Source organism: Ochlerotatus camptorhynchus, unplaced genomic scaffold (assembly GCF_037179485.1).
Source record: "Ochlerotatus camptorhynchus isolate MF236.1 unplaced genomic scaffold, CSIRO-AGI_Acam_v1.1 ptg000250l, whole genome shotgun sequence".
Classification (NCBI taxonomy): domain Eukaryota; kingdom Metazoa; phylum Arthropoda; class Insecta; order Diptera; family Culicidae; genus Ochlerotatus; species Ochlerotatus camptorhynchus.
This window is the reverse complement of record NW_027040740.1, coordinates 503,901-575,989: the sequence shown is the minus strand read 5'-3', so window position 1 is coordinate 575,989 and position 72,089 is coordinate 503,901. Positions and strand designations below refer to the sequence as shown.

Below are 72,089 nucleotides of genomic sequence, written 5' to 3'. Positions count from 1 at the left end.
GGTGTATGCTCTGCAAAAAAGAGGACGGTAACGATCATACGACGGGAGGCTTCAAATGCCTAGCATACAAAAAGGCGATGGCAGGCCAACAGTAATGGAGGTAACCCAAATAAACCTCAATCATTGCGACATTGCTCAGCAACTGTTGTGGCAGTCGACAACAGAAACAAAGTGCGACGTTGCAATCATTGCGGAACCGTATCGAGTCCCTCCCGATAACGGTAACTGGGTTGCGGATAGAGCTGGGATGGCAGCTATACAAGTTATGGGCAGATACCCCATTCAAAAAGTGGTTGCGAGCTCATACGAAGGCTTCGTCATCGCCAAAATCAACGGAATCTTCATGTGTAGTTGTTACGCACCCCCCAGATGGACGATTGAGAAGTTCTACGAGATGCTTGATGGACTTACCGAAGAGCTGGTCGGACGACGACCGGTAGTCATCGGAGGAGACTTCAATGCTTGGGCAGTGGAGTGGGGAAGCAGGTGTTCCAATGCAAGAGGGCACAGTCTGCTGGAAGCTCTGGCAAAACTGGAAGTTATGCTGGCCAATAAAGGCACCAGCAGCACTTTTCGCAGAGATGGCCGAGAATCCATTATCGACGTTACTTTCTGCAGTCCGTCGCTGATGGCAAACATGGATTGGAGAGTGTGCGAAGGATATACCCATAGCGACCATCAGGCGATACGATATGGCATCGGTCAACGGAATACTGTGGCAGTACGGAGGACGAGAACTTGTGACCGAAAGTGGAAGACGAAAGCTTTCGACAAGGATTTGTTCGTTGAGGCACTTCGTGTGGACGGGAGTCCCGTAGATCTAAATGCGGACGAGCTGACAGAAACGTTAGTGAGAGCATGTGACACGACCATGCCGAGGAAACTGGAGCCAAATAACAGACGGCGTCCAGTCTACTGGTGGAACGAGGCACTTAGTACTCTCCGCGCTAGTTGTCTCAGAGCCAGAAGACGTGTTCAGAGAGCAAGAACGGAAGCAGACAGAGAGGAACGAAGAGAAGTGTTTCGAGCGGCCAGGGCCGCTTTTAAACGAGTGATTAAGCAGAGCAAGTCGAACTGTTTTAAGGAGCTGTGTCAAGACGCTGATGCCAACCCCTGGGGCGACGCATACCGAGTCGTGATGGTGAAGATCAGAGGTCCAACGATGCCCGCTGAAATGTGCCCAGAGAAGCTGAAAGTCATCGCGGAAGGACTTTTCCCGAAGCACGACCCAACAACCTGGCCACCTACACCGTACGGAGAAAGAGAGGGAGATAACGTCGAAATCACCAACGAGGAGCTCGTAATAGTGGCGAAAGGATTGAAGGTGAAGAAAGCTCCCGGTCCGGATGGAATCCCCAACGTAGCGTTGAAAGCGGCGATCCAGTCATCCCCGGACATGTTCAGGATGGTGCTGCAGAAATGCCTGAACGAGGGTCACTTCCCTGACAGGTGGAAGATACAGAAGCTAGTGTTACTGCCGAAACCAGGAAAACCGCCGGGGGATCCAGCATCATACAGGCCTATATGCCTGCTGGATACACTCGGAAAACTCTTGGAGAGGATCATCCTAAACAGGCTGACGAAATACACGGAGAGTGAGCACGGATTGTCGGAGAGGCAGTTCGGATTCCGGAAAGGGAGATCGACGGTGGATGCAATTCGGACAGTGGTCGAGAGAGCTGAAAAGGCGTCCAAACAGAAGCGGAGAGGAGATCGATATTGCGCCGTCATAACGATCGACGTCAAGAATGCGTTCAACAGCGCCAGCTGGGAGGCCATCGCCGAAGCACTGCATAGAATGAGGGTCCCTGACTACCTGTGCAGGATCCTGAGGAGTTATTTCCAGAACCGGGTTCTGGTCTACGAGACAGACATGGGACAGAGATCGATTAGGATCACAGCGGGAGTTCCACAAGGCTCCATCCTTGGTCCAACGCTCTGGAACGGGATGTACAACGGCGTGCTAACGCTGAAACTGCCCAAAGGAGTTGAGATCGTTGGCTTTGCGGACGACGTCGTCTTGACGGTAACAGGCGAGACGCTGGAAGAGGTGGAAGTGTTGTCAACCGAGGCAATCGACATGATTGGTAACTGGATGAAAGGAGCGAAGCTGCAAATAGCCCACCACAAAACGGAAGTGTTATTGGTCAGTAACTGTAAAGCGGTACAGCGGGCGGAAATCACCGTCGGGGAGCACACCATAGCCTCGAAGCGTGTGTTAAAATACCTGGGAGTGATGATCGATGACCGGCTAAACTTCAACAGCCACGTCGAATATGCCTGTGAGAAGGCTTCGAAGGCCATCAACGCGATAGCTAGAATCATGCCGAACAACGCTGGTCCCAGCAGTAGCAAGAGGCGTCTTCTGGCCAGCGTGTCATCATCGATACTGAGATATGGAGGTCCAGCCTGGGTTCCAGCGCTGGAAACGAAGCAGAACCAAAGGAAACTGAGCAGTACGTTCCGGCTCATGGCCATGCGAGTCGTGAGTGCGTACAGAACCATCTCGTCGGAAGCAGTATGCGTTATCGCCGGTATGATCCCTATCGGCATCACCCTGGCGGAGGACAGTGAGTGCTACAGGCAGAGAGAAGCCGGAAGAGTACGGAGAGTTGTGAGAGTGGAGTCATTGGCTAAGTGGCAACAGGAGTGGAACACGACGGAGAACGGTAGATGGACACATAGACTAATACCGATTCTTTCGACCTGGGTGAACAGAAAACACGGAGAAGTCAATTTCCACCTAACGCAGTTCCTGTCTGGCCACGGCTGCTTCAGGAAATACCTGCATCGGTTCGGACACGCAGCGTCACCCCTCTGTCCGGAGTGTGGCAACGTCGATGAAACGCCGGAGCATGTGGTCTTTGACTGTCCAAGGTTCGAGGCAGTGCGAACGGAGATGCCCGTCCTTAACGTGGAGAATGTCGTTGATGAAATGTGTCGAGAGGAGGACTCTTGGAATGCCGTCAGCAGGGCAGTCACACAGATTATGTCAGAGCTGCAGCGTAAATGGAGAGAAGAGCAGCGATCTAGCAACGCCAGCTAGCGCTGAGAGTACGACAAGTGCATGAGCACAGCCACCCCCCGAAGTAGTCGCTTCACAGTGGTCCCGGGGGGATCCAGGCAGAGGAGAGAGTAAGGAATGGGTTTTAGTGGAGCTGCACTAGGCAACTAGTGGATACCACACCGTGCCACCTTCACTACAGGCCAGGCTTCTTGAAGCTTTCCTAAACCTTACTATAAAAAAAAAAAAAAAAAAAAAAAACACACTCACACACAGAAACACACTCACACATGCACACATTGACACACACACACACACACACACACACACACACACACACACACACACACACACACACACACACACACACACACACACACACACACACACACACACACACACACACACACTCACACACACACACACACACACACACACACACACACACACACACACACACACACACACACACAGAGACAGACACATGCACACATGCACACACACACACACACACACACACACACACACACACACATATACACACACACACACACACACACACACACACACACACAAACACACACGCACGCACATACACACACACACACACACACAAACACAGACACACACACACACACACACACACACACACACACACACACACACACATATATATACACACACACACACACACACACACACACACAGAGATAAAATTGGAGAAAAAAACAAAAATGAAGAAAAAGAAAATACCAAAAAAAATATGAAGAACGACGGCAAGACGCCAGACAGTGAAAACGGAGGAGCAAACGTGTTCGCAAGGAGTGGGATATTGCAGAGATCACCAGTGTCGAACCTGGGGGTCACTGCAAATTCCAACAGCAGCAATAAGTTTCAAGAAGAGCAGCCAGGCGTTGGGCTAAGCCAGATATTCACACCAATATCCAGTAGTAGCAAATCCCAAGAACTGCAGCTCGGGAGAACCAAAATGGCGGAGGTCAGGAGGAAGATCGATGATCTCTATGTGTTCGTGAAGGATAAAAACAACGTACACAAAGAGATCAAGCAACTTGTGACCGGTATCAAATCCGGCATAACAGTGGCAGATCGGGAATGTCAAGAGTGGAGAAAAAGAGCCGAAAATGCCGAAAAGGCTCTGCTGGAGGCTAAGGAGAGCATAAGACTGGCTCAAGCACATGAGACGCCGAAGGGACCCACAAATCCACGTCCTGAAAAGAGAGATAGGGACACGCCAGGAGATGAGGAGGAGCCCAAAAAACGCAGGGACGACGAGGAAGGCATCAAGGAGATGGGAGAAAATGGTGCGTGGCGTAAAGTCGAGAACCAGAAGGAGAGGAAGAAAAAACAGAAGGAAGATGAAGTGAGGAAGAAGGAAGAGGAAGCGAGGAAGAAGGAAGAGAAGAAGAAGGAAGACAGGAAGAATAAGGAGAAGCCTAGGCCTCGTAGGGAGAGAAGCAAGGGTGACGCTCTGGTTGTTGAGGCGAAGGACAAAACGTCCTACGCAGCACTCCTCCGGAAAGTGAGAGAGGATCCGGAGTTGAAACAACTAGGCGAGAACGTGGTGAAAACCAGGCGAACCCAGAAAGGCGAGATGCTATTCGAGCTGAAAAGGGACCCTACGGTTAAGAGCGCAGCTTTTAAGGAGCTCGTCGAAAAATCTCTTGGCGAGACGGCGAACGTAAGAGCCTTATCCCAGGAGACAGTGGTAGAGTGCAGGGATCTGGACGAGGTCACAACAGAAGACGAGTTGAAAAGTGCGCTGAAGGTGCAATGCAACCTGGGAGACGTACCGATGGCAATTCGGTTGAGAAAGGCGTATGGTGGCACGCAGACGGCGTCGATACGACTTTCTTCGGACGCAGCTAACGAGCTGCTGAAGACTGGCCGAATCAAGGTTGGGTGGTCAGTGTGCCCGTTGAAAGCTATTCCTCGGGTATCTAAGAAAATGGAGAGATGCTACAAATGCATGGGCTTCGGTCACCAGGCGAGACACTGCAAAGGCCCTGACAGATCTGATCTGTGCAGGAAATGCGGAGAGAAGGGGCACGTTGCAAAAGACTGTACAAAGCAACCGAGGTGCATGCTCTGCAAAAAGGAGGACGGAAATGGCCATGTGACGGGAAGTTTCAGGTGCCCTGAGTTCAAGAAGGCGATGGTGGGCCAGCAATAATGAAGGTAACCCAAATAAATCTCAATCATTGTAACACAGCACAGCAACTGTTGTGGCAGTCAACAACGGAAACAAAGTGCGACGTTGCAATCATTGCAGAGCCATACCGAGTCCCTCTCGATAATGGTAACTGGGTGGCGGATAGAGCAGGAATGGCGGCCATACAAGTCATGGGCAGGTATCCCATACAACAAGTGGTGGCAAGCTCATATGAAGGTTTCGTGATCGCCAAAATCAATGGAATCTATGTATGTAGTTGCTACGCACCCCCGAGATGGACAATTGAGCAGTTCCACCAGATGCTAGATGGGCTCACCGAAGAGCTCATTGGACGGAGACCAGTCGTCATCGCAGGAGACTTCAATGCTTGGGCAGTGGATTGGGGGAGCAGATGTACCAACGCAAGAGGGTATAGCCTGCTGGAAGCTCTGGCAAAGTTGAACGTCAGTCTGGCCAACGAAGGAACCATCAGCACCTTCCGCAAAGATGGTAGGGAATCCATTATCGACGTCACTTTCTGCAGTACGTCGCTAATGGCAAATATGAACTGGACAGTGTGTGAGGAGTACACCCATAGTGACCATCAGGCGGTCCGGTACAGTATCGGCGAACGGAAACCGGTGGAAATGCGGAGGACGAAAGTAAGCGAGCGGAAGTGGAAGACGAAGGCATTCAATAAGGATCTCTTCATCGAAGCTCTAAGGGTAGACAACAGCGTCCCGGGCCTAAGCGCGAACGAGTTGACCGAATCATTAGCAAGGGCATGTGACACAACTATGCCGAGAAAACTGGAGCCAACGAACAGGCGGCGTCCAGCCTACTGGTGGAACGAGGAAATTAGCACCCTCCGTGCTACTTGTCTTCTAGCCAGAAGGCGTGCTCAGAGAGCAAGAACAGAAGTAGACAGAGAGGAGCGCAGGGTGGTGTTCCGAGAGGCCAGGGCTGCACTGAAACGAAATATAAAGCTGAGCAAGTCAAATAGTTTCAAGGAGTTGTGCCGCGATGCCGATGCCAACCCCTGGGGCAACGCATACCGAGTTGCGATGGCGAAGATCAGAGGCCCAACGATGCCGGTTGAAATGTGTCACAACAAGCTGAAAGTCATCGTGGAGGGACTTTTCCCACAGCATGACCCAACGAACTGGCCACCTACACCATATGGCGAGGTAGATGAAGACAACGTTGAACAAGTCTCCAACGAGGAACTCATAGCAGCAGCGAAAGGGTTGAAAGCGAATAAAGCTCCCGGCCCGGATGGAATTCCCAACGTGGCGTTGAAGGCGGCGATCCAGACGTTCCCGGACATGTTCAGGATGGTGCTGCAGAAATGTCTGGACGAGGGTCAGTTCCCTGATAGGTGGAAGGTACAAAAGCTTGTGCTGTTGCCGAAGCCCGGAAAACCGCCAGGGGATCCTGCATCGTATAGGCCAATATGCTTGCTGGATACTGTAGGAAAGCTATTGGAGAGGATCATCCTCAACAGGCTGACGAAATGCACGGAGAGTGAACACGGATTGTCGGAGAGACAGTTTGGATTCCGGAAAGGAAGATCGACGGTGGATGCAATTCGGACAGTGATTGACAGAGCCGAGAAAGCTTCCAAACAGAAGCGGAGAGGAAATCGATACTGCGCCGTGATTACGATTGATGTGAAGAATGCATTCAATAGCGCCAGCTGGGAGGCCATCGCCAAGGCGCTCCATAGAATGAGGGTTCCAGACTACCTCTGCAGGATTCTAAGTAGTTACTTCCAGAACCGGGTCCTGGTCTACGTGACAGACACGGGGCAGAAATCGCTTAGAATCACGGCGGGGGTTCCCCAAGGCTCCATTCTAGGTCCCACGCTGTGGAACGGAATGTACAATGGCGTGCTGACGCTCAAGCTGCCCAAAGGAGTTGAGATCGTTGGCTTTGCGGACGATGTCGTCTTGACGGTAACCGGTGAGACGCTGGAAGAAGTGGAAATGTTGGCGGCCGAGGCGATAGATACGATTGGTAACTGGATGCAAGGAGCGAAGCTGCAGATAGCCCACCATAAAACGGAAGTGATGTTGGTCAGTAATTGCAAAGCAATGCAGCGGGCAGAAATTACCGTTGGAGAGCACACCATTGCTTCGAAGCGCATGCTAAAGTATCTGGGAGTGATGATCGACGACCGGCTAAACTTTAATAGCCACATCGAATATGCTTGCGAGAAGGCGGCGAAGGTTATCAACGCAATAGCCAGAATCATGCCGAACAATTCTGGTCCAAGCAGCAGCAAGAGACGTCTTCTGGCTAGTGTTTCCTCCTCAATACTAAGGTACGGAGGTCCAGCCTGGATTGAAGCGCTGAAAACGAAGCAGAACCAAAGGAAATTGAGCAGTACGTTCCGGCTCATGGCCATGCGAGTCGTCAGTGCGTACAGAACCATTTCGATGGACGCAGTATGCGTTATCGCCGGTATGATCCCAATCGGCATCACCTTGGCGGAGGACTACGAGTGCTATATGACGAGAGAAACCAGAGGAGTACGAAAAATGGTGAGAACGGAGTCGATGGCTAAGTGGCAGCAGGAGTGGGATGCAGCAGAGAACGGTAGATGGACACACAGGCTAATACCGACTCTTTCGACCTGGGTGAACAGGAAGCATGGAGAAGTCAACTTCCACTTGACGCAGTTCCTGTCTGGTCATGGCTGCTTCAGGAAGTACCTGCATCGGTTCGGACACACAACGTCACCCTTCTGTCCGGAGTGTGGGAATGTGGAAGAATCACCAGAGCACGTGGTCTTCGAATGTCCTAGATTTGATGATGTGCGAGAGGATATGCTCGCCCTTAGCACGGAGAATATCGTCGAAGAAATGTGTCGAGAGGAGGGCACCTTTAACGCCGTCAGCAGAGCAGTAACGCAGATCATGTCAGCGCTGCAGCGAAAATGGCGGGAAGACCAACTAGAAAGTAGTAATGTGCTCACACAAGTGCGAACTGAAAGCCGAAGCCGGGAGAACTCTCCGTCAGAGTAGGCTGTATCCACAACCAGGGATAACCGAGTAGAACGTGACGCTGGGAGCTAAATGGCTCACAAATTGGAGAGACGATCAGCGAACTGGAAGCGCCAATTAGCTGAGGTAAAGTGAGGTGCGTAATGCACGGCCCCCTCCGAAGTAATACGACAAGTGGTTCCGGGGGAAAAGGGCAAGGCGTCTAAGGAGGTTTTAGTGCGGTAAGAATCCCACACACCGTGTCACCGCGACTGTGCGCCCAGTCGTCAGCGGTGGCACGATGGCCTTTTAGAAGGTTTCCTCCTTGCCAAAAAAAAAAAAAAAAAAAAAAAAAAAAAAAACACAGAGACACACACACACACACACACAACACACACACACACACACACACACACACACACACACACACACACACACACACACACACACACACACACACACACACAAAAGTACACTGTTCTCTTTTTTAATCAATAAATTCGCCAACAATAAAATAACAATAATATATAATGTTATTTAAAAAAAAATTATATGGGGAAATCTCAAAAATTTCATTGTTAAGATACTTAACAACCTACGTCTTTGTCGACTATACTGGGGTGCAAATTAAAAAATACGTGTGGTGAAGGAGTGTCAGGTTTTGAACGCTTGTAACTTTTTCATTTATAGATGAAATTAAAATCCAAATACGCCAATCGATACGATACTACATTTCAAACCCGCTGAAATAAAAAAATCCATTTTTTTGTAATTAAACTTTTGAAAATGTACAAATGATAATTTTATTATTGTTTTCATGAAATAAGCCTTTTTCCCAAACACAGTCATCATAAACACATCATTCTGCTTGAACCTAAAAAAATATAAAAGAGCGCTGCTGTCGTGCTTTTGCTCATTGTCGCCTTGGATGGCGTGGCTAAAGGTGGATCACGGCGTGACCACAATGAGGAATGCGACACAATTAGGAATGAGGAAATGCAATGTATATAAACCCCCTCCCTCCTTCACAACAAGCTCCCCCCTTCAACAATATCCCGCAAAAGACAAGGACTTTGACGATCTCTTTTTTTCCGGGAAATAAATTTTAAACAAACCACAATTATTAGTAAAAACAGATATGTTTCTCATAATTTCTTCCCGCACTAAAACCATAGAGGTAACTCTAAGACCAGAAGGTCCCGAAGAAACGAGCTCAACTTTTTGGCTCAGCTCTGGTACTATCTTCGGTCCCAAGCTAATCGATGCACCCCTCGAAACATAGGAAAATCCACGAACCCCTCATTTTATCTGTCAAACTAACGAGCGAATCAAAACAAATATAGTGTAGTACTGGAATTTATACAAGAATGGGATACGTTAATCGATTTGCTTGGGACCAATAGGCTAGTCAAGTAGTGAGCCAATTTAAAATCATTAGTTTCGTATTGATTGTTGCTAAAACTTTCAAATTTGAGAAAAAAAAATTGCTTGAAAGACATATTCTATGATATTATGTTGGTGAATAACACACAACTGACTGTAAAACATATCTGGTACCTCTATATATGAAATTATATTAACATCCAAAGTCTATCCTTTTTTTCCATATTCTGCTCAAAAGAAACGTTCTGCTCTGCCCCGCCCCCATTAATAATAAAATGGCGGGAAATCCTGTCATTTGCTGGGTTAGAAAGTATGTTTTGTGCAGAATATGTAAACAAGGAGGGACTTCGGATGTATTTTTTCTGCAAAATATGTAAAGTAGGAGGGACGTCGAGATGTTAACCTAAATGCATATATCATGCATCATAGATAGGGATAGATAGATAGGTTCTACGTCATACTGCGGTCGTGTCTAGGACACAACCCTTAAATTTTTTTATTGTAAATTTTCCATTTAACATGAAATTTACCAGAAGGCCAGATGCTCTTCGAGCTGAAGAAGGACCCGTCGGTGAGGAGTTCAGCCTTCAAGAATCTCGTCAAAAAATCTCTTGGCGTCATTTCAAATATATGGACCGTACATAAATAATGATACAATTTGAAAGGGACCGGGGCTCATCACAAATTACGTTCACACGGTAACTGAAATAAACACGAGTGTTCACCGGTTGGTAAGAGCCTTATCGCAGGAGTCAGTGGTCGAGTGCAAGGATCTGGATGAGATCATAACGGAAGACGAGGTACGATGTACATTGAAGGTGCAATGCAATCTGGAAGATGTGCCTATGACAATTCGGTTAAGGAAGGCGTACGGTGGTACACAAACGGCGTCGATACGACTTGCGACGGACGCAGCTAATGAGTTGCTAAAGACAGGACGAGTCAAGCTTGGCTGGTCAGTATGCCCCCTGAAAGCTATCCCTCGGGCTACCATGCAAATGGAGCGATGCTTTAAGTGCATGAACTTTGGTCACCAGGCGAGAAACTGCAAAGGCCCTGATAGATCGGAGCTGTGCAGGAAATGCGGAGAGAAGGGGCACGTTGCTAAGGACTGTATGAAGCAACCGAGGTATGCACCTGCTATGCAGAAAGGAGGACGGGAACGGCCATATGACGGGAAGTTTCAGGTGCCTAGCTTACAAAAAGGCGATAGCGTGCCAATAGTAATGGAGATAACCCAAATAAATCTCAATCATTGTGACACAGCACCGAGGGGGACGACTCTATCTACGATGCAGAAAAGATTGTGTTTTGCTGTGGCTAGCTGCACACACGCTGAGTAGATAAAACAAAGATTTGTGTCGATTTTGAAGATTTCCTGCAAAAAACACGATGCAAGTAGATGCGAGAAATAAAAGATGATTTTTCGAAGATTGATTCGCTAGTGTGAGATTTTTTGAGCATCTAGAATTGAGATTTAGATGTGTCGCCCCCCTCGCACAGCACAGCAACTGTTGTGGCAGTCAAAAACGGAAACGAATTGCGACGTTGCAATAATTGTGGAGCCGTATCGAGTCCCTCCCGATAACGATAACTGGGTGGCCGATAGAGCAGGGATGATGGCAATACAAGTTATGGGCAGGTATCCCATAGAAGAAGTGGTGACGAGGCCTTACGAAGGTTTTGTGATCGCCAAAATTAATGGAACCTTGGTATGTAGCTGCTATGCACCCCCGAGATGGACAATGGAGCAGTTTCACCAGATACTAGATGGACTCACCGGAGAGCTCACCCGGACGGAGACCAATCGTCATTGGAAGAGATTTCAATGCTTGGACAGTGGGTTGGGGAAGCAGATGTACCAACGCAAGAGGGTATAGCCTGCTGGAAGCTCTGGCAAAGTTGGACGTCAGTCTGGCCAACGAAGGAACCATCAATGCAAAGATGGTAGGGAATCCATTATCGACGTCACTTTATGCAGTCTGTTGTTAGTGGCACGTATGAACTGGAGAGTGTGTGAGGAGTACACTCAAAGTGACCATCAGGCGATTAGGTACAGCTTTGGCCAACGGATACCTACAGCAATGTGGAAAACGAAAGTAAGCGAGCGAAGGTGGAAGACGAAGGTATTCGACAAGCATCTCTTTGTAGCAGCTCTCCGGGTAGACAGCAGCGTCCCAGACCAAAGCGTGGACGAATCGTTAGCGAGGGTATGCGACACAACCATGCCGAGGCAATTGGAGCCAAGGAACAGACGGCGCACAGCTTACTGGTGGAACGAGGCACTTAGCACCCTCCGTGCTAGTTGTCTTCGAACCAGAAGGCGCCTTCAGAGAGCAAGAACTGATGCAGACAGAGCAGAGCGAAGGGTGGTGTTTTGAGCAGCCAGGTCCGCTTTAAAACGAGAGATTAAGCAGAGCAAGTCAAACTGCTTCAAGGAGCTGTGCCGAGACGCTGATGCCAACCCCTGGGGTGACGCATACCGAGTCGCGATGGCGAAGATTAGAGGTCCAACGACGTCCGTTGAAATGTGCCCAGACAAGCTGAAAGTCATCGTAGAGAGACATTTCCCGAAGCACGACCAAATGACCTGGCCACCTACACCGTACGGAGAGGCAGAGGCAGACAACACTGAAGGTAGACAAGTCTCCAACGAGGAACTCGTAGCAGTGGCGAAAGTGCTGAAGACGAAGAAAGCACGGTCCTGATGGAATCCCCAACGTGGCGTTGAAGGCGTTCCAGGCGTTCCCGGTGAGGGGCACGCACTAGTCTTTCAATACTACACAGCCTGCTGACCAAATAATTAAAATTTTGCCACTACTGCATTAAATACTTTGAATAAAATCTGAATTTAAATACCCTGCGCTTTGGTCAGAGAGCGTATAGGGCGTCGTTGTGCCAATTTGGTCGTGGCACATTACGAGTATGAGAGAGTGATTGCAGTTTGCTCAAAAGTGCCTGAGTAAAATGCAAGTATTTTCGATGATTACCCGTAGTTGTTACAGTGAAGATATACACCCATATTCTCGTTTATGTCTGGACGTGTTTGCCATACAGAAACATTTTTATTTGATTTTGTGTGGTGGATGGGTTTCGGGCGTGGACAGGCATATGGGTGATAATATTAAGTTTACGTTAGGATAACGTTGAAATATTGAGAAATGTATCGCTTCAGTTTAAGAAGCACTTCACTTCGCAACCGATGAACCATTCTGACGGCCCACATTGCCGTGCAGGCGCCGTGTGTTGGCAGGGTCCAATATTGAACAGTTTGACGTTTATAAAGTACCATCAGTTAAAACTGTATTTTTGAACTTTATCTCTATACATTCTTAGATGTTTCTTAGTAGATTATCATGTTGGTGTAAGCTGATTCAAAGAGTAAATGGTATTAACATTGAGCTGTCCATAGTTGGGCGTTGTTGAACCTCTGGTACTTGCACAACATTTCATGTGAATACCAAAGTAACCATATAATCACAAAATAGCTTTAGGTGTGGGTTCAGAGTGGTACAATGTCACTGAGATATGGTTAGTCGGGTATTCAGATGAAACTATTACTTTAAAAAACTTTTTCGTTTTTTCGTTTGCATGTTTGATATTACTAACCGCACCGTGCCTTCATTCCGGATTGTGAGCGAACCTGAAGAAGAAGAAGAAGACCATAAACCCCTTGTTTTGTTAGTGGACCTGGTCTGCGATTCAAGGTTGGACTCTGTGATGATAAGTGTCACATAACAGGTAAAGTAGGCAGCATCATCTTTATCGAAATGTAAGTATTATTGACAATAATCATAACTAGATTATAGGCAAATTTATATGATAGGTACCTGGATCAACGTTGTTTAAACATGCGCACGTCAAACGCAAGGGAATTGACTATGCGCGCCACAGGTGCCGGTACTACCAACTACGATACTTTTGAATTGACTGTTAAATGCTTGTTCGATGAACAACTTGCGAGTGTTATGTCTGTTTGTCTGTGCTAAAACATATAGTAAAAAAAAGGAATATTGTTATTTTTACAATAGTTGCAGTTGAAGAGTGGCTTATTAAAACAAAAAGAATCTTATTTTGAATTAATTTGAATAAATATTATCGAAACAATAAAATGCAATATAATTTCAACCGGAATTTTTTGTTTAAATACAAATAAAGTTTTTTTTTGGTTCAATGCAAACAATTTTCTGTCCGTGTACGATGTACGATGTATTTTAAATATCACGCACTTATAGCTGGAAGGGCGTGCCCCTCGGTTCCTGAAAAGGTTCAGGATAGTGCTGCAGAAGTGTCTGGATGAAGGTCACTTTCCGGACCGATGGAAGATACAGAAGCTAGTGCTGCTGCCGAAGCCCGGAAAACCGCCGGGGGATCTAGCATCGTATAGGCCTATATGCTTGCTGGATACAGTCGGAAAGCTATTGGAGAAGATCATCCTCAACAGGCTAACGAAATGCACGGAGAGTGAGCACGGATTGTCGGTGAAGCAGTTTGGATTCTGGATCAATGGTGGATGCAATTCGGGTAGTGGTCGAGAGAGCCGAGAAGGCGTCCAAACAGAGGCGGAGAGGAGATCGATGTTGCGCCGTGAATACGATCGACGTCAAGAATGCGTACAACAGCGCCAGCTGGGAGGCCATCGCCGGAGCACTGCATGGAATGAGGGTTCCTGATTACCTGGGTAGCATTATAAGGAGTTACTTTCAGAACCGGGTTCTGGACTACGAGACGGACATGGGAGAGAAATCAATTCGGATCACGGCCTTGTAGCACGCTCCATCCTTGGCTCAACGGTCTGGAACGCGATGTACAACGGTGTGCTAACGCTGAAGCTGTCCAAAGGAGTCGAGATCGTAGGATTTTTGGACGACGTCGTCTTGGCGGTAGTAGGCGAGACATTGGAAGAGGTGGAAATGCTGGCAACCAAGTCCTCACAAGTTCCTACTTCACACCTCCCCGTGGTGTAGCCTGGGCAATGTTGTCCTTCCGACAATAGCAAAGTGAGGGGGTGCGACGCGAACTCTGGCGCGGTAACCATAGCACGGCGATAGAGAAAATGCTTCGCCAACCCGCAGGAGTGCCAACCGGAACATTAGGATCGACGCCAGTAAGATCCTTATTACGGTATACTGGTCACGGCATGGAACTATGAACACGACCCGGCACAATGGATTGGATACCACGCTACAGGGCTGACAGTCGTGCTATTCTGCTCCTTAAGTAAAGAAGGGTAAGAGATGAACTAGCCTATGGCTAAAAATCTCTATAATAAAGAAAAAAAAAAAAAAAAGTAAAGAAGGGTGACACCTTCTTGAAATGGTGAGTGGGCTAATAGCAAGAGGTAACTCTAAGACTAGTAGGTTCCGAAGAAACGTGCTCAATTTTTTGGCTCAGCTCTGGTACTATTTTCGGTCCCAAGTTAATCGATTCATCCCTCGAAACATAGGAAAATCCAATAACCCCTCATTTTATCTGTCAAACTTTCATAGCGAATCAAAACAAACATTGTGTAGTAGTAGAATTTCGACTAGAATGGGGTACATTAATAGTTTGCTTGGGACCAATAGGCTAGTCAAGTAGTGAGCCAATTTAAAATCCTTAGTTTCGTATTAATTGTTGCTAATAGTGCCTCTGCCCCCGTCCCGGTAAAACCTTGGCAGGCCTCCGGATACGTTCAACACTCGTCACCAATTGGTGGTTGGTGAGTAATAGGCTCAGATGTAACATTCCTGACTTACGCTGATCTGGCTCTGAACACGGCCCCCATGAAGGACCGTGTCAACCCTAGCATGGCCTCCCTGCTTGCATAGATAACCATGGAATCACGATAGGAAACTACATACAAGTGGAGATAGCGGCCCGGAGATGACCCATCAGAATGGAGAAAATCGAAGAAAAATACAAAAATGACGAAAATGAAAAAAAAAACCAAAAGAAATATGAAGCCAGGAGGAGGAGGAGCCCAAAAAATGCAAGGAAGAGGAAGGCATCAAGGAAATGGGAGAAAATGGTGGGTGGCGTAAAGTCGAGAACCAGAAGGAGAGGAAGAAAAAATAGAAGGAAGATGAAATGAGGAAGAAGGAAGAAGAAGCGAGGAAGAAGGAAAAGAAGAAGATGGAAGACAGGAAGAATAAGGAGAAGCCTAGGCCTCGTAGGGAGAGAAGCAAGGGTGACGCTCTGGTTGTTGAGGTGAGGGACAAAACGTCCTACGCAGCACTCCTCCGAAAAGTGAGAGAGGATCCGGAGTTGAAACAACTAGGCGAGAACGTGGTGAAAACCAGACGAACCCAGAAAGGCGAGATGCTATTTGAGTTCAAAAGGGATCCTACGGTTAAGAGCGCAGCTTTTAAGGAGCTCGTCGAAAAATCTCTTCGCGGGACGGCGAACGTAAGAGCCTTATCCCAGGAGTCAGTGGTCGAGTGCAGGGATCTGGACGAGATCACAACAGAAGACGCATTGAAAAGTGCGCTGAAGGTGCAATGCAACCTCGGAGACGTACCGATGGCAATTCGGTTGAGGAAGGCGTATTGTGGCACGCAGACGGCGTCGATACGACTTCCTTCGCACGCAGTTAACGAGCTGCTGAAGACAGGCCGAATCAACGTTGGGTGGTCAGTGTGCCCGTTGAAAGCTATTCCTCGCGTATCTAAGAAAATGGAGAGATGCTACAAATGCATGGGCTTCGGTCACCAGGCGAGAAACTGCAAAGGCCCAGACAGATCTGTTCTGTGCAGGAAATGCGGAGAGGAGGGGCAAATTGCAAAAGACTGTACAAAGCAACCGAGGTGCATGCTCTGCAAAAAGGAGGACGGAAACAGCCATGTGTTCACACACAACTGACTGTAAAACATATCTGGTACCTCTATATATGAAATTATATTAACATCCAAAGTCTATCCTTTTTTTCCATATTCTGCTCAAAAGAAACGTTCTGCTCTGCCCCGCCCCCATTAATAATAAAATGGCGGGAAATCCTGTCATTTGCTGGGTTAGAAAGTATGTTTTGTGCAGAATATGTAAACAAGGAGGGACTTCGGATGTATTTTTTCTGCAAAATATGTAAAGTAGGAGGGACGTCGAGATGTTAACCTAAATGCATATATCATGCATCATAGATAGGGATAGATAGATAGGTTCTACGTCATACTGCGGTCGTGTCTAGGACACAACCCTTAAATTTTTTTATTGTAAATTTTCCATTTAACATGAAATTTACCAGAAGGCCAGATGCTCTTCGAGCTGAAGAAGGACCCGTCGGTGAGGAGTTCAGCCTTCAAGAATCTCGTCAAAAAATCTCTTGGCGTCATTTCAAATATATGGACCGTACATAAATAATGATACAATTTGAAAGGGACCGGGGCTCATCACAAATTACGTTCACACGGTAACTGAAATAAACACGAGTGTTCACCGGTTGGTAAGAGCCTTATCGCAGGAGTCAGTGGTCGAGTGCAAGGATCTGGATGAGATCATAACGGAAGACGAGGTACGATGTACATTGAAGGTGCAATGCAATCTGGAAGATGTGCCTATGACAATTCGGTTAAGGAAGGCGTACGGTGGTACACAAACGGCGTCGATACGACTTGCGACGGACGCAGCTAATGAGTTGCTAAAGACAGGACGAGTCAAGCTTGGCTGGTCAGTATGCCCCCTGAAAGCTATCCCTCGGGCTACCATGCAAATGGAGCGATGCTTTAAGTGCATGAACTTTGGTCACCAGGCGAGAAACTGCAAAGGCCCTGATAGATCGGAGCTGTGCAGGAAATGCGGAGAGAAGGGGCACGTTGCTAAGGACTGTATGAAGCAACCGAGGTATGCACCTGCTATGCAGAAAGGAGGACGGGAACGGCCATATGACGGGAAGTTTCAGGTGCCTAGCTTACAAAAAGGCGATAGCGTGCCAATAGTAATGGAGATAACCCAAATAAATCTCAATCATTGTGACACAGCACCGAGGGGGACGACTCTATCTACGATGCAGAAAAGATTGTGTTTTGCTGTGGCTAGCTGCACACACGCTGAGTAGATAAAACAAAGATTTGTGTCGATTTTGAAGATTTCCTGCAAAAAACACGATGCAAGTAGATGCGAGAAATAAAAGATGATTTTTCGAAGATTGATTCGCTAGTGTGAGATTTTTTGAGCATCTAGAATTGAGATTTAGATGTGTCGCCCCCCTCGCACAGCACAGCAACTGTTGTGGCAGTCAAAAACGGAAACGAATTGCGACGTTGCAATAATTGTGGAGCCGTATCGAGTCCCTCCCGATAACGATAACTGGGTGGCCGATAGAGCAGGGATGATGGCAATACAAGTTATGGGCAGGTATCCCATAGAAGAAGTGGTGACGAGGCCTTACGAAGGTTTTGTGATCGCCAAAATTAATGGAACCTTGGTATGTAGCTGCTATGCACCCCCGAGATGGACAATGGAGCAGTTTCACCAGATACTAGATGGACTCACCGGAGAGCTCACCCGGACGGAGACCAATCGTCATTGGAAGAGATTTCAATGCTTGGACAGTGGGTTGGGGAAGCAGATGTACCAACGCAAGAGGGTATAGCCTGCTGGAAGCTCTGGCAAAGTTGGACGTCAGTCTGGCCAACGAAGGAACCATCAATGCAAAGATGGTAGGGAATCCATTATCGACGTCACTTTATGCAGTCTGTTGTTAGTGGCACGTATGAACTGGAGAGTGTGTGAGGAGTACACTCAAAGTGACCATCAGGCGATTAGGTACAGCTTTGGCCAACGGATACCTACAGCAATGTGGAAAACGAAAGTAAGCGAGCGAAGGTGGAAGACGAAGGTATTCGACAAGCATCTCTTTGTAGCAGCTCTCCGGGTAGACAGCAGCGTCCCAGACCAAAGCGTGGACGAATCGTTAGCGAGGGTATGCGACACAACCATGCCGAGGCAATTGGAGCCAAGGAACAGACGGCGCACAGCTTACTGGTGGAACGAGGCACTTAGCACCCTCCGTGCTAGTTGTCTTCGAACCAGAAGGCGCCTTCAGAGAGCAAGAACTGATGCAGACAGAGCAGAGCGAAGGGTGGTGTTTTGAGCAGCCAGGTCCGCTTTAAAACGAGAGATTAAGCAGAGCAAGTCAAACTGCTTCAAGGAGCTGTGCCGAGACGCTGATGCCAACCCCTGGGGTGACGCATACCGAGTCGCGATGGCGAAGATTAGAGGTCCAACGACGTCCGTTGAAATGTGCCCAGACAAGCTGAAAGTCATCGTAGAGAGACATTTCCCGAAGCACGACCAAATGACCTGGCCACCTACACCGTACGGAGAGGCAGAGGCAGACAACACTGAAGGTAGACAAGTCTCCAACGAGGAACTCGTAGCAGTGGCGAAAGTGCTGAAGACGAAGAAAGCACGGTCCTGATGGAATCCCCAACGTGGCGTTGAAGGCGTTCCAGGCGTTCCCGGTGAGGGGCACGCACTAGTCTTTCAATACTACACAGCCTGCTGACCAAATAATTAAAATTTTGCCACTACTGCATTAAATACTTTGAATAAAATCTGAATTTAAATACCCTGCGCTTTGGTCAGAGAGCGTATAGGGCGTCGTTGTGCCAATTTGGTCGTGGCACATTACGAGTATGAGAGAGTGATTGCAGTTTGCTCAAAAGTGCCTGAGTAAAATGCAAGTATTTTCGATGATTACCCGTAGTTGTTACAGTGAAGATATACACCCATATTCTCGTTTATGTCTGGACGTGTTTGCCATACAGAAACATTTTTATTTGATTTTGTGTGGTGGATGGGTTTCGGGCGTGGACAGGCATATGGGTGATAATATTAAGTTTACGTTAGGATAACGTTGAAATATTGAGAAATGTATCGCTTCAGTTTAAGAAGCACTTCACTTCGCAACCGATGAACCATTCTGACGGCCCACATTGCCGTGCAGGCGCCGTGTGTTGGCAGGGTCCAATATTGAACAGTTTGACGTTTATAAAGTACCATCAGTTAAAACTGTATTTTTGAACTTTATCTCTATACATTCTTAGATGTTTCTTAGTAGATTATCATGTTGGTGTAAGCTGATTCAAAGAGTAAATGGTATTAACATTGAGCTGTCCATAGTTGGGCGTTGTTGAACCTCTGGTACTTGCACAACATTTCATGTGAATACCAAAGTAACCATATAATCACAAAATAGCTTTAGGTGTGGGTTCAGAGTGGTACAATGTCACTGAGATATGGTTAGTCGGGTATTCAGATGAAACTATTACTTTAAAAAACTTTTTCGTTTTTTCGTTTGCATGTTTGATATTACTAACCGCACCGTGCCTTCATTCCGGATTGTGAGCGAACCTGAAGAAGAAGAAGAAGACCATAAACCCCTTGTTTTGTTAGTGGACCTGGTCTGCGATTCAAGGTTGGACTCTGTGATGATAAGTGTCACATAACAGGTAAAGTAGGCAGCATCATCTTTATCGAAATGTAAGTATTATTGACAATAATCATAACTAGATTATAGGCAAATTTATATGATAGGTACCTGGATCAACGTTGTTTAAACATGCGCACGTCAAACGCAAGGGAATTGACTATGCGCGCCACAGGTGCCGGTACTACCAACTACGATACTTTTGAATTGACTGTTAAATGCTTGTTCGATGAACAACTTGCGAGTGTTATGTCTGTTTGTCTGTGCTAAAACATATAGTAAAAAAAAGGAATATTGTTATTTTTACAATAGTTGCAGTTGAAGAGTGGCTTATTAAAACAAAAAGAATCTTATTTTGAATTAATTTGAATAAATATTATCGAAACAATAAAATGCAATATAATTTCAACCGGAATTTTTTGTTTAAATACAAATAAAGTTTTTTTTTGGTTCAATGCAAACAATTTTCTGTCCGTGTACGATGTACGATGTATTTTAAATATCACGCACTTATAGCTGGAAGGGCGTGCCCCTCGGTTCCTGAAAAGGTTCAGGATAGTGCTGCAGAAGTGTCTGGATGAAGGTCACTTTCCGGACCGATGGAAGATACAGAAGCTAGTGCTGCTGCCGAAGCCCGGAAAACCGCCGGGGGATCTAGCATCGTATAGGCCTATATGCTTGCTGGATACAGTCGGAAAGCTATTGGAGAAGATCATCCTCAACAGGCTAACGAAATGCACGGAGAGTGAGCACGGATTGTCGGTGAAGCAGTTTGGATTCTGGATCAATGGTGGATGCAATTCGGGTAGTGGTCGAGAGAGCCGAGAAGGCGTCCAAACAGAGGCGGAGAGGAGATCGATGTTGCGCCGTGAATACGATCGACGTCAAGAATGCGTACAACAGCGCCAGCTGGGAGGCCATCGCCGGAGCACTGCATGGAATGAGGGTTCCTGATTACCTGGGTAGCATTATAAGGAGTTACTTTCAGAACCGGGTTCTGGACTACGAGACGGACATGGGAGAGAAATCAATTCGGATCACGGCCTTGTAGCACGCTCCATCCTTGGCTCAACGGTCTGGAACGCGATGTACAACGGTGTGCTAACGCTGAAGCTGTCCAAAGGAGTCGAGATCGTAGGATTTTTGGACGACGTCGTCTTGGCGGTAGTAGGCGAGACATTGGAAGAGGTGGAAATGCTGGCAACCAAGTCCTCACAAGTTCCTACTTCACACCTCCCCGTGGTGTAGCCTGGGCAATGTTGTCCTTCCGACAATAGCAAAGTGAGGGGGTGCGACGCGAACTCTGGCGCGGTAACCATAGCACGGCGATAGAGAAAATGCTTCGCCAACCCGCAGGAGTGCCAACCGGAACATTAGGATCGACGCCAGTAAGATCCTTATTACGGTATACTGGTCACGGCATGGAACTATGAACACGACCCGGCACAATGGATTGGATACCACGCTACAGGGCTGACAGTCGTGCTATTCTGCTCCTTAAGTAAAGAAGGGTAAGAGATGAACTAGCCTATGGCTAAAAATCTCTATAATAAAGAAAAAAAAAAAAAAAAGTAAAGAAGGGTGACACCTTCTTGAAATGGTGAGTGGGCTAATAGCAAGAGGTAACTCTAAGACTAGTAGGTTCCGAAGAAACGTGCTCAATTTTTTGGCTCAGCTCTGGTACTATTTTCGGTCCCAAGTTAATCGATTCATCCCTCGAAACATAGGAAAATCCAATAACCCCTCATTTTATCTGTCAAACTTTCATAGCGAATCAAAACAAACATTGTGTAGTAGTAGAATTTCGACTAGAATGGGGTACATTAATAGTTTGCTTGGGACCAATAGGCTAGTCAAGTAGTGAGCCAATTTAAAATCCTTAGTTTCGTATTAATTGTTGCTAATAGTGCCTCTGCCCCCGTCCCGGTAAAACCTTGGCAGGCCTCCGGATACGTTCAACACTCGTCACCAATTGGTGGTTGGTGAGTAATAGGCTCAGATGTAACATTCCTGACTTACGCTGATCTGGCTCTGAACACGGCCCCCATGAAGGACCGTGTCAACCCTAGCATGGCCTCCCTGCTTGCATAGATAACCATGGAATCACGATAGGAAACTACATACAAGTGGAGATAGCGGCCCGGAGATGACCCATCAGAATGGAGAAAATCGAAGAAAAATACAAAAATGACGAAAATGAAAAAAAAAACCAAAAGAAATATGAAGCCAGGAGGAGGAGGAGCCCAAAAAATGCAAGGAAGAGGAAGGCATCAAGGAAATGGGAGAAAATGGTGGGTGGCGTAAAGTCGAGAACCAGAAGGAGAGGAAGAAAAAATAGAAGGAAGATGAAATGAGGAAGAAGGAAGAAGAAGCGAGGAAGAAGGAAAAGAAGAAGATGGAAGACAGGAAGAATAAGGAGAAGCCTAGGCCTCGTAGGGAGAGAAGCAAGGGTGACGCTCTGGTTGTTGAGGTGAGGGACAAAACGTCCTACGCAGCACTCCTCCGAAAAGTGAGAGAGGATCCGGAGTTGAAACAACTAGGCGAGAACGTGGTGAAAACCAGACGAACCCAGAAAGGCGAGATGCTATTTGAGTTCAAAAGGGATCCTACGGTTAAGAGCGCAGCTTTTAAGGAGCTCGTCGAAAAATCTCTTCGCGGGACGGCGAACGTAAGAGCCTTATCCCAGGAGTCAGTGGTCGAGTGCAGGGATCTGGACGAGATCACAACAGAAGACGCATTGAAAAGTGCGCTGAAGGTGCAATGCAACCTCGGAGACGTACCGATGGCAATTCGGTTGAGGAAGGCGTATTGTGGCACGCAGACGGCGTCGATACGACTTCCTTCGCACGCAGTTAACGAGCTGCTGAAGACAGGCCGAATCAACGTTGGGTGGTCAGTGTGCCCGTTGAAAGCTATTCCTCGCGTATCTAAGAAAATGGAGAGATGCTACAAATGCATGGGCTTCGGTCACCAGGCGAGAAACTGCAAAGGCCCAGACAGATCTGTTCTGTGCAGGAAATGCGGAGAGGAGGGGCAAATTGCAAAAGACTGTACAAAGCAACCGAGGTGCATGCTCTGCAAAAAGGAGGACGGAAACAGCCATGTGACGGGAAGTTTCAGGTGCCCAGAGTTCAAGAAGGCGATGGTGGGCCAGCAATAATGAAGGTAACCCAAATAAATCTCAATCATTGCAACACAGCACAGCAACTGTTGTGGCAGTCAACAACGGAAACAAAGTGCGACGTTGTAATCATTGCAAAGCCATATCGAGTCCCTCTCGATAATGGTTACTGGGTGGCGAATAGAGCAGGAATGGCGGCCATACAAGTCATGTGCAGGTATCCCATTCAACAAGTGGTGGCGGGCTCATACGAAGGTTTCGTGATCGCCAAAATCAATGGAATCTATGTATGTAGTTGTTACGCACCCCCGAGATGGACAATTGAGCAGTTCCACCAGATGCTAGATGGGCAGTGATTGGGGGAGCAGATGTACCAACGCAAGAGGGTATAGCCTGCTGGAAGCTCTGGCAAAGTTGAACGTCAGTCTGGCCAACTTAGGAACCATCAGCACCTTCCGCAAAGATGGTAGGGAATCCATTATCGACGTCACTTTCTGCAGTACGTCGCTAATGGCAGTGACCATCAGGCGATCCGGTACAGTATCGGTGAACGGACACCGGTGGAAATGCGGAGGACGAAAGTAAGCGAGCGGAAGTGGAAGACGAAGGCATTCAATAAGGATCTCTTCATCGAAGCTCTAAGGGTAGACAGCAGCGTCCCGGGCCTAAGCGCGAACGTGTTGAACTAATTATTAGCAAGGGCATGTGACACAACTATGCCGAGAAAACTGGACCCAACGAACAGGTGGCGTTCAGTTTACTGGTGGAACGAGGAAATTAGCACCCTCCGTGCTACTTGTCTTCGTACCAGAAGGCGTGTCAGAGAGCAAGAACAGAAGCAGACAGAGAGGAGCGTAGGGTGGTGTTCCGAGAGGCCCGGGCTGCACTGAAACGAAAGATAAAGCTGAGCAAGTCAAATAGTTTCAAGGAGCTGTGCTGCGACGCCGATGCCAACCGCTGGGGCAACGCATACCGAGTTGCGATGGCGAAGATCAGAGGTCCAACGATGCCGGTTGAAATGTGTCACAACAAGCTTATAGTCATCGTGGCGTTGAAGGCGGCGATACAGACGTTCCCGGACATGTTGAGGATGGTTCTGCAGAAATGTCTGGACGAGGGTAAGTTCCCTGATAGGTGGAAGGTACAAAAACTTGTGCTGTTGCCGAAGCCCGGAAAACCGCCGGGGGATCCTGTATCGTATAGGCCAATATGCTTGCTACATACTGTCGGAAAGCTCTTGGAGAGGATCATCCTGAACAGGCTGACGAAATGCACGGAGAGTGAACACGGTTTGTCGGAGAGGCAGTTTGGATTCTGGAAAGGGAGATCGACGGTGGATGCAATTCAGACAGTGATTGACAGAGCAGAGAAAGCTTCCAAACAGAAGCGGAGAGGAAATCGATACTGCGCCGTGATTACGATTGATGTGATGAATGCATTCAATAGCGCCAGCTGGGAGGCCATCGCCAAGGCGCTCCATATAATGAGGGTTCCAGACTACCTCTGCAGGATTCTAAGTAGCTACTTCCAGAACCGGGTCCTGGTCTACGTGACAGACACGGGGCAGAAATCGCTTAAAATCACGGCGGGAGATCCACAAGGCTCCATTCTAGGTCCCACGCTGTGGAACGGAATGTACAATGGCGTGCTGACGCTCAAGCTGCCCAAAGGAGTTGAGATCGTTGGCTTTGCAGACGATGTCGTCTTGACGGTATCCGGTGAGACGCTGGAAGAAGTGGAAATGCTGGCGGCCGAGGCGATGGATACGATTGGTAACTGGATGCAAGGAGCGAAGATGCAGATAGCCCACCACAAAACAAAAGTAATGTTGGTCAGTAACTGCAAAGCAGTGCAGCGGGCAGAAATCACCGTTGGAGAGCACACCATTGTTTCGAAGCGCGTGCTGAAGTATCTGGGAGTGATGATCGACGACCGGCTAAGTTTTAACAGCCACATCGTATATGGTTGCGAGAAGGCGGCGAAGGTCATCAACGCAATAGCCAGAATCATGCCGAACAATTCTGGTCCAAGCAGCAGCAAGAGGCGTCTTCTGGCTGGTGTGTCCTCATCGATACTAAGGTATGGAGTTCCAGCCTGGATTGAAGCGCTGAAAAGGAAGCAGAACCAAAGGAAATTGAGCAGTGCGTTCCGGCTCATGGCCATGTGAGTCGTGAGTGCGTACAGAACGATTTCGATGGAGGCAGTATGTGTTATCGCCGGTATGATCCCAATCGGCATAACCTTGGCGGAGGACTACGAATGCTATATGACGAGAGAAACCAGAGGAGTACGAAAAATGGTGAGAACGGTGTCGATGGCTAAGTGGCAGCAGGAGTGGGATGCAGCAGAGAACGGTAGATGGACACACAGGTAAATTTATTGATCATTAGTTTTTGTTGTTAATTAAGCATACATAATATGAAATTAGGTGCAAATTATTACATATGCACTTTCGTTGTTACCTCAAACTTGACAAACATCCTTATGGGACTGATATGCGATTATGGTGCTATCAATAGGGCTATCAAAACAAATATTTCAATTCCATTGCTGTTTACAGATTGAAAATTAAACTTAAATTTGGCAACACTGTTTTTATTTTATTATTTCATATTTATTTACGTCATAAAACATTTGAAACAATAGGCGAAAAATAAGTTCTCTTACTTAGAAAAGTGAGCGAAAAGAAAATTGAAAAACACTTTTTTTTTCTTCTTATAATTCTTGACATTCTGTGTTTCAGGAAATACGAAAATTACTTTTTGTCGGAAAGTGATTCTTATGTAAGAAATGATGGGGAACATGATGGAGCTGTCAGATTGGAAATCTAAATATACTCATTCTGAGAAAATTGTATTTTCAGCTTTTAAACGCATAGGGGAAATGGGTCTAATGTTGGCCTATGGATCTAAGATTGGGCCCATCGCTAAAAATCTGCTATTTATCAATTTTATCAAGATAAACGCGTCATTGGGACGGTACCAATGAATATTTTTGGTCGCTATTGAAATTTAGTCGATTGCTGAATTTACGTTTAGGCCCAAATTAGGGGCATTTAAGTAGGCCGACTTTACAGCCATTTCCTCTATATTACATTTTTGGCAACACTGTACAAAAATAACAAATAATAATTATATTTTATTTGTCTAATTTTTCTCATAAAAACACTGTAAATGTTAATTGTAGCTTTAAATGTTCCGTAGATATAGATAAAAGAAATTAATGCTTCTTGAAAATCACGAAAAATATAAAATGCTCCCTTGAACCGAGGGGTGCTTCGATCGTCCCAAAAACATGGACTCTTGGTCTAAATCGGAAGAGGTAAACTCACTTGCCTCGGACGCTTGGCGCGGAATAACCCATATTCCAAGTGGATTTCGAATTCAAGCAGCTCCAATGAATAAATTAATCGACAAAGTTGAAAAATATGTTTCTCTTCCTATGCTCGAAAATTTCTGCCCTCATAACTCTTTTGATGGTTCCTCTTTTCATCACCAGAGGCTCGCTTAACTTCTCTTCGATGCGTCTATTAACTGACGCGATTTGAGCAGGTACTTCTCCACAGAAATACATATGAAAGCCAAGGCCTATATTGAACTCTGATTTGCATCATTCATTCATGTTTAAATCTGATGAATATACATATTGGGAAAAGAATATGCGAAATTCATCACAATACACACAGCACGCCCTCGTGATTTTTTAGTTGCAATAATGTTCATCCTTGGTGCTTATTGGATACCCTTTGTTACTAACAATGCCTGTAAAATAAGCCATTAATAATCTTTGGCAATTCAATGTTAATTGAGTAGAAATAATGTTAAGTGATCACTGATACAGGAACAAACTCATGTATTCCGACTTTCTTCTACGCTATTTCCAATGCCTCTTTCTATGGCGTTATCAGTAGAATTTCCAATACGAATGAACACCAAACAAAATTGATAAGACATCACTGTAAATGTATGCTTATTATAAGCTTCTTTCCAGAGATTAAGGATTTTAGTGGTAATTCAACATTGTTTGAAGTCGGTCGTATTTCCTTTCTCCCGGGAACACAAGCCGTATCCAAGAAATAGTGAAATATTATAGTTGTACCCATTATTTTAGAAACAAAAGAAGGATTTATGCACGATGACAGAGTTAAAGTCGATTATTAATTATCAAAATGCTACTCAGCAGCAGCTTGCTACTGGTATACCTCAACAGAGTTCTCTAAACAACAGTTCTCATCAGAACAACTCGTCAACTACGCCAAATTCTATAAAGTCTCTAAAGAAACAAACAAGTGCACTGGATAACATAGTTTTTCATCTAGGGATCAGGAAATCAGATAGTGATGAAGCCGACGATCGGAATCTTTATGTAACTCTACTGTGTAAGTTGATAATCGTTCGACCTCGTCAAACAAGTGTAATTAAATTGTACAGTGGCAGAGTAAATGGTGCAGGTTGTCAAATTCCCACGATTCGATCGTATTGAATTGCAATTCAATTACCATACAAAACACTCGCAGCTGAGAGAAGAAACATGTGCGCATTTTGGCCGTTATCAAGAACATATGATTATTTGCCGATGCCAGTGTTATGACCTTTTCTTATCAATTATTCTTCTTCGTGAAGTATATAGTATGTTAAGCACGCATGTTCTTTGTAAGAAAAGAAACTTGCGTAACCCTATCGGAGTATTCTATTGTAGATTTAACCACATGTTTTCTGGTAGGAAGTCAAAATCGAATGATTTTGTGTATACGTTAAAGGATAGTGCAGCGCAGTTCATCTAAAAATGTATGTACATATTGACAAAAGTGCACCAATCCATGCGTATATCAATAAGTAATCATGTGTCAGTAAACTCAAGTGTTTGTCTATCATATCATCTCGAGATAATAGTTGATGATGATGACTGGATAAAGCACATCTCGGAGTAAACAGGAATTTGTTTTATTTTATCGTCGTAAAACTACTTACTTATGCATACATTTAAGCGTATACGTTTGCAGACTTTAATGAAGATTAATTCAATGTAAGCTTTCATAACATTACATAAAATCCATCGTATTAAAAATTAAAAAGCAAAACTATGCTGGAAGCTGCAAGTTCGATTCCCGAGGCAATCGACGATATTTCAGCATGGTCTATATTTTATTTCGCTGAATCTCATGATGGACTAGCTTGAATGTCGAAACCAACAGAATATATTATGTTTAAGATCACTGTTACATATCTGCCAGGGTTTGGGAAATACATAGTTAATCCTTGTTACATTTTATTATTAGTTGAATACGGCAAAACTCTAGTCCCTGTGCCTGTATCTAGAAAAATGTTGACACAAGAAAAAATGGGTTAGCTTTACTAATCTTCTATGCGTTCTTCTCTAGTTTAAAGTGGAATGGACTTCCTATCTTGAAACAAGATAAGGACGCCAACTATTGATTACAATGCGAACTTATTTTGTTGCTGTGTAGTCCTTGGTTTGGTTGCAGTAGGAAATGTATGGTGGTGACCATGCATCCTTGGTTGCATCCAGGAGTTGAAACGGTTGACGTTTTTTTTACTACACACGCTTCGTTGTCGTTCGCGAAAGTCTGTTTGAATTTATACTTTCAAGCTCTACCGTCGTCTCTCCTACACTACACAAACGGTAGAACAACATTCGAGCAAAAAGAAAATTATCAAATAACTATTATATGACATGTGTGATTTCGTTCTAATATCCAATTTGGTGTAAATTAAACCATTTCTGTTCAGATGTATGTTTTGTTAGTGTTGGAAGCAAAGGCAGTCGATTATTACAGAAAATGTGTCGACTACGGTGACCGCTTACAAGACTGGTTGCATCTATGCTAACTTTGCTCTTCTGCAATAGGTCTGTTTCCGTACTTACTTCTCTGTACAGCAAAAAGCTAAAGTATGTTGCCCTACTTGCTGCACCATATTATTTTCTTACAGCAACTTATAGAAAGCTGTAGCAACATACTGAAAAAGCAAAAAAGCAAGTACAGGATCAGGAAAAGTACACACCTTTTTTAACTCTTTATTTGTTCCAAATTCAAAATAAATTACATTTAATTTTAACCTAGGTACTCCAGTTACTACAGTAACTTACCAGCCTTAATTGTTATGATATATATCTACGTGTTTTTACATTGTTCCTGTCTTGGCAATTCAGTATTTTAAACAGGTTTTTTAAACCTGCATGTCAGTATAACAATTGAAATCTTAAAACTAAAAACTTAATCTTATCTAAGTATAAAGGGAATTAATCGTTGCAATTGAGGATTGCTACGATTTTTGCCTGAAATTATTAATAATTTTGTTTGACATTTGTTCTTAAGTCTCAACATTCGAAATTCTATGTACTTCGGTTGTACTTTACCAGGGAGGCAACTTCAAAATCATCTTCAGAACTTTGTTCTGAATCCTTTGGAGTGCTTTTTTCCTGGTAGTGCAACAACTAGACCATATTGGCACAACGTAAAGCATGGCCGGTCTAAAGACTTGTTTAAATATTAGAAGTTTATTCGTCAGGCAAAGTTTGGATTTCTTGTTTATAAGAGGCAACAAACATTTTATATATTTAATAAATTTGGCCTCAATGTGATCTTGGTTTAACCAGGAAATTGGAACTCCGTTCATAGTGACTATTATGTGACTACTACTATGTTTAAAAAAGGAAGCTCTAAACTTAAGTTGAGTTTTGGAAGCGTTGGGAGAAATCTTCCATTTTTGTAAATAAGTCTGCTGCAAATAACACGAAGACTTCTTCCTTTAGCGGAAATGCCTGTGTCATCAGTGAACAAAGATTTGTAGCAACCCTGAGGCAAATCAGGGAGGTCCGAAGTAAAAATGTTATACAATATAGGCATATGCGTAGCCAGAGAGGGGCAGGGGGAGGGTCGACTATCCCCCCTAAACTCAGTAACACAAAGGCTTTCGGGGAAATGGCGCTCGGTAAAATGGCATTCGGCCAACTTTTCCATAATATTTTTTTTACCCTCCCTAGCTCGAAACCTGGCTACGCCCTTGAATATAGGCCCAAGAATGCTACTCTGAGGAACTCCTGCTCTAACAGGTAGTCGATTAGATTTGGAATTTTGATAATTTACCTGCATAGTTCTGTCAGTTATATAATTTTGAACTAATTTCATAGTATAAAGTGAAAAATTAAACTTTTTCAATTTAGCAATCAAACCTTTATGCCAAACACTGTCCAATGCTTTTTCCATGTCTAGAAGAGCAACTCTAGTTGAGTGGCCTTGAGATTTGTTTGAACAAATAAAATTGGTAACTCTTAACAGTTGAATGCCCATGGCGAAATCCAAACTGCTCATCTGCAAAAATTGAGTTCGTATTGATGTGAAGCATCATTCTATTCAAAATTATCTTTTCAAAAAGTTTACTTATTGATGAAAGCAAACTTATTGAACGGTAGGTAGAAGCTTCAGCTGGATTTTTATCCGGCTTCAAAATTGGAACAACTTTTGCATATATCAGGAAAGTATGCCAAATTCAAACATCTCTTAAATACTGTTACAAAGAAAGACACGGTACTCTCAGGGAGTTTTTTTTTATGAGGATATAGAAAATTCCATCATCACCTGGAGCTTTTTAATTTAGTTTTGGAAATCCCGCCAGATAACTTTCATGGCAGCATCGCGTATTCTTTGATATTGTCTCCTACGGACATTTTTAAGACGGATCAAGAGCTGAAGATCGTCGTCTGTTATAATTGAATCGAATTTAACCTCGCATTTTGGTACTGAGGCAGCTCTTGCTTCAACTATAGAAGTAGTAAAAGATTCAAGAGCATAATTAATTTCATTTTTGTGTCATTTTTGGTTTGCAAAGGAATGTTTGGATCGAAGTTATATTTCATAAATGTTCGATATTGCTCCCAACCAGCTCTATGGTAATTGAAAGTAGAGCTGTTGGGATTACAAATTATTTCTTGGGATATTTCAAAAGTTACTGGAAGGTGATCAGAACCGAAGTCAGCATGGGTTACCAATTGGCTACAAAGTTGACATGAATCAGTTAAGACCAAATCAATAGTTGAGGGATTTCTTGCAGAAGAAAAGCATGTTGGGCTGTTTGGATATTGAATAGTGTAATAACCTGCAGAACAAACATCAAACAGAATATTACCATTGGAATTGCTTTGAGCATTATTCCATGAGCGGTGTTTTGCATTGAAATCACCAATAATGAAGAATTTAGACATATGACGGGTAAGTTTCTGAGCGTCACCCTTGAGAAAATTCTTTTGCTGGCAGCTATAAACGTAAATTGTCCAAATTTTGTTTTAACAGAAACTATCAAAGTTTCAAAAACTTTGGTTTCAAATGAAGAAAGAATTTTATGTTCGATTCGTCTATGAACAATGACGGCAACGCCACCACAGGGTCCATCAAGACGATCATTTCTATAAATCAAATAATTTGCGTTCCTTTTAACCTTATGGCTATGTCTAAGGAACGTTTCTGTTATAACGGCAATATGCACGTTATGAACTCTAAAAAAGTTGAATAGCTCGTCTTCATTATCTTTAAGAGATCGAGCATTCCAATTTAAAATATTTAATGCTTTAAAATCCATTACTGTAATTCAAAGTCATGACAATATTGTTTGCAAATTTTACTCCAGTTTGAATAGCATCAAACATGGAGTTAGATTCTCCAGAAATTCTTCCCAAAATTCACTTGAAATTATTCTTAGAATTCCCTTGAAATTTTTCTCAACATCCCTTTGGAATTTCATTCAAAATTTGATTCTCTCGTTATTCTTATCTTGGAACTATCTGCAGGATTCACTAGAAATTATTCGTAGAATTTTCATGGAATCATCCGCAGAAATGTTTTCTTTTAGAGCTGTTCTCAGAATTCAAAACCCTTGAGGTTCTTCTCGGAAGTCAAGTTTAAGTTGTCCGCCCATTTGTTGTAGTTTTTCTACCAGAAATGTTCAATAAAGCTTGCCCCTCCTTTCCCCAGAACTGTGCATTTTTTACATCCGGAATTTTCAATTCAGCTTGTCTCTCCATGTAGCAGATTGTTGCAAATCTTACATTAGAAATTTTCAATACAAACTTGCCCCCAGTAAATTTTACACCAGAACATTTCAATTGATCAGAACGATGCAAATTTTCCACCGTTAATGTTCAATGACAATTGCTTCTCCAATCTTCTGATTGGTGCAGATTTCCTTTTTTCCATTTTCCACCAGACATTTTCAATATAGCTTGCTTCTCCTATCATTAGAATGTTGCAGGTTTTCCACCAAATAAAGCTTGCCCCTATTTTCAGACTTTTCATCATAAATTGATAGTAAAGCAGCTTCCCTCCAATCATCAGAATGGTGCAAATTTTACACCAGAAATTATTATTAAAGTTTGTTTCTCTATTCAGCAGAAGGATGCAAATTTAAGGACAAAATTTTTCCAAAAAGCTTGCCCATCCGGTGCAGATTTTCCACCAGAAATTTTCAATATAGATTAATTTTAAATAAAACTTGTGCCTTCATTTATCAGACTAGTGCAAGTTTCCACCAGAAATATCCCGTTCATTTCATTTATCAGAGCAATGCAAATTTTGCAACAGAAATTATCAATAAAGCATGCTCCTCCATTCACCAGAAAGGTGCACCAAAAATGTTCAGTGAAGTTTGTTTCACCATGCACCTTTGTGGTGCAATTCTCAGGCTTTGCCTCTTCATGTACCAGAATGCTGCAAATTTCCCAACCTTAAATTTTCAATGAAGCTTGCATTCATCAGAACGATGCAAATTATGCACCAGAAAAATTAATAAACTTTGCTTCTACATTCACCACAGTGTTGCGAACTTTCCACCAAAATTTTCAGTTAAATGTGCACCTCCAAACTTTTAGCTTGATTCAATTTTTACACCAAAGTTATTCATTTTGATTAGTCCCTCCATGCCCCACCTCGATGATATTTTTACACCAGAAATATTAAAAAAAAGCTTTTTCTTCGATTCACCACCACGAAGGTGAATTTTTTCAACCTTAAATTTACCCTCTTTTTTAACCCTCCATGAACCACCCTGAAAAAATTTAAGCCAGAATTGTTTTGTATGCACCACTAGGTTGCAATTTTTTAACCCAAAAATTTAATTGAAGTTTGTCATTTCATGCACCTTTGTGGTGCAATTTTCAGGCACCATCTCAAAGTAATTGACGCAATAAAAGGATTTCAGTGGCCTTATTTTATGAAATGAAATAATTCTACCTTCAAATCAAGTTATCAAGAAATTAAGTGATTTTATATTACAATTTTGTAAATATGAAAATAAAAATCTCTCGTTGCCCCACCCTGTGCATGCCACTGCTTACATTCCCAAAAATTGGATTTGTGATTTTCACCACAATTTGAACATTTGAATTTCTTAGGATCTTTCTTCACAGGACACCTTCACAGGACAGTCGTCCTTTGCGTGAGAGGAATCACCACAATTCATGCATTAAGCTGGCATGTAGCAATTTTTAGTTCCGTGACCCCATCCCTGGAACTTACGGCACTGAGTGAGGTTTTGGAAATTTCCTCCAGTCTTCCTGAAGTGTTCCCACTTCACTCGGACATGGAGCATAAGGCTAGCTTTTTCTAAGGCCTTAAGGTTGTTTTGTTCACTAGACTTGAAGTCAACTAAATAAAAATCATTAGAAATCCCGTTGCGTGAATCGCCAGGACGGGATTTCATTTTCATTTTGATTACTTGGAGTGGCACAACTCCAAGTAATTTTGCCAGTTCATTTTTGATCTGATCCAGGGATTCACCACTGGGCAGTCCTTTCATGACAACCTTGAACATACGTTCAGTTTTGGCGTCGTAAGTAAAAAAATTGTGCTGCTTCTCAGTAAGATACTTGAGAAGATATTCAAATCCGTCCAAGGTTTCAGCCAATACACGACATTCACCCCGACGTCCAATTTGCAGTGAAAGTTAATCACGAAATTCAAAAGTTCCATGCGAAGAGCATGGAAATCGGAAGTGGTTATCACAATAGGGGGAATCTTTTCCTTCTTGGCATTAAGCCGGGAAAGTTTACTAGAATTTTTCTTGGATGATGGATCATTCTCATCATCCGTGAGCAAATCAAATTGATTACTCAAATTAATTTCATCAGAAGGGGGGTCAAGAGTTTGCCCCTTTCTTTTGCGTTTAGGCGCCATGTCGGCAGTAAATTTTTATCCAAATCGACTTCCAAGCAGGTTACTATAAGAATCTGAAGGATCGAAGAGGAATTTTCCAAATCGATGTCCAAGAAGGATTACCTCGGGTAGGATCCAAACAAGGATCGAAGAGGAATAAAAGTTGAACAAGGTAGAAATTTTACAGGTTGAGCACTGAAAAGTGCTATTTAAATTTACTGTAGCTTTCGGTAGTAGTAACACTTCCTTCAGAAAACCGGGCATGTTAAAATGTGTAGTTCAGTCGGCAAAGGCGCAGCTACAAAGCAAGACCATGTTGGAGGTGGCTGGGTTCAATTCCCGGTCCGGTCTAGGAATTTTTTGGGTTGGAAAATTTCTCGACTTCCCTAGGCATAGAAGTATGATTGGACTTGCCACACAATTATACCAATGCAAAAATGGTACAGGCTTCGAAAGCTCTCAATTAATAACTGTGGAAGTGCATCTAGAACACTAAATTGAGAGCACGCAATAAGATAATATGCGAAATGCAATAAGCTTGAAATGCGAAGAAGAAGAAGCATGTTAAAATGTATAATAAATGGAAAATGCTACTCATAATCTGAAAAATATGCTCAATTCCTCCCAATGGTTATGCAGCCGTAATGAGTCCTCATAGCATATCCCAAGTCATCAACAAGCCCACTAATTATCAGTTTGCGATACAAAATTGATAGTCTGAGGAAGTAAAAATATTTAAGGACTGTATTTTAATTGATTTTAATTGTAATTGACTATTTTGAGTAGGTGTATAAAAATGTACAAAATTCATGTGAATTTTTTCATTGAATCATATTTGCGCAGGCAGTTTCAATGACGGTGCTATAGGTGAACAAAATTTACTTTCGTGACTCTCACAGATATCAAGAGACACATTGATTTTTAGGTTTCAATCAATTTTTATATTATTAAGTTATTAAGTTATATTATATCGAAGTATGACTGTAATAAACACCAAAAATTATCGAACTCGTTGGTTTTTAGAATGTTATAAACCGGTACTTCGATATTGCAGAATGGCAACCAATAAAACCTACCAAGCAATCCTACCACAGAGCAACCAAACTGGAACTGTTTTATTCTAGGACAGAGTTTGTTATCATACTTGATATTCTTATATTTTTCTGAGTTAAAGTGCAGGAGATACCCCAGTTTATTAATTAATAGAATATAACCGATGTCTATTATTTAAGTTATGCTAAAAATTGAAATTTTTAACCCCGTCCTCCTCCGCTTTTGTTACAAAACGTAACGTGGAAAGTTACCGCCCTCTATGTATTACGTAAAGCTCTAAAAGCCGCCCCTCTCATTTTATGAAATTCAGATATATCAATAAATTTTTGTTTTGGTTATAACTTCTTTATTTCAAGAAATTTAATATGTTCAAAATAAAAACAGAAGATAAGCGTACCATCGAGTACTTACTTTTCAAAAATTTAACGAAAGCAAAAAACTCAACATAGAATATTAAAACACATCCATTTTGCAAGCAGGTGACGTGTTTTGAACTGTATTTTCAAACATTACATATAGATGAACGATATAGATGATCCTCTATTTGCCCCCCTCCCCTATAAACGTTACGTAATACTGCAAGATTTATAGCTGTCTTAAAGTCCAAATCTTGGTGTTGGAGACCATGATAAAACCAAAATTGTTACACGGGCACTTATGGCATAACACATCACAATTTTGGTTTTCAGGGCGAATTTATGTACGATCCTGACCGTATACTGCCAAACCAAATCATGTGGCGTTGTTGTTTTGACGTAGGACTACGTCTTTAATTTCTCGTATATTATGGGTCATATTAAATAAAAAATCAAAATTCAGACATGTAAAGAAAAATCCCAAACACGTAGAGCGCAAATCGAACAAACGACGCATTGCGCATGCTCACATGAGCGAGCTCAATGCTCGGTTGATCGACCAATGAAAGGAAGGGAGGAGAAAAGCATCGATAATAAAAACGCGTGCCAAATCTTTTTCTCCGTCATTGGCTTTCGAGAAACGGGCGGATAAGCGTCGGACACGACGTATGAGTGGAACAACATGCATCGCACCAATACGAAGACGACGACGGCGACGACGAAAACACCCACATCGACCGGAGGAAAGGCTTCGCGCTATAGGAAGCATATCAAGGCCACCGTCATCCTGTCGGTATCGACTTGCACTGGTGTGGCCACCATTTGAAAAACAACCGGCCCTTTTCAGGGCCATCAATTTAAAAACGGAAAGAGTTAAGGACTAAATGATCAATATATTTGTTCCGTCCACTAGCAGTCCTACGTCAAGCTTCCGTTCGTGCCCCTAGGCACAGACCCTTCTACTTTTTTGTAGAAAATTACTGTAGGATATTTTTTTAGAATATTTTAAGGGATGTGACCCCGGCGTAGTGGTTAGTATTCATACGTCTCACGCCAAAGTCACGAGTTTAAATCTTACCCCGGACAAGTCACGAATGAACCAAGAGCTTTGAAGTGACTATAATAATAAAAAAAAAAATATTTTAAAACGCTATATCGATGATTTATCCCTCTTTTAGGTAATTTAATTATTAAATAATAGTAAACAAACAAACGGCTGGTTTTAGCTTTAAAACTCTTAGGCTCTAGAATTGCCTAAGTGCAATTATAATAAGACATTATATATAAATTTGTTCAAATTTAGTTACAGGAAGAAGTCTTCGTGTTATGCAGCAGACTGCGAAAAAGTTTAAATATTATCTCTTCTTATTTTAAAAATGGAAGATTTCTCGTAATGCTTCCAAAACTAAACTTATAATATTCCCACATAAGATCAGAGCTTCCTTTTTGAAACCTAGTAGTAGTCACATAGTCGCTACCCAGAGTAGTGGGTAGTAACTATGTGACTACTACTAGATTTCAAAAATTAAGCACTGGGCTAATGTGGGAATATTAGCAGTTGCTCACAGCGATATAAATGTGAAAAAGCTTAGTCGTTCACCTCTTTGTTCGCCATTTTATCTGCCTCAATATTGAGAAGCATTCCCAGCGACCAAGAGTTAATCAATAATTAATACACTAGCAACCCCGCAATCTGACGCTATCGTAGTTTTCAGCAACGTCAGGAATGCTCACGAGCCCCGACATTCAGCCAGAAAACTTACTACTAATTCTAGGCATCTTCCAAATAAGCTTCAATATTAATTTTTTTCGTTTATCAAATGCTAAATTCAGTCCTCTATAATCGTATTATGTCACTAACGCTCTTGGGTCATTCGTGACTTGTCGGGCGTTTCTAGTATTACGTCTAAGTCACTTCCTCTTTCAATACAATCACGCAAATATCGAAGCAGCAAACCGTTATCTGCTTTAAGAATGGATACCATAGTCAAGTATACAATTCGTTGCTTCACCGACAACAATTTTAAAGCGTCCAGCATCAAAGTTGAGAAAGTGAATCTATTACATCTCAAAATGAAAACGCATTATTTTATTCTGCAATCGCTGTTATCTCGATATTTGTGTTTCATTGACCAGAAATAAAATGGAAGGACAAAAGTCTAGATGAGGAGAGATGCTTGATTTGTACAGCTATATTTTATTGGTAATAGTTAAAAGGTTTTTCAATCGACATAGAATTCCATACTTCTTGGCAGTTATCTTGATGACATTGTCAATGTGAGAGTTGAACATAAGTTTGTCATCAATAATCACGCCAAGATATGTAATATCTCGAACGCGGTCAATAGCCTCAGCATCAATTACAACGGAGACGTTCTCATTTACTCGGTTCCATGAACTTGCTATGAATTTGGTTTTATTTATATTCAATCTAAATTGCTTATACTTCAACCATCTGCTTAGAGAATGCAAATCTTCATTCAAGTGTAAAACGGCATCATCTAAATCCTTAGCAAACCTCAGTAACACAGTATCATTTGCAAAAAGATTAAAAACACGTCGCCGTCAATAATATACATAATCAATCAAAAGGACATTCCAAGGTTATTCACGGGACTGGAAATATAATCATTGAAAACAGTCCGTTTAGTTCTGTCACACAAATAGCTTTCAAAGTATTTATATGCAATACTTGTAACTCCAAAGAAATTGTTTCAAAAGCGCGTCTTCAACAGCAACAATCGTATCTTTACGCTCCATTTCGCTAATACCAAATTCAACGCGGTTTCACAAGAATGACCTTCCAGCAACTTTTTGAATAAGAACCACCAGTATGTAATGATTCATTAATAAGGTCCAGCATGATGTGACCAACATGTGACATAAAAGCAATCTTGAATAACTCAAGCATTAACATTATCTACTCCAGCCGATTTTCCTAATGAAAAGCAAATAACTCTAAGTTCATCTTATGTAGTTAGGTGAAAACCTTCAAATATACAGTTACTTATTAACTGGTTGTTTTATTTCGTCAGGTTTATCAACCTATTCAATGGATTGATTAATCATTAAAACGCTGTCGACAAATTTAATTTAGATGTAATTAGTTGTTCTGACTGTTCTAATGAGCATGTCTATTACTATGAGTGGCCATACTTTGAATCCGTTACTGATACTGAGATCAGAACGATAATCTTTACTTTTGCACAGTCCTTATTCAACATGAGTGCTGCAATATGTTTTTCTCGTTTGATTATGTATACAGGATATGTTTGGAAGAAAATCCCAATGTACGAAGACATTAATGGATTTAACAGTTTAATAATCAAGTGCCCAAGTTGTTTCAATAATTTATAGTTTTTTTTTACGATAAATCCATCAAATTAAACACTAGTCCAGCTATTTTTGAATTGCAGAATTGTTCGGTAAAAGCAGTGAAAAATTAAAAAATCCAAATTTGTCCAGACTATGTTCTGTTAATCCCGTTTAATTGTAAAATATAAAATTTGACAATTTCGTTGTTTCATCACGGATAAACGATCATTTGAAATTTTACCGACATTTCAGCAATTCAAAAACCCAGTGCAAAATTAGTAAAAAATAATAGTGGTGTGTATGTTTCAACTTATTAAACCTGTATAAAACAATGTGCTATCCGCAACTTTATAACTTACTCTTCATTTTTCTATTTTCTATTTCAGTATTAGGTGTATTAGTGATAGTATTTATTGCCAGTGTTACTGTTTTTTTTGTTATGTGGTTTACTGATATTTACAACAACTCTTTACTAGAGGTAAGTTCCCAGAAACAATGCAACGCCATTTGCCTTTTAATCACGTAATAATCATTCTAACTTACAGAACCTCAAACTGAGTTACAACTCAACGGCAGCTGAATGGTGGGAAAGACCACCAGTTAATCCGTTACTTAGAGTGCACGTGTTCAATTATACCAACTTTGAGGATTTTTTCAACAATAAGGCAGATAAGCTCAAAGTTGTGGATTTGGGTCCTTACGTGTATCACGAAACGGCCGAGAAGGTGAACGTTACCTATCATGGTGATGGCACAATAACGTATAAAGTGAGTTCATTTTCGACCATCAAGAATACTTATTGCAGTGCTAATTCATTATCAGAAACCAAACCAAGAATCGAGATCGCCAGTCTAAAAACAGTTAGATACGCATAGAGGTGATACGAATTGCATTGCTCTTACCGTCTTACCTGTAAATAATATGCTTGGATACGGTTAGGAATGCCTCTCTATGTTTTTATTATCATTCGAGTATATTAAAAAAATAAATTCTTCACAGAAGCGGCTAGCTAAGTGATCAGATGTATTTTGTTCAATGTACCAACAAATTTGCAAATTCTGGGAGTCGGAAGAAAAATGCAGAAAGTTTCGAGTTAGAGTAGAGTAAAACAAAAGTTCGTTTTGAGGTTTTCAAAGCCAGTGCAAAACCAAATTAAAACTCAATGTTTCGAAACTTGATTTTTTTTTTCGAAGCGTTAAAGGAAAAAGTTTGTTATTAGATGAAATATTATATCATTTCATACATAGAACAATATTATCGGTACAGTTAAAAACCGGGAAACCCCACACACGACGATCGATTTTACTCTTGTTCTGTGCGTTAAACATATTTTATTTATTATAGATTATAGTCACTTTAACGCTTTTGAGTCATTCGTGACTTGTTCTTGGTGAGATTTGAACTCGTGACTTTGGCGTGAGAGGTATGGATGCTAACCACTACACCGGGGTCGCCCCCACGTTAAACATAGTTTAGGACATAGTGCGCTGTATTCTCCCAATGATACGCTACACAGCAAAAATAAAATTTAATATTACATCCAAGAGGATGCACTTCAATCATGTCGAAAACCTCATTAATTTTTATGACACAAATAAACAAATACAGTAAAAGCAACGTAATGTCAGGTCATGCACTGTACTACTATTATGATAATTTTGTCACTTTTGGCAAGTAATATTACACCATATTTTCGACACGATTGAAGTGCACTTTGGTGTGATATTAAAATTAATGTTTTGCTGTATATAGTGCGCACTATGTTTAACGTACACACCAAATTTGAGTTTTTATTATCAGTAAAACGAATTGCTAGATCATGATCAGCAATCCAATTCTTCACTGAAAAACAGCAAACGATATTTTTTACCGAAAAAATCAGCTAACATAAACTAACACCCAGTTAAACAGCTGTCAAACTGTTAGCATCACAGTCGCAAGTATTTTTCATTCGTACACCAATGGTCAAACCGCAGACAAACAGACATAACACTCGTAAGTTGTTCATCGAACAAGCATTTAACGGTTAATTTAAAAGTATCGTAGTTGGTAGTACCGCCACCTGTGGCGCGCATAGTCAATTTCCTTGCGTTTGACGATAAGACACTACCGCCATCTGTTCAGCTTACTACCCACCACAGTGTACTCAACAGATGGCGGTAATGTTTTAGCGACGATGTTTTACTTTGAAAAATATTCAATGTGTTATGTCTGTTCGTCTGTGGTCAAACGGTCAAACCGCAAGAGGAGGAAGAGGTAAAAAAACTACAAATAAATAAAATTATGTAGGTAAGGACACTGGCTCGGACACTGCTCATATTTAATAAATGATACTTGGAAAAGAGTCTGGCGATTTTATCTTTATTATTCGGCTATAAGTATCAATGATCTTTTACAGAAGCTGGAAGCTCATATAGTGAAAACAAATTCGATTTACTGACTTTAATAGTTTAATCAGCAAAATGCTGCCAAATGTCAGATTTTTGAATTGCTGAAAGATCAGTAAAGAAATATTGCTGATTTTCAGTAAAAGGTTGTCATTTTGACAGAAGTTGGAATTGCTGAAAAATTCAGCAGCATTATTTTCTGGATTCTGGATTCTCAGCGATTTAAATTTGGTGTGCAGAACGAGAGTAAAATCGAATGTCGCGTGTGGGGTTTTCCTGCGTCCAAGTTGACCGACAATAGTGAATGGTTAATTTTATTTCAGGGCATGACTGCGGTCCTTTGGAAGATGTTTTAAGAAGTGTCACACAACATGTCATCAGAAAGCTGGATTGCATATATTGGATCACAAGTTCGAGTCGTGTCCAAAACACTATAAAAATGTCTGAAAAATATTCAATCATAAATGGAGTAGAATGTGCGAAAAGTATCGTAAAATTGTCAAACTTACTGCATTTATTGTGGGAAACCACTATTTCCGAGTAGATTTCGTTGCTCTCCTAGTTTTAACAAGGATAATTTATGTCCTTCACACGAGCTGAACCCAGGATTGATTTTAGATGACGAACTCTCATTTTTGCGGCCCTTTTACCAACAATCAATACGAAACTAACGATTTTAAATTGGTTCACTACTTGACTAGCCTATTGGTCTCAAGCAAACGATTAACGTACCCCATTCTAGTCAAAATTCTAGTACTACACAATGTTTGTTGTGATTCGCTATGAAAGTTTGACAGATAAAATGAGGGGTTAATGGATTTTCCTATGTTTCGAGGGATGAATCGATTAGCTTGGGACCGAAGAGAGTACCAGAGCAGAGCCAAAAAGTTGAGCACGTTTCTTCGGGACCTTCTAGTCTTAGAGTTATTTCTATGGTAACACTAAGATCAAAGGTTCCGAAGAAACGTGCTCAACTTTTTGGCTCTGCTCTGGTACTCTCTTCGGTCCGAAGTTAACACCTCATTTATCTGTCAAATTTTCATAGCGAATCAAAACAAACATAGTGTTAAGCCGGGTTAGATATCCTACGCAGGTGTGGAAGCTGCTTTCCTGCACATTCGATAGCCGTCAATGGATGGCAATCAATGTCCGTCGGTGATTGGTATTAGATTGAGGAATAGAGACCGACGTTAAATAAAGGAATAATAATAATAAACATAGTGTAGTACTAGAATTTCGACTAGAATTTGGTACGTTCATCGATGTACTTGGGACCGATAGGCTAGTACAGTGTGCCAATTAATCATGTTTTTTTTTGTTTTCGACATCATCCACATCCAGAGGGCCAGTCACTTCGAATGTATGGGAATGGTAGGAAACCATTTGGAATGCATGAAAATTTTCAGTTGTTATTATCGTCTTTATGGGCAGTTTTAGATGCACAAAAATTGCACGAGTACATTACTGTGGTGATAAGGTAAACACTCGTTTATTTGTTTCCTTCTGTGAAAGCATGTTTAGTCACAAATCGTGGATTTTCTGATATTCTCCATACTGCAAAAATGATTTTCCTACCACTGAAGGGGCGACATCTCTCGGATCTTCAGTACAGCTACTACTTAAATCATATAATTAATTGGCTATATCCTACCTCGTTTCGCCTAACGTTTCTTCTTGTTCTTCAGCGCGGGCCCGCTGATGGTCCTTCCACAGCCACTCCTTCACCTTCCTCAGCTTCCTTATGGGCACTTTTCACAGTCCAGTCGGTTCCTTTCCTTCGACTTTGAACCCTCGACTTGGTTCGCAAGCCGGTCGCGTACTTCGGTACTTTCCGCGACAACTCTTCGATCTCTCTCTCTCTCTCTCTCCTCACTATACTCGTGGCGTCTAACGGTCTATGGGCCGTTTGGTTTGTGTTCCCGGATATCTTCGTATCGGAAGATGCTCGGGGTCTAACCGCGCCGTATGCTGAATGACGGACAATACGGGGTCTGACCACGCCGCGGATGAATTTCCAGCGGTAAACTACGGTGTCCTGTGCACATAATGGGGAATTACGATGGCGGTTATTGGCGATCGAGAAGGTGTTTCTCTCGAAGGGAATTTTACCTGGATGATTCCGCACCTCACTCTCCTTCTTCACTTTTTCCACGTCCTCACGGTTCTTACTGACTTTCGATCTTGCTTGAACTTGCTTTACGAAGTATCGCTGTTGAGTATCGCCAATCAAATGATTCTCAACGATGGCGGCTGACCTATTCTCTCTCCTCGTCGACGAGCCATCGTCCTTCCGCCCTATTTCGCCTCATCATGGCCCCATTATGCCACCTCCTTATGGCCTCCAAATCCAGTAAACAGTGCCATCTGGTGGTAGGTAGATGATCTTCCTGTCGTTTAGTGGTGTGGCTGTGTACTATCCAGTGGGTGATTTTGTGGGCGATCGTTGGTGTTGGTAGCTTGTATTCAAACCTTTCCTTGGCATATTGTTATACTTAAAACACCTTAAAATACGAAACACTAAGCGCGACAATCGCACTAATCTCAGACAGACAGAAACACCACTGGTTACATTGGTTACTTGGGATGGTTTCGAGAAAAAACGCGATTAAATATAAATTTCATGCCGGGAGCAACCCAAAATTTGAGTCCTTTTTACTTATTTTTGAGTAGAGCCTTTCACTTGCACTTGTTATTGTTGTCCAAAAAGAAACGAGAGATTCTACCCTAAGATTTAGTTCAGCCCAATAAGTTACTTTTGAGTAAATTGCATATTCTCAAATTTACACAAATTAAACTTAATTTAGGGTCGAATGTACTTAAGAGTAGGTTATTTTTTTGCTGGTGTTAAATGGAAACTACTATATGCGATTTACTCAAATTTTGGTTATTGAGCTAAAACCGGGAATTGAGGGGAAAGTTCTTAATTTTGGATAGTTTTTCATCTCCGTGTAGTCTCCGCCCCAAAATAGTGTGAAAGAAAGTGTTCCCGGGTATAAAACAAATTGTACGTATTCGTACTCTAAACTATAATTTAAGACCAAAAACAAAATTCATGGGCAAGCCTCGTAAAAAATTTCTCTGAAAAATGCAAGTTATTTGATATAGGGGTCAGTGTTGGCAAAATCAGAAATCAATTGATATTTTTCCGCTCTCATGCGCTCGCAATATAACGCGTGATATTGGAGCAAAATATCATGCTTGATATTGATTTTACAAGCTCCTTTGATATTGCGAGACTATACACAACGTGCAAAAATCAAGTTGAGAGTTGACTCGACACAAAAATGTTTCCATTGCACATCGTTTTTTTAGAAAGAGAAAGCATAGTTTGCTACCTCTTTTTAATCTTCACCGATGGCAGATGCGAAGGGACTGCTGTAAGCTGTTATGGAAGTTGCGGTTGCATTCGGATGTAAAGCAAAAATCATTAAAATCAATCTCACCACAGTTTTGTGAGATTTGCAGTTGGTGAGTTTGGTTAGCATGATATTCCGAGCTGCGATATCACAGCTTGCAAAATCAACCGCAGTAGTTTGCTTGTTGATTTTTGTCTACGAAAATCAAGCGTGATCTTGGGCGTTGGTGAGATTTGATTTTTTGATATTTTCGCAACACTGATCGTGGTTAAGAAGTTACAGCTGATTATGTGTGTGGTATTACCGAAGTAACCACCAAGCCCGCTAATTCGCCTTTTTGCAATATAAGGCTAATATGCGGCTAATATAAAGCTTAGCATGCTATATGTTAGCCGTGTATCAGCCTTATATTGCTAAAAGGCGAATTAGCGGGCTTGTTGGTTACTTGGGTAATATCGTGTTTACCCAGAAGGTTCCACAGGTGGCTAAAAATATGTTTGTCTCTTATTCTGATTGCTTACCTAGATACACATTCGAGCGTTCTCCACGTGAAAAATAGTAAAAATGTGTGACTTTCATAAAAAATAGTAAGATTGGTGCAGTTTTCTGAAATAACTGGTAGAAAATCATGCCAAAAATACTTTTATTTATTTATTATTATTACAGTCCATCTGACTTGAAGTAGTGGTCCATTTGGGATCTTGTGTATGCCATAACAGCAATTTATAAAATAACGAAAATTTTGAATGGCTCGAGTGACACTTGCCTTTGATAAAAAAAACACGTGTACTGAGGATTCATATTTATGAAAAAATCATATATCAATGAAACAGTCATCGGTTGTCATTGAAAAACAATGCAACTATGTTCTGTCCATCTAATTGAACTTTTATTGGCTCTGTTGTCTTGTGAATTTTAGCTATAACGGCCTCTTTTCTGATTTTTATCTCTCAATCTATAAAATATACACGAAAACTATGTTTTAACGAAATTTTTAGAATAATATGAGGAACATAATGCCGTAGACTGCACATTTTTACATCATATGGTAGAACAAATACTTTAAAATTCTTCACTTTTTAAGATATCTTCGAGCATGAAACTAAGTCAAACTTCAATAAAATCACTTTGAATAGTCAACCTTTGGTTACAAAGTTGATAGATGACACATTAATACCCCGTTCACATTACAGCCTATATCACGTAATATCCGGAGTGATTTGAGATTTGGGTGTAATTACATTTGTAAACAAACACGTAAATCGCCGTAAATTTCTCGTGAATCATAACTCGACCTCGAAAAATAATAACACTGTCAGGTAGAGGAATGATTCCTCTACCATTTGGTTTTGTTTGTTTACAAGATTGATCTGCTATTCTCAAGAATTCAACGATTGACGTGTTTGTTTACAAAAGCAATTACGCCCAAATCTCAAATTACTCCGGATATAGGCTGTCTGGCAATGAGCACTCATACATAAGATTTCCAGTGAAAACTAAATCTATGAGTGCTCATTGCAAGACAGCGTATATCACGTGATATACGCTGTAATGTGAACGGGGTATAAGCTTTGCTATGAAAGTTCTTACAGCAGTTTTCGTTGTTTCAGTCTCGAGATACAAATATTATAAGGCGTAAATTATCTTAAAAAACAATAAAATTAACCACTCTCCACTCTCTGATCGGTTTTCGGAATTATCCCCCAGGCTCCTCACCCGTTGTGAAATTATCAACCCACTGGTGATTGCAAACTTTGAGGAGCTTCTTGAGCTAAACCCTCAAACTCGTTTTATGTCATTGTACTACGTGTACATAACACAGGATGTCAGCCCTTCCCAGCATAATCCCTATCGTGTTTGCTTCTTCGACTTCGGCAATTCTGTTCATTTTGATTTATCCATGACGCAAGAGATTCACGGAATCCCAGAGCATCATCGTTCCATGATTGCTCCGTCAATTTTAGCTGCAAAGTTTGGCCAAGTTGATTCCGCAAGATCGTTCTTCACAGGTGGATCACTAATAGAGGCGTCCGCTGGTTTTGGTATTTATAACGACTTTCATAGCGCCTCTCGAATGCTTCACACTTCTTGTTCCGTATATGTTGCTGAACTGGCGGCAATACATTATGCGCTAGAAACGATCGCCTCACTTGCACCAGATAATTATTTTATTTTTACGGATAGTCTCAGTTCTGTCGAGGCTATTCGCTCCATGAAGCCGGCAAAGCACTCAGAGCTTCTAAGTGCTTTATCTTTAAGATCTTTTGTCATCACCTTTGCATGGGTCCCATCTCATCGCTCGATTCCGGGCAATGAGAAAGCGGACTCGCTTGCAAAGTTGAGCGCTATTTGCGATATCTACGATCGACAAATCGCCTACGACGAATTTTTCGTCATTTATCGTCAACAGTCACTCGCCAGCTGGCAGAATAAATGGAGTGAATGGAGTTTGGGACGATGGCTATATTCGATCAACCCTAAGGTATCGAAGAGGCCTTGGTTCAAAGGGTTGGATGTGGGTCGAGACTTGATTCGTGTGATGTCTCACCTCATTTTCAATCACTATTCGCTAAGCGCTCACTTGTTCCGTGTTGGGCTGGGGGACAGTAATCTCTGTGAATGTGGACAAGGTTACCACGACGCAGATCACATTATTTGGTCATGTGCTATAGGCATCTTGTGTCACTTTTTCTCGAGTGAGTGAACTCAAATCCATCGGTGCACTCCATTCAGAAGGATAAATAGGGATGTTCAGGACATCTTGCAAAAAAAAAAAAAACCTAAGGGATGTGTGGAATCGAACGAAATTTCAATTTTTTTTCGTTGATGTGGATGAGAATGTGAATTAGAGGATAAAATGGATGTGGGATATGGATAGATGAGGATGTACCGTTCCCTTGGCTATCACGCTTAAATTGACATGATGTGTCGTAGAGCGATAACAACGTGTGTGCTAAATATTCACACTTAGATTTTTTCACCGAGCCCGGCAAAAAAGTACCGAGAATCCAACAGCCGAGCTTTCGGCAAAAATTACGGTAAAACATTCAATTGCCGTGAGAATGGCAAAGCAAATTTTACCACAACTGTCAAATTTTACCAATCCTTCGGAAAAAATGTTTACCGTTTATCGTTATTTTTTATGTGAATCGTGGCAGTTTTTATTTATTTTTTATTTTTTGCTTTTATTTGCAATAATTATTGAGATTTTGAAAAAGAAAAATTAGTAGGGTAGAATTTAACAACATTTTTTTAAACACCTCGAAACGTTCTTTATTTCAACCTTCTTTTCAGCTTGGATAGCACTTTCGCTTTCCATGCGCTCCTTACAGAGTGGTCGACTTCATTCTGACAGTTATTTTACGTATTCTTGGCATAATGAAAGTCCGTGTTCGTTTTGACCGATAATTTAAGTATTTTCGGCAAAGTAAAATGTGAATGCCGTAAGTTCGTTGAATTATTTGCTGATTTCGGCAGTATGAATTTTTTCCAATTAGATCAGTGATTACTATTGACGAGTTGTGGTAAATGATTGTTTTTACCGAAATTTTGCTAAAACTAGATCCGAATTTCGGTAAACATCATATGTCATATGTTCAACGAAACATCGGCAAATTTTCAGTTTACTGAACTGTTACGGCAATATTTTTCACCGAGCACAGATTTTGATTTTTAAGTGTGTAGTTGAAATTTATTTGATTTTTATCAAACTGTGCATGTGGAATTTGCTTTTATATATTAGTAGGATACACTATCTATTAATATTCAACGAAATAACAAACATAAGTGCCAAATATGACATTTATACTGCTACCTCTTTACTCAATCATAATCAGCTATACTATTGCTAAGAAAATAACCAAACTATTTGAATACAGGCAAGTTTATGAGATTAAAAAAATGTACATGATATACGAGCTACTCGTTGTTATTTTTTCCTTGATTTGTTTTCCATCGATCTTTTTTTCCGCACTGAGTACCAATGCAAGGAAGGCAGCTCCCACAGCTGGACTCTACTTATCGACCCATCAACTCATCCAGCGAAATAAAATGCCGAGCTGCTCGGTGGTGCCCATCTCGGCGAAAAAATCTAAGTGTGCGTGATCAGAGATTTTATGCCTTGAAAAATCCCGGCGGCTCCGACTGTGATTGAACCCAGGCCATTTGGGGTGAAGGGCAATCACGCTTACCACTATACCACCGGCGCCGCTATAGTATCTGTTATGAATACATAATTACTTCAGTTGAATTAAATGATTAAGACTCGCTCTTGCACCTCTTTTCGTATCTTTCATTATTTGTGATGTCACATGTGTAACCTAGCATTACTTCTTAATATGAGCTTAATTATAAATTTAATTATTTTAGGAAAAGAGATCTTACCAGTTCCTAGCGAATCAGTCACATGGAATGCAATACGACAAGGTTGTCGTACCCAACATACCAATGCTCACAGCGATTGCTCAATATTATGACGGAACATTCATTCAGAAAGTGTTATTGAATGGTGCTCTAAAAAATGTCAATGCAAAAGCCTTCAAGGTTCTACCTATTGATTCATTTTTGTGGGGATATGAAGACGAGCTTTTGAGCTTGGCTCAGAAGTTTTCATTTAATGATGAAGTATCGTTCACCAAATTCGGTATTCTAATGACGGTTCGTATGAATTCAAATTTAAACGATACAATTTTTATAAAACCTTCTTTCACCTAACAGCGGAATGGTACCAGCGCCGAAAACTTCACGGTATATTCAGGTGAGACGGATTTAAAACAGCTGGCGATCATCAAAGATTTAAATGGAAAGTCATCATTAGACATGTGGACAACTGACGAATGCAATCGGGTGGATGGTACAGATGGATCACAGTTCCCTCCACATCTGATGGATAAACAACAAACTCTTTACGTTTTCATCAAATCATTGTGTCGTAAATTTCCCCTGAGCTACGAGAAAGAAGTAACCTTGTTCGATGGTATCCCTGCCTGGCGCTACAAGGCTCCATTGGATGTCTTTGCTCATCCTAGTATTAATGCAGATAATCAATGTTTCTGCCATTTGGGAACCGCTTCATGCCCACCAAGTGGCCTATTAAATGCAACTCTATGTTCCTATGGTGCACCGATATTTGCGTCTTTCCCACATTTTTATACCGGTGATGAAAAACTTCTTGAAACAATCGATGGTTTACATCCTCAAAAAGAATTACACGAAACATTTGCTGACATCCATCCCAGACTGGCGTTCCCAATCGATGGTGCATCTAGGTTTCAAATAAATATCCAAGTGAGAAAACCATCGTATATACCAGGTAATCATTATTATTGAATATCAATGAATTGTTGTAATATACAGTTAATCTTGTCCCCAGGCTTGGAGCCTTTCATGGAAGACCAAATCATTCCAGTTATATGGTTGGAAGTAGTTCCGGGACATATTTCAGAAGAATTACGAAATATGATCTACCACAGTACGTTTAGCGCCAACGCAATTCAGTTTTCATTCAAATATGGATCCTTGCTCATCTGCGTGACTACATTCGCTCTTTTAGCGATGACATGTTATTTCCGAACGAGAAACAATTCCATCGATCCTTATGCTGCAACGTCTAACAGTGAACCTACCCAAAAACTTAACTCACTAAACAATGAAATGAAAAATTAGTTTTTTTTAAATGTATGTCTTTGTAAATTTTGTTTAGTTATAAATTTATCCACGTAAAAAAAGATCTGCCCAACTACTCTTAACTTCACATATGCATTACGGTAGCCTTAAATACTTGTCCCCAATTATCTAATAAGTGAGTTATACAAGTCATTCACGAGAGCATTCACGTCTATTTAGGCTGAATACAAGACTATCAGGACTGCTTCGTTAAAAAAGCATATTTCATAAAGATGATTAAACCATTCAAGTTAATAGCCTGTTTCATGATTTATGTGTGTTTGTTAAACTGTGGCCCTTAGGATATTTAGTTGCGATCCGTGGATGAATGTCTCGATATGTTAACGATGTGGCTCATGGAAACCAAATGTTTTGTATAATCGTAAAAGGTGAATCCAGAAAATGTTTTATCATATTTTTTTTAACTATATAGACCCGAGTATTTTCGTAAAATAAACATTTAAAAAACTCCAATTACAATTGATTTACACAATTTAGAAATTAAAATTTATACAATTTAGATTTGTGATTTAGTGGCTGAACTGGTAGCAATTCACTACACTTTGGAAACTATTGCTTCACTTCTTCCAGACCACTACTTGAAAATACGAGAGCTGCTTAGTGCTTTATCCGTGTGCTCTTTCATCATCACTTTCGAGTGGGTCTCTTCACAATGCTCAATTTTGGGCAATGAGAAAGCGGGATTCACTTCCGAAGGTGGGCGCTATGGAATGCGATATTTATGATCGACAAATCGCCTATAGTGAATTTTTCTCTCTTTATCTATAATCAGTGAAGGGAGCTTGGGACGATTGCTACATTCAATTATCCTTAAGGTGTCGAAGTTTGCATGGTTCAAAGGGTTGGACTTGGGTCTAGACTTCATACGCGTGATGTCTCGTCTCATGTCCAATCACTATTGTCTAAGATCACATTTTTATGATTCCCTTCGGGCTCGAGGTAGACAACTTAATGTTCCAGTGCGGTATATTTTGGCTAGACGCAATCTGGAGTTTATGAAACTCATATATGTTTACTTTAAGAATATTAACCTTGGATTGTAAGTTTGATTAACCTTGTGTTTAGTTTGTATTTTGTAAGTGTGGGTTTTTTTCAATGTTTTTTTTTAAGATAAATAGAAATAATTTCATGTTTTAGGATTGATTAAATATTTGTATCTTAAACCACATTTCAAACCTCCTTCTTCCCTTTTCCCATCCAAAAAATTGTAAATCTCCACTAACCTCGAGATAACCGCGAGTACTCGGTCCAGTCCCTTTAACTTTAAATATAAGACAGTAATAATGTATATCGGAAAGGAAAACTCGGCTCTGTAAAGTTTATTTGATTGAGCCTGTACAAATAAAGTAATTATTATAAAAAAAACAGAAATTTGATTTAAGTTTGCAAACTAGAGAGGTATTGCCTGCTCAGTTCTGTTTTTGAAATATGATAGAAACTACGAGTATCTAACTTACTTCAACTTTTTTCTTTATTATGTATACGTTCCAGGTGAATCTATACGTCTATTTTCAACTTAGCTCAAAGACTTCCACAGTTCTTAGTCTACACTAGTAGTACCTACACCTAATACAGGAAGACAGTCCGAATCATACTTAAAGTTCGTTTAGACTTACCTATAGACTTTCTTGGTCGGACTTTGACCGCAGCCATAATGCTCAATTTTACTTTCGACACACTTTGTCGAACCCGTTTGGTGTATAGTCGCTTTATTTCTAGTCTTGCGGATAGAATTTCGATCTATTAAAAGCGGAATCATTTCAATATATTGTAGACCAACAATTGAAAAGGTACTATCAATTTTTATAACCAAAACGTTGATTATTCTTTCCTCGCCAATAGAAGGTAAATTACCAGCATCATCGGATAGGGGAAACTTTCCACAGCCTAGGTGAGCTTTTAGTCACGAGAAAACGGTTTCCGAAATTTTGTTCGCAATAGCTGATGTGCTCTTTTCTGTTGTTGGTCGTTGTTTGTTGTTGGTTCCGTTATTTGACAGCTCAATTCGTTCCCGAGATTCTATCCGCCCGACTATGAATATAGCGACTATAGTTTGGTGGTAGGGTAGAGAACTACTTCGGCCTAATCTCCCATTTTGGGCCTATCGAGCAGAAAACTTTAAATGAATCCCTGATTTCAGAGTTAACAAGTCAATTATGCATTTGGTACGATAATTTAGTTAATAAGCTACGGAACGAAGTCAATGAGAACGCGTGATATGACACCCATTATTCCCAAAAACAAAAGGAGCGCTCCGTCTTCTGCTAGTTGCCTCGCTAAGAAAGCCTATGCGTCTGAAGAGGAATCGAAGGATTGTCTAATTGGCTCGCCAGGGAAATTTCGGTATGCACTAACAAACAGCAGTTTGAAGACTAACCGTAGAACTACTACTACTGAAGGAAGATCCTAAGAAATTTAAATGTTCAAATTGTGGTGAAAACCAAATCCAAATTTTTGGGAATGTAAGATTCGCAAAGCGATCCTACAATCTCGTTCTAAGCGGCAGGTAGGGAACGATCCACGTTCCCGAAAAGGTACAAATTCTTCTGCTTTAAACAATCACGCTTACCACTACACCACCGGCGCCGTTTGTGCATATTGCTGTTATAATGAAACTTTTCTCAAACCTGGTAATAAGGTAAACAGAGACCTTTTTTTATGTCCCCGAAAACCAAAAATGTATAACACTGAATTTAGTCGCAGTTACCATCATCCTCCGTAGCGAATGACATAAATTGACCTTGCAGACGGCCCCCCCTCCAACACCGAACGTAGAAAGAGGCCGGTATGAGGATCAGCGTTAGAAACGACAAAACGACGTTAATATCACAAAGTTTCACTGGTTTTACTAAACTGGAACCTCCGGAAACTCACCCCGACGGGTCTCCGCATTTCGGACCAGGACTCCAACATCCACAGTCCACCCTTAATCGCACCCGAAAAAGAGTAGGAGTTTAGATGTCCTGCGTTTTTTTCATATCTTTGCAATCCATTTTTTGCTTTATCCATAATGCTTATATAATTTAAAATTAAGTATGTTTCTTTCAAACATAAGAAGCATGTTTAAAATAAACATATTCATTTTTGTTCGCATAGTTGTCAAACCAAACAAAAATATTCACGTTTATTTTCAACACGAATATTTTTAAAACAAACGTAACATGATTTTTATTTTAAACATTAATATAACATGACTTCAAACATGGAATACGTTTTAAATAAACCTTGTTTATTTTTGTGGCCAGAACAAACTGAGTTTACGTTTAAATTTACCTCTAATATTTTTGTTTCAACGATAAATTTTTCTGCGCGTAGTAATTTTTTTTGGGTTTCATACGAATGTTAAAAAAATAAATGTTTAAAATGTTTCTAATTTTTACGATTTTTATTTTTGTGGATTGATATTAACATGTTTAGCGCTTCTGGGTGGTTCGGCCGGTAAGTGACTCTCTTCGTGTGGAGCTCAACAACAGGCAGTGTTAGTGAATTGTTCAGCTTCAAAATCAGTGAAACATCTGGAAGTCGATGCAGGAGTGCATAAACTGTCCAATTCCGTGTCAGTTTCTGCACTCTTGCGATGGATTCCAGATGTTTCACTTATTTTCACAAAGATTTTCTATTATCACAGAGAGATTTCCAAACAAGTTCGAGGTAAGTACGCAATGTGAAACGGAGAAGCAAGTTGACTTACGGGTGAGATCAGCAATTATGGAATTTCGTTCGATGACTGTTCAGTAGATTGATTCAAAATTTGAAATTTTCGCTCCACAGCTCCACAAACGTTTTCAAATCAGGTCCTGATTAGCCTCCCAAAATTTAAACTCATTTGGTAAGAAACTGACTTGGCAAAAACTATTCAATGTTTATATGGAAATCATTCTGGGAAAACCAAACTTTTTGTTCATGTTGTCTTCTACCCATTTTCCATATTGTTTTTTTTAGAAAATTTCTATAACTATTTTTACGGGAAATTTTCTAAGCTACAACTTTGTGCAATATTGTTTTTCAGCCAAATGTCAAATTAGATTGTTATTAATTATTTAAGAGATTGATCTTATGGCATGATCAAGCAGCTGTTCTGTGGGCAACACTGTATTCTGCAGTGTGACATAGTAGCCATGATATTCTTCGCACCAGAAACAACAATGCAATGTTGCCTGCTGAACAGTTGAATGAGCATAATCATAAGACATTAGTGACATGAATCATTAATAATTTTTGTTCCTTACATTTGATTGAAAAGTGAAGAATAAGTGAACCGTTGCCATCTGGAGGTAATTTCATTTTATCGTCTTGTTACCTTACATTACGAATACATTTTCATTTCATCAGGTAATAGTAATGATGGCAACACCGCCAGACGATTATTTCAGAATCCAGAAATAACGGCAATTGAGAAGGATATCCTTCGTTGATTCGTTACAATTCTGTGTGCGCTATCTAGCAACCTTGAAATCGTACGTAAAGGCATTCGAAACCTACGCAGAAGAGACTTGAAGGTTGTTTGTACATTATTATAGTTTTTACACTTTGTCACCTACGGTACACAGGGTCTTGGTGCATGGCCCAACAATCATAAGCCATTGTGATATTCCGGTTGGTTTATTATCCGAAGAGGCGCAAGAGCGACGAAACAAATCCATCTGAAAATATCGGGAGTACCATTCTCGACAATTCAGTCGTCTTGCAAAAATCGAGGACGTACACAGAAAAAAAGTTTTCAAAAACAAAACAATGATTGTCACCTGATTATCACATAGCATTAGAAATTCTATATGAGAAATCATATAGATTTCATGGGACTCATAACGTTCATGTGATTTAGTGGTGCAATTTCCAATTATGGGATCACATGAAAGTTATGTGAAATTCAAATGGATATTTTCCACTGGTTATGTGATTTATTTTATGAGTGTATTCCATCGACTTTTGCTGACCTCTGACCCGGTGATGACAGTGCAGAAACAGTTTCCTCAAACCAAGAAAGAGCAATTTCCAGGACCCGTGCAAAAGCTGTAGCAATAATCGACAATGCAAGATAATAGATAGTTGTTAGAATTAAAAAAAAAAATTACTTTGAATCTAGATATCTCATCACACAAGCACACATGTTCGAGAATTTACATGAAGAAGCTTTGTGCATACATAGTACAGCGTTCGCCAACGTGCAGCTAGCGAAGCATAAGAGACATATTCCATCGTTTCCATAGCATGCAGCCAGCAAGCCGTGCGTTGGCGAACGCTGCTTGAATAAATATTGAAGTCTATGAATTCAGATATCTCAAATATATAAAACTATATGTCCGGCAAACTTTCACCTTTGATTGATGATAAATGGTACATTTCAGAAAGTAAATGACTTTTTGTTAAAACTTGTTACTTTTCGAGAAACCGGATTATGAAAATCATGGTAATTTTCACTATTTTGACTAATATTTCGCTTGTATCGACGCAAAACATTGGGAACCCTTCCTTAAAACTTGCAAATTATGCAACTTAAAAGATACAAAGCGTTAAAAATGAAGGATTTGTCGTTTGTATTAAAAATAGCACAAAAAACGCAAATTTCAGATAAATTTTACAATATTCACTTTATCTTTGTTGTTTGAAGACCTAGAACTTTGAGTCCTTGGAAATTTTTTTTATATTTTTTAATGTTCTACAACTTTGTGAAATAAGAAAGTTAGTATCACAGCACCATCTATGCGGATAAAATTGGAACTAATTTCCATTACCAGATGAAGGCGCATGTTAAACCGAAAAACTTTGCCAAAGACAACATTTCAATATAATGCAAACCCAATGCGCTAGTGGTTTTGTGTTGCTAATGTTAGTTCCTGGCCCAGTGTGCAATGTTGCCTGCTGAACAGTTGAATGAGCATAATCATAAAGGCCAGCGCACAATAGATACGTTTTCGGGTTTTTGGACAGATAATGCATGGGCTAACTGTCAAAAACCTGAAAACGTATCTATTGTGCGCCGGCCTTAAGACATTAGTGACATGAATCATTAATAACTTTTGTTCCTTACATTTGATTTAAAAGTGGATTTAAAAGTTGTAGCTGAGAAAATTTACTACAATCACTGCTATCATTTTCAAAGCATAGTGATGTGGTGATTTGTTAGATAGATATGAACAAAAACATATGTTTTCCCATATAAACTTGAAATGGTTTGTGCCAAGTCAGTTTCTTACTAAAGTAGTTCAAATTTTTGGAGGCTAAACAGGACCCAATTCGGAACCGTTTAAGAACTGTGGAGCGAAAATTTCAAATTTCGCATCAGTCTACTGTTCAGTCTCGTGTTCAGTAAAACATAATGCAAAATTTATAAGTGAAACACATGAATAAAACAATTGATTTTCGTTTCGTGTGGATATTGTAAACTCGGTACTCTCTTTTACTGAGTTTTACTCATTCACCGTAAAGCTGTATTCAATATATTCAGTAGTTTGTCGCAAAAGCTACTGAACATCAGTTGTTTTATAGAAAGTAGCTGAATGTTTGGTATTTTTTTTTTGATTTACAGTTCAAAAACTGTAAAAAAATGACCGAACAGGGAATCCGTGATTAAGTGTGTACCAAGGGGGCTGCAAAACCACAAAATTACCTTGCATAAGCCTGGTACGCAGCTGAAAAGTAATGACGTTTCTACGTGCTACGAGATAGGACACGGAATGCTAAAGAAATTACTTTCCGTAAAAAAAAGTACCCTAGAGGTACAATGAAATGTATTGTAGCCATACAATAGAATTTATTGTATTCACAATAAATCGTACTGTCTACAACAATAAAATAACCATACAATTTATTATTTCCACAATAGAATCTATGGTCAATAGGGAAATCTACAATAGAACAAGGGGTTGTTATGTATCTTAACCATACGAAAAATTACTTTTTCCCGAACAAACTTGAGCCATTTACCGTAAATTTTAATGTTGTTCCTTTTTTTGAAAATCCTTGTGCATCTATTGTAATAACAATAAAGGGTGATACGGTCAAAATTTGGTCAAGGGAAAACGCGTGTAAATCGGTGAAATCGTTTATTTAAAAAATCAATTTAAATTTCTTTTTCAAGTTCAATTAGTATAAAATTCAGGAAAAATATTCAGTTAGGCTTCCGCTTTTCCAAATCCGAATTGCCGGGCCTTACGCTTGACCCCTGCCATCAGATTTTGTACAGCCACCTTGTCCACCTTCTTCGCCGCAGAAAGCCAGTTTGCCTTGAACTGCTGCTCGCCCTTAGCAGTTTTTTTGGTCTTCTTTAGGTTCCGCTTGACAATAGCCCAGTATTTCTCAATTGCGCGGAGCTCTGGCGTGTTGGGAGGGTTCTTGTCCTTGGGAACCACCTGCACGTTGTTGGCGGCGTACCACTCCATGGCCTTTTTACCGTAATGGCAAGATGCCAAATCCGGCCAAAACAGTACGGAACAACCGTGTTTCTTCAGGAAAGGCAGCAGACGTTTATTCAAACACTCTTTCACGTAAATTTCTTGGTTGACAGTCCCGGAAACTATGAAAATGCTGCTTTTCAAGCCACAGGTACAGATGGCTTGCCAAACCAGATATTTCTTTGCGAACTTTGACAGTTTCATGTGCTTGAAAACATCTGCTACCTTTCCCCTTCCTTTTGCCGTATAAAACTCCTGTCCCGGAAGCTGCTTGTAGTCGGATTTGACGTAGGTTTCGTCGTCCATTACCACGCAGTCAAACTTCGTCAGCATCGTCGTGTACAGCCTCCGGGATCGCGCTTTGGCCGTCGTATTTTGTTTATCATCGCGATTTGGAGTCACTACCTTGGCTCGATGCACGGTTGTAGACGATACACCCAGCTTATTTGCGGCATCTCGGAGAGAGAGGTTAGGGTTTCGCTTGACACTACCGGCAACTCTCTTTGTCGTCTTAGCGGCTTCCGGTTTTCGATTTCCCCCCGATCCAGACTTCCTGGCTGTCGACAAACGTTCCCCAAACACTTTAATTACATTTGTAACGGTTGATTTGGCAACTTTTAGCGATTTTGCCAACTTTGCGTACGAGTAGCTCGGATTTTTGCGATGCGCGAGCAAAATTTTGATACGCTGCTCTTCTTGCTTGGACGGCATTTTGACAACTGAAGAGTGAATTCCAAAATCAAAATAGGAGCAACATTCTACACACACACACCTTCAAAATGAGGGGTGTTCAGGTTTTTTAAATGCAAAATTGAAAGAAATACGTAAAGTTGATATTGACCAAATTTTGACCGTATCACCCTTTATGTTAAAATTTCTTGTACAATATACGTAAAATAAGATAGATGGTTGACAATAGATTTCGTTGTAACTGTATTTTATTTTATGGTAATTGTATGGTTATTTTTTCCGGGTTTTCCTTAGCATTTCTTGACCCAGTATGCAGTTCAAAATAAATCTGTAAAGGAAAGATCGATTACGTTTGCATCGTGATCGATATGAAGGCCGCGCATTCTGAATGCAATTTCACTTTCCTTGCGTAATAATGGTCTGATCAATTATTCCGTTAGGTTATTTTAACGTTTGTTGTAAAAATGATGTTTGGATGCATTTTAACAATATAAAAACTGATAATTGTTGATTTTAAAATTAGACGACACCCCCCTATGATCTCTTTATAGCTGTCAAATTTACTTTTGGGAATATTCCTCAAAAATTACTTTTCCGTTTTCTTTTCAGCTGTGTACCAGGCATATTCATTCGATGAAAGGGACCGTGAAAGAGGACACTAAAATAGAAGGTTGGTTGGTTGGTTTTCTTTATTATGGAGATTTTCAGCTGGTTCATCTCCGGCGAACTAAAATAGAAGCAGAACAACACGATTTCTACCCGAAGCGCTCCGTGTCCACGAACCTGGTGCAGTTCACTTCTAACTGTCTGCGATGCATGGATTCAGGATGGCAAGTCGATGCTGCGTATATGAATCTAAAAGCTGCATTTGACACGGTGGACCATAATATCTTGCTGGCCAAGCTGGAGATACTTGGCATCTCGTCAACTGCTGTGAATTGGTTCAGATCTTACTTGGTGAATCGCTATGTACATGTCAAGATTGGCGCGTCGGAATCGGATGTTTTGTCAAACAACTCGGGAGTTCAGCAAGGCAGTAACCTAGGACCGCTACTATTTTCGATCTTTTTAAACGACGTCGCCTTGCTGATACCATCAGGTCACTTTATTGCTCGCTTGTGCGATCCTTATTGAAGTCAACTTTATTTGTTTGGTATCCTTTCCAGGCTAGCTGAATCACTAGAATTGAATCCGTTCAACGCAAGTTTGTGAGATATGCTCTTTGTTGCGACAGGAATGAACGGCAACGCACTGATTTTCGCAGCTATATTGACGTATGGGATGGCCGTTCAAGAATTGTGTGACCACATTGAAGCGGCGAATGAACGAGCTCATTTGTCAAACCTAACTCTTCTGCAAGAGCTTGTTGGGAAACTGCCCGCTGATCAGAAGCTGATGTGGGCAGGTTATAAAAGAGGACGTGCAGTTTTGGACCTGAAAACCTTTAGCGAATACATGACTGGACTGATACAGGATGCTTCAAGCGTGGTACTGTACGAGTCGGATTCACGGAAAAACAACGGAAGAGAGAAAACGAAGGCATTCGTAAACTCACACGTGACCAAGATCGACGAGGTGTCCACTCCGACAGCGACGCAATACAAGTCGGGTGCATGTCTATATTGCGAAAAAGAAGGTCATAAGCTTCGGGAGTGTCAAACGTTTAGAGCGCTCTCCATCGACGATCGTTGGCGACGGATTCGGGCACTGAGCGTGTGTCAAATCTGTCTATTCGGACATGGAAGAAGAGCTTGCTGCAGTAACAACCGATGCAACGTCACGGGTATAATCCGGAACAAGACACCCGAATCCAGAAGCCGATGAGTGTGACTGTTACCAACTTGAGTTGCAGGTGCTGTAGACTTCCCATGCAATAGAGGATGATGCTTGAACTGACATCCGCTAACGTTGCATCGGTTGTCGTTAGCCGAAGGCCGTTGTCCTGAACGTTGCTGCACCAGAGGCTGATGCATCGGAAGCTGCTGTACTGGATACTGCTGAACCGAAGGCGGCTGCAGTGGATACTGGTGCACCGAAGGCTGCTGCACTGGAGGCTGCTGCACTGGATACTGTTGCACCGAAGGCGGCTGCAATACAGACTGACGCACTAAAGGCTGCTGCAATACAGGCTGACGCACAAAGGGCTGCATCGAAGGCTGATGCACTGTATGCTGCTGCGCTGGATGCTGCTGCACTGGATTTAGCTGCACAGGATGCTTCTGCACAGGATGCTGCTGCATCGGATGTCGCTGCACAGGATGCTGCTGCACTGGATGCTACTGCACAGGGTACTGCTGCACAGGATGCTACCGCACTGGAAGCGACTGCAATAGATATTGTTGCACCAAAGGCTGGTGCAATACAGGCAGACGCGCTAAGGGCTGCTGCACTGGATGCTGATGCATTGGATGCTGATGCATTGGATGCTGCTGCACTGGATGCTGCTGCACTGGATGCTGCTGCACTGGATGCTGCTGCACTGGATGCTGCTGCACTGCATGCTGCTGCACTGGATGCTGCTGCACTGGATGCTGCTGCACTGGATGCTGCTGCAACGGAGGCTGCTGCACCGAAGGCTGCTGCATCGAAGGCTGCTGCATAGGAGGCTGCTGCACAGGAGGTTGCTGCAATACAGACTGATGCACTAAAGGCTGCTGCAATACAGGCTGACGCAATAAAGGCTGCACGGGGGGTTGCTGTGAGGGTGTAAGTTGGGGGAAAGGCGTACATTGGCTAGTCTGTGTCTGTAACATGGGGTTGTTATTTATCATATTGAAACTCTTAGTGTTGGTCCCCGGGAGATACTGCGCCGTCCCAGAAGGGGACGTGCCTAAACCCCTTGCTGCTGGTCTAAGCCTGTCGGCAGCCACTGGGGTGGGTACCAAAGGCCTCTTTTGCTCCCGGGTCTCAGGATTGGTAGGTGTGGGGGAATTTTCGGTTCTGAGATTTCCTAACTAACACAGTATATGAATTTACCTTCACAATTTTTATTGGGCGGATCGATGAGGACTGGTGTGCGAGGCGACGTTGACTGTCACGACGACGGAATGGAACAGCCGGATGGTAGTGACCAGATGGTAGTGGCCGGTTGGCAGTTGCCGGATGGCAATGGCCGGGTGGCGGCGGCCAGATGGCGGTGGCCGGATGGCGGTGGCCGAATGACAGTGGCCAGCTGACGGTGGCCGGATAGCGGTGGCCAAAGGGTGGTGGCCAGATAGCAGTGGCCGGATGGTGGTGGCTGTATGGCTGGGCCGTATGGCTGGGCCGAAGGCGGTGGCCGAAAGCGGTGGTCAAAAGGTGGTGGCCAGATAGCAGTGGCCGGATGGTGGTGACTGTATGGCTGGGCCGTATGGCTGGGCCGAAGGCGGTGGCCGAAAGCGGTGGTCAAAAGGTGGTGGCCAGATAGCAGTAGCCGGATGGTGGTGGCTGTATGGCTGGGCCGTATGGCTGGGCCGTATGGCTGGGCCGAAGGCGGTGGCCGAAAGCGGTGGTCAAAAGGCGATGGGAAGATGGCAACGGCCGGATGGCGATGGCTGGATGGCAATGGCCGAATGGCAATAACCAGATGGCAGTGTCTGTATGGCAGGGGCCGGATGGCGATGGCCAAATTGCGATAGCCAGGTAGCGATCCCGAAACACGTGGCCAACGCTCTTGCACCGTGATCGACGAGCAATCACCCCAAGTACAAAAAAAACTCCAACACTCACTCGCACCTCGTAGAAAAAAACCGACCTTTCTCTTATCACAGTCTGCAACTTACTGCCTATCCTCTCTCTCGGCCGAACGATCGCTCACCTCCTCCTCGACTCTCAGCTTCCCCCGTTAATCTCGTAGCTGGTTTCCGTCTCCCATAGAGGAGTGACAAGTCGGTGGTGGTTCAGTGGACAGTGGTCGCTTCGCCCATGCAGCAAAACACCTCCATCATCGCTGTGCCCTACCTTATCGGTCCCTTTAAAAGTGACGTTATGGAGCTATCTAAATTAGCAAAACTGACCCTACTCTTACACCACCTCAATCAAATGTTACGAACCGGTAACATATCCCCTTCTGGTCGGGTAAAAAAAAAAAAAGGAATGAATTTACTATTTTTTTTTTTTTAATATAACAAGGAAGCATTCAAAAAAAAACACTAAACACTATGTGGGATAATAACGATAAGGAAAATCATGCAAAACAAAATATACTAAATTAAATCGAGGCAATGCATCCACTTTGCTCCAGAACCTCTGGTGAGTCCGCAGGGCTAGATGGATCAAAACTTCAGCTAATAGAACCGCTATTTCCCTCTCACAAACCCCCTGGACGTTCTGGAGTGGTGTTATACTACGAATTTAGTTATTTCTCTTCCACAACATATTTTCTGTCCCGGCGACCAGCAATGGTCGCAATGAACCGACGGGTTACCGACTGTCTCATGGGACAGGATTTATTCGGATAACGGACGAATAGATACTATTTGGTCTGGCAAGTGTATACCCACGATAAACGCGATTAAACAAAGTGTATCCGCCAATACTAACAGGACACGAATACAGGACACATACAGTGTAGGACTACTCGCGCTCATTACACTGGACAAAGGTCACGAAGCGGCTATTCGCGTTGATAGGTGTACTTCACACCATTACTAAAATTAACGATCGTATAACAGTTACCGATGTGGTGAACTGTTCCCAATCGACCTGCTTTGAGATCGATTGGTGTCTGTCCGGACAGTAGTTATCGATTGGCTCTCGTCATGTGTAGGACGGAGCCCGCGCGCGTATTGTTTTAATTTCCCGTGACTCGAGGACGTCTCCTCAGCTTGACGGGCCGTAGCTCTTCGCGTATTGTAACTTACAGGACACCTATAGAACCGAAACGGTCGTCATGACTCGCCCCGCGGAAAGCGATTGTCTGAGACCCAGAGGTAAAGGACAGAGGGTAAGTATTACAATTAACGAGGAACTAAGAAGGTAGTGAATGTATTTCAACTAATTTATTGCTATCTTTTGTTACAGCGCTCACAGTCAGATACCGAGAACGGTGACACTCTGAGAACCTAGCAAACACTAGGTTCGATGGCTATTGTTAGGCCGGTTTCAAAAGGTTGGCTGGCCATACACCGACGTTTCGGCCATTGCTATCGAGCAATTCATAGGACGATGACCCGTGCTTTGCGATCACCGTACATGGTAGGTACTGAGCACCAAGTTTGGCATTAAAAAACTCGTTTGCGTTCGACAGCTTAGTGTTTTTCTTATACACTGTCTCGCCTATTTTGAACGGCTTAGCAGGATTTCGGGTTCGTAGGTTATAGGTTTTTTTGGCAACCTGGTGTGCTTTCAGCAAATGTTTTTGAACAAGAGCGTACAAAACAGGGTTTTGGGTCTTGATTCGGGCGGTTCGTTCTTCTAGAGACGATTCTTCTTCGTTTTCAAAACGTGAATGATCTGTTCCTCTGAGAATAACCTCCTCCCCCTTGGCAATCCTGAAAGGACTATATCCAGTAGCCGAGTGTATGGTCGAATTTATGACTACTTCTATTTCAGATAACCGAGAATCCCAAGTCCTCTGATTCTCCCGCGCGTATGAACGAATTGCCGTATTGATTCCACGGTTCACCCGCTCAACAGGGTTCGCCTGAGAATGGTAACGTGATGTTAACCACTGTTGAATCCCGAACCGATCCAACAGGGCGCGAAATACATGCGAAGTAAATGTTGTCGCGTTATCGGTCAGCAATATCGCTGGCACCGAGTTGCGGAAAAACCAATGATCTACAAGTTCAGTACACAGGGTTTTAGCTGAAATTTTGGGGAACGCATGTAACTGAACCCATTTACTGAACAGATCCATTGTTACTAAGATGTACTGTTTACCAGTGGTGGACCGGGGAAGGGGGCCTATATAATCTAAGGCAATTATTTGCCAAGGCCTAGAGGCGGTACGCATGTCTCCCATGGGTGGAGTAGTAGCAACATTCGGTGGTTTTATTTGTTTACACACGGTGCATTTTCGCACGTACTCCCGTACATCCCGAAACATATTCGGCCAAAAGAACTGTTGTCGGATTTTCCCCACAGTCTTATCTACTCCGACATGCATTAAATCATCATGATTGGCTTTAATTATCGCTTTCCTGGACTCTGGACTGGGAATGATCTTCCAATCGAAGCGATGGTCTGCGAGATCATCAGTGAAAACGAATTTTAGGAGTTGGCCATCACATAGGCGGAAATCTGGGTACTCATCTGGCAATTGTTCGACTTGTTGCCTAAGAGAATTATACCAAGAGCAATCGGATTTCACCTGAATGGCCATTACACTTCTCGATAGAGCATCAGGCACTACATTGTCCCTGCCACGACGATGGACAATGGTCATGTCGTACGTCTGAAAAGTCAAGCTCCACCGACTGAGGCGGGACGACGTTCTCCACTTTGACCGCATAATAAACGTCAAAGCTGACGAGTCGGTCACGAGAACAAAGTGACTGCCTTCGAGATAGCCTCTGAAATGTTCTATGGAAAGAAGGGCGGCAAGGCCTTCTTTCTCGGTTGCATGGTAGGAGCGTTCGGGAGTGGTTAATTTTTTTGAATAGTATTCCACAACCCGTTCCTGACCACCTACTTTTTGCGTCAGAACACCCGCTATGGCATAATCGCTGGCATCCGTGTGAACCAAAAACTCATGGTCAAAATCGGGACTGGTCAAAATGGGCGTTGTAATCAGTTTCTCTTTTATTGCTTGGAATGCCTCCTCGGCGTCCGGAGTCCATTTCAAAATTTTAGACTTCGTTTTAAGAAGTTCTGAAAGGGCTGAGGTAATCTGACTATAATCGGCCATAAATCGCCGATAATAATTAGACATCCCCAAAAATCGTCGAAGTTTAGTGATGGTGGTAGGCCGTTCGTATTCGACTATAGGTTGAATTTTCTCGGGATTCGCTCGTAACCCTTGAGAAGAAAGAATATAGCCGAGAAACGGAATTTCGTCCAAGCAAAAGTGTGATTTTTCGAGTTTAATGGACAAATTTGCCTCGCGTAACCGGCGCGCAACCTCCTCGAGGAACCGTACATGCTCCTCGAATGTCTCTGTCACTATGACGATATCGTCTAAGTAGACAAAGACATTCGGTTCCAGTACACCATGTCCTAGCACTCGGTTCATCAACCTTGCCAACGTCGCTGGGCTGTTGATCAACCCGAATGGAAGGCGGGTGAACTGGAACATCCCCCTTCCTTGCACACTGAACGAACAATACTTGCGAGAACTCCGTGCTAACGGTATTTGTAAGAACGCCTCTGAGAGATCGATCGTAGAGAGGAATCGAGCTCGAGGAAGGCGACCGAGTATTCGTCCAGGGTGCGGAAGGGGGTAGGCGTCTCGTACGGTTCTTTCGTTTAGTTTACGAGCGTCGAGACAAAGTCGAATTGCCCCAGATGGTTTTTTGATCGGGACTATGTTGAGTGACCAGTCCGAATTGGACTCTTCAATAATTCCTTGGTGTAACAACCGGTCCAGCTCGGCGAACAACCCTTCTTGTATTTTCGGAGCTATTGGATAAGGATACAGCCGTACGGGTTTGGAGTCCTTAAACTCTTCTTTCAGAGTGATTGTATGTTCATGTAAGTGGGTGGTGTCCAGCGATTCGGATGTAGCTATTTTGAACTTAAGTTTGGTCTGATCCAGAATCTGATTTTGTCTCTCATTGAGAACTACTTTCGTAGGTTCTAAAACCGGAGTGGAATAAGACGGGTGAGTGGCGATTGACGCAATTGCTGGATAGATCCCGAAACTTTTCCAAAAGTCCATCCCACATATGCACTCTTTAGTTAGGGCTGGAGCGACCAAAGTTGACAGTACGCGAGTCTTTCCGTTGAACGTGTACGGTATGAGAACTTCACCGATGACTGCTAGTGGTGAACCATCAGCGGTTTGGAGTTCAATAGGGATAGATGGCGGTTTTATTTGAATTCTCCGAAATTTGTCGAACATGGTTTTATTGATAAAGGTGAGGTTGCTTCCACAATCTAAAAGAGCGGATACCTCTACATCAAATATTTTGATTGACACATGTGGTCGATCATCAAAAACGTTATTTAGCGTAATTTTATGTACATGGCAAGAAGAGGTATTCTCCTCACCCTCCTCAGATCTTGAGTCATAGAATTTACTGATTTCGGAGAGCCAGGTGAAAAAATCTGACTCACCTTGCGCTGCGGGAAGTTTCTGCGACTTTAGGACTTCCTCATCGAGTTTTTTAAACAATATGGACAATTATCCGACGTGAACCCTTTGAAGGCACACACGTCACAGAAAACCCTGCGAGGAATTGGGCACTGTGCCAGTTGGTGTTCTTCTCCACAATTGTAGCATTCATCATTGTGGGGAGGGGAATAATTAGCCACCATCTTCAACAACGCACTGGGCTTACTCGTACTTGGCTGTGGTTCCTTAGGCGTTGAGTAGTTTTGTTCACCCTTTCGGGATGTTTTCTGATCAGCTTTAAGGTTCGGTTGGTTAGTTAGAGGAAATTGTTTTCCCTTTGCATTGTTGGTGTTGGGTTTCTGAGACTTCGAACATTGGGCCGAATTGGATTGATGACACGATTGATTTCGCGATTGTACCCTCGAATCCCCTGAACCCCTCGTACCCACATTGATGGCACAAGCTTCCCGCTTGTTAGGTTCGAAAACTTTGGAAAAAGCTGAGAAATCGGTTGCATCTAACTCCTTCCCAATATGGGTTAAATCCCTTAAAGTTCGTACATTTCTGCCTATGAGAGCCTTCCAACAATCGTAGCGCAAATTCGTTTTAAGAATCTCGACTTTTTCTCCGTCTGATATCGGATTGTTCATAGCCTGGAACAACCTATCTATTTGCATATAATAATGCTGGAATGACTCACCTCTCTGCTGGCGAGTCTGATAAATTTTAGTACGGAGTACTGAATCGAGGTCGGGATGTCGAAACTCATTCTTGAGTTCGTGGATCAAGTGATCCCACCCAAATAAAGAATTTTGATTTCGTCGGGCCGAATACCAGCTCAACACAGCCCCGTCGAACAAATGAATAGCCGAATCGAACAAGTCCGCCTCGGTGGCATGTTCCGAGATAGCTAACTGTTGGACATGCGATAGAAAACTGTTTAATTCCAAACCTTGATCGGTTCCTGAATATTTTTTTATCTTCCACTATGATACGGGTATCACCTTCCGCTGCGGGGTAAATATCGGGGCTGGTTGAAACGACTGCCTGTCCGGAACAGGGGGAAGGACAGGGAGAAAAGGATTTGTTGAGATACCCGACACCGACGATGTAAACGATAGGTCATTTATTCTTTGATGAAAAGAGCTGTTTAGCCTATCTTCGCCAACCCCCGTTGATTCTATGCGAGGTACCCTTTCTCTAGTGGGATTTCGAGATCCTAGGCGAGGCCCCGTTTCCCTCTCAATATCCGCCCAGTTCACCCTTGGAGCTGTATTATCCCGAAATGGATTAGTGTTATTTGCATCAGGTTGCCTGGTGCTTGGAGGGTTGTTCTTCAACTCATCTCGCAATCCGTTGACCTGAGTGGCTAGTGCTTTTATCAGAGTACCAATTTCGGTGAGGGCTGTGCTAAAGGTTTCCTTTGTAACAAATTCAGTTTGTTGCGGAGTAGATCGGGGAATGGCTCCCGTTCTTCTAGGTGCAGGGGTCGACGAGTGGTCTGTCCCACCTGCAGCTTCGTCCAACAAATTTTCCTCCAAGTCGGCTTCACGATCCGACTCTGCAAAGAATGCGTCCTCGGACCAAAAATGTTCAGAAAAGACACCCAGTATAGCTCGAAACTCTTCCAAAGCTTGAGTTCGAAGCTCGCCAAGAGAGTGGTTTTTAATAACCGCAAGCCGATGCCCTAAGTGCAACAAACGAGCTTTGCAAATTACTGCTTCTGCTCGTGACCCGGTGCTAAGAATACGTTCAATTTCGCGACGCAAATATTTACAACTGTCCAGATCTATTTCTGGGTCCATCCCGTAGTGAATAATACATTCCTGACCTTCTCGTTCCTCTTTTAGGATGTGTTTTAATCTTCTACGACGTTTGCACCGCGATTCGTCGTCCGCAATGACGACGTTACGGAGGAGAAGCTCATAATCAAGTTCGCCTGGACTCAGATGATCTACCCGCATTCCGCGATATAGAGTGCTGAAATCGGGACCGGAAACGGATACGCGCGGAGGCATTTTGTTGCCAAACTCGAAATCGAGGATGAATAAACACGATGTGGAAGGTACTGCTCAAACTTTTACTAAACGAAAGAACTACTAAGCTTCAAACGCCCCTAAGTCTATTGAATTTGAAAGCGGTTTATAGAGAGTAAGGTCAACTGAAGGTGATCACCTAGGCAACGACCCACGAGATCCCAGACTACAAAGTCGGCCTTTGCCACGTGGCTTTCCCACCGCGAACACTAAAGAATTCGTTATTAACCCACTATAGTGCGACCAGATAGGAAAACTACTTTTCAAAAACTACTTTTTTTTTTTTTTTTGAAAACTCCCCCAACACTCATGCAGAAAAAATATCCGAAGATATTTTTTCTATCCTGAGAACCACGTATGGATTTTTTTCGTTGGGCGCCAATGAAACTCTTAGTGTTGGTCCCCGGGAGATACTGCGCCGTCCCAGAAGGGGACGTGCCTAAACCCCTTGCTGCTGGTCTAAGCCTGTCGGCAGCCACTGGGGTGGGTACCAAAGGCCTCTTTTGCTCCCGGGTCTCAGGATTGGTAGGTGTGGGGGAATTTTCGGTTCTGAGATTTCCTAACTAACACAGTATATGAATTTACCTTCACAATTTTTATTGGGCGGATCGATGAGGACTGGTGTGCGAGGCGACGTTGACTGTCACGACGACGGAATGGAACAGCCGGATGGTAGTGACCAGATGGTAGTGGCCGGTTGGCAGTTGCCGGATGGCAATGGCCGGGTGGCGGCGGCCAGATGGCGGTGGCCGGATGGCGGTGGCCGAATGACAGTGGCCAGCTGACGGTGGCCGGATAGCGGTGGCCAAAGGGTGGTGGCCAGATAGCAGTGGCCGGATGGTGGTGGCTGTATGGCTGGGCCGTATGGCTGGGCCGAAGGCGGTGGCCGAAAGCGGTGGTCAAAAGGTGGTGGCCAGATAGCAGTGGCCGGATGGTGGTGACTGTATGGCTGGGCCGTATGGCTGGGCCGTATGGCTGGGCCGTATGGCTGGGCCGAAGGCGGTGGCCGAAAGCGGTGGTCAAAAGGTGGTGGCCAGATAGCAGTGGCCGGATGGTGGTGGCTGTATGGCTGGGCCGTATGGCTGGGCCGAAGGCGGTGGCCGAAAGCGGTGGTCAAAAGGTGGTGGCCAGATAGCAGTGGCCGGATGGTGGTGGCTGTATGGCTGGGCCGTATGGCTGGGCCGTATGGCTGGGCCGAAGGCGGTGGCCGAAAGCGGTGGTCAAAAGGCGATGGGAAGATGGCAACGGCCGGATGGCGATGGCTGGATGGCGATGGCCGGATGGCAATAACCAGATGGCAGTGTCTGTATGGCAGGGGCCGGATGGCGATGGCCAAATTGCGATAGCCAGGTAGCGATCCCGAAACACGTGGCCAACGCTCTTGCACCGTGATCGACGAGCAATCACCCCAAGTACAAAAAAAACTCCAACACTCACTCGCACCTCGTAGAAAAAAACCGACCTTTCTCTTATCACAGTCTGCAACTTACTGCCTATCCTCTCTCTCGGCCGAACGATCGCTCACCTCCTCCTCGACTCTCAGCTTCCCCCGTTAATCTCGTAGCTGGTTTCCGTCTCCCATAGAGGAGTGACAAGTCGGTGGTGGTTCAGTGGACAGTGGTCGCTTCGCCCATGCAGCAAAACACCTCTATCATCGCTGTGCCCTACCTTATCGGTCCCTTTAAAAGTGACGTTATGGAGCTATCTAAATTAGCAAAACTGACCCTACTCTTACACCACCTCAATCAAATGTTACGAACCGGTAACAATATTAGAGCGCGCGGGAGGGAAACGCTGCTGCTCATGTGGGGGAAATTGCATGGTTGGAAATGATTTCGGTTGAGAGACATTGTTTTCGTTTGCATGATCGGTTAGGGTTCTCAGAGGCATGACACTTACCTGGAGGGAATACACTTGGGTACTGCTTGGCGATGGCACCTACCTCCGCTGCGTCTGGCTGCGCAAGTATTTCATCTCGGTTCCCACCTGCCTCTTCCGTATTCAGTGCCCCTACTTGTGCGTCGGATGAAGATACCGTCGCTAAACGATGGACGGTCGAATGCATCCCTTGGATCTCATTCTTGCAGATTTCCAACTGTTGTTGTAACTCAGCAAACTGAGGGTAAGTCGGTTCCGATTGCTCTAGACAACGCTCCAGTCTCACTCACAAATCACGAATTAAGTCCATCGCCTTGCGCTGATCCACATAATCGTGAAGAGCATTTGGTCCCATCGAATTATCGATCTCTTCCAATACGGAAACAGTCGGATCACGAAGAGGAGAACTGTGTTGTTAGATGTCCAAATCTGACGGCAACCCTGAGGGCAATTCATCGTTGTTGCCTCCTACCACTCCAGCATCTGAATCCATCTGACTTAGATCAGAAATATGCTGCTGAATCGCTGAAGCCGCTGGCACTTGATTACCTCCTGCCGCGCTAGTTTGCTGATCCGCGCTGTTCCCGATCCAGTCCTGAACTCTTCTCAGGCTATCACCATGACTCACCCGGTTCCTTTTCTCCTCCTCGGCGGCAATCGTAGCTTCCAAGAGCTGTCGTTGCTCCTGCAGAAACTTCTTTTCAAGTTCAACATCCACGCGCTGTTTCTCCAACTCTTGACGTTCTCGCAGACGTGCCATACTGTCCGCAAACGCGACGAAGATCGACTCGTGGCGCTGACTCTCGACGAAGCACGAGAGGCTCGTTTGCACCGGGTACACACCCACGTACGATCGTTAATCGAACTTGAAACACCCGCATCGCATTGGACCATATTGTCCGCTTCATCTGGCCTGTTGCATCCAGCGCATCCATTAGTAGCGGAATGATGACTCATCACAAAGATGAAATTTTTGAAGACTGTTGCGACAGGAATGAAAGGCAACGCACTGATTTTCGCAGCTATATTGACGTATGCTTCAAAACTGTAATAATTGTTTCAATTTAGTGAACGGTTAATTTTAGTAATTCAATGCAAACTTACATTTCAGTGGCCTTATAGAATAAATCCTTTCTATTCACCGTCCAACTTCTAGGTTACGTTTTGGTCCTAAGTAGGTTTAAGATTAATGTAACGTTCAGGGCGAGGGGGGCGACTCTATCTAAGATGCAGGTTTTTTTTTTGCTTTGCTGTAGTGTGATGCGTGCGCGCTTAATAGATAGAGAGAAGATTGATGAGGATTTTGAAGATTTCCTGCAAAAAGGTGGAGAGCAATGTGAGTAGATGAATTTAGATGCAAGAGATGAAAAAAGATTTTTTGTAGATTGATTCGCTAGCTTGAGATTTTTCGACCATCTAAAATTGGGATTAAGATGTGTCGCACCCCTCGGTTCAGGGTCTAATTTCAAGATTTCACTAAGCGTTCTTACCTTCACTAGTTTTAAGTATGTAAA

General features: G+C 42.7%; 1 protein-coding gene across 1 annotated transcript; it reads left to right on the top strand.

The window, feature by feature from the left end:
• Positions 1 to 27,084: 27,084 nt before the first annotated feature.
• Positions 27,085 to 51,664, top strand: LOC135704879 (lysosome membrane protein 2). The gene is made up of 6 exons (XM_065226411.1): positions 27,085 to 27,445; positions 39,342 to 39,433; positions 39,501 to 39,722; positions 49,067 to 49,354; positions 49,415 to 50,009; positions 50,070 to 51,664. Exons 1-6 carry the CDS (start codon positions 27,202 to 27,204, stop codon positions 50,360 to 50,362), a joined length of 1,734 nt encoding a protein of 577 aa, XP_065082483.1. The 5' UTR covers positions 27,085 to 27,201; the 3' UTR covers positions 50,363 to 51,664.
• The last annotated feature ends 20,425 nt before the right edge of the window (positions 51,665 to 72,089 follow it).

Excerpts from the sequence above, each read along its gene's own strand:
- LOC135704879 (XM_065226411.1), top strand. The coding sequence starts at position 27,202 with ATGACAGAGTTAAAGTCGATTATTAATTATCAAAATGCTACTCAGCAG. Across the intron at positions 27,446-39,341 it reads TCTTTATGTAACTCTACTGT|TATTAGGTGTATTAGTGATA; the intron begins GTAAGTTGATAA and ends TTTCTATTTCAG. Across the intron at positions 39,723-49,066 it reads ATGGCACAATAACGTATAAA|GAAAAGAGATCTTACCAGTT; the intron begins GTGAGTTCATTT and ends TAATTATTTTAG.